This window comes from Puma concolor, chromosome B2 (assembly GCF_028749965.1).
Source record: "Puma concolor isolate L17-30 chromosome B2, mPumCon1.1.hap2, whole genome shotgun sequence".
NCBI classification, from domain to species: Eukaryota; Metazoa; Chordata; class Mammalia; order Carnivora; family Felidae; genus Puma; species Puma concolor.
In genome coordinates this window covers 70,072,904-70,144,992 of record NC_141671.1, presented here as the reverse complement: position 1 = coordinate 70,144,992, position 72,089 = coordinate 70,072,904, and positions in this window count along the sequence as shown.

Here is a 72,089-nt window from a genome sequence, read left to right as displayed (position 1 = left end):
AGACTTCTTGCTACCCTAAGAATATTACCATGAGAGCATAAAAATCAATCCTTCAAATAGAAGCAGAGCAGCAAAGACACCCCAAACCCAGCAAAAGAAGAGAAATAATAAAGATCAGAGCAGAAATAAACAATACAGAATCTAAAAAAACTGCAGAGCAAATCAATGAAACCAAGAGTTGGTTTTTTGAAAACATAAACAAAATTGACAAACCTCTAGCCAGGCTTCTCAAAAAGAAAAGGGAGATGACCCAAATACATAAAATCATGAATGAAAATGGAATTATTACAACCAATCCCTCAGAGATACAAGCAATTATCAGAAATACTATGAAAAATTATATGCCAACAAACTGCACAACCTGGAAGAAATGGACAAATTCCTAAACACCGACACACTTCCAAGACTCAAACAGGAGGAAATAGAAAGCTTGAACAGACCCATAACCAGTGAAGAAATTGAATCAGTTATCAAAAATCTCCCAACGAATAAGAGTCCAGGACCAGATGGCTTCCCAGGGGAATTCTACCAGACATTTAAAGCAGAGATAATACCTATCCTTCTCAAGTTATTCCAAAAGATAGAAAAGGAAGGAAAGCTTCCAGACTCATTCTATGAAGCCAGTATTACTTTGATTCCTAAACCAGACAGAGACCCAGTAAAAAAAGATAACTATAGGCCAATATCCCTGATGAATATGGATGCAAAAATTCTCAATAAGATACTAGGAAATCGAATTCAACAGCTTATAAAAAGAATTATTCCCCATGATCAAGTGGGATTCATTCCTGGGATGCAGAGCTGGTTCAACATTCACAAATCAATCAACGTGATACATCACATTAATAAAAGGAAAGATAAGAACCATATAATCCTGTCAATCGATGGAGAAAAAGCATTTGACAAAATTCAGCATCCTTTCTTAATAAAAACCCTCGAGAAAGTCGGGATAGAAGGAATATACTTAAACATCATAAAAGCCATTTATGAAAAGCCCACAGCTAATATCATCCTCAATGGGGAAAAACTGAGAACTTTCCCCCTGAGATCAGGAACATGACAGGGATGTCCACTCTCACTGCTGTTGTTTAACATAGCGTTGGAAGTGCTAGCATCAGCAATCAGACAACAAAAGGAAATCAAAGGCATCAAAATTGGCAAAGATGAAGTCATGCTTTCACTTTTTGCAGATGACATGATATGATACATGGAAAATCTGATAGACTCCACCAAAAGTCTGCTAGAACTGATACATGAATTCAGCAAAGTTGCAGGATACAAAATCAACGTACAGAAATCAGTTGCATTCTTATACACTAATAATGAAGCAACAGAAAGACAAGTAAAGAAACTAATCCCATTCACAATTGCACCAAGAAGCATAAAATACTTAGGAATAAATCTAACCAAAGATGTAAAAGATCTGTATGCTGAAAACTACATAAAGCTTAAGAAAGAAATTGAAGAAGATATAAAGAAATGGAAAAACATTCCGTGCTCATGGGTTGGAAGAATAAATATTGTTAAAATGTCAATAGTACCCAAAGCTATCTACACATTCAATGCAATCCCAATCAAAATTGCACCAGCATTCTTCTCGAAACTAGAACAAGCAATCCTAAAATTCGTATGGAACCACAAAAGGCCCCGAACAGCCAAAGTAATTTTGAAGAAGAAGACCAAAGCAGGAGGCATCACAATCCCAGACTTTAGCCTCTACTACAAAGCTGTCATCATCAAGACAGCATGGTATTGGCACAAAAACAGACACATAGACCAATGGAATAGAATAGAAACCCCAGAACTAGACCCACAAAAGTATGGCCATCTAATCTTTGACAAAGCAGGAAAGAACATCCAATGGAAAAAAGACAGTCTCTTTAACAAATGCTGCTGGGAGAACTGTACAGCAACATGCAGAAGAATGAAACTAGACGACTTTCTTACACCATTCACAAAAATAAACTCAAAATGGATAAAGAAACTGAATGTGAGACAGGAAACCATCAAAACACTAGAGGAGAAAACAGGAAAAGACATCTCTGACCTCAGCCACAGCAATTTCTTACTTGACACATCCCCAAAGGCAAAGAAATTCAAAGCAAAAATGAACTATTGGGACCTCATGAAGATAAAAAGCTTCTGCACAGCAAAGGAAACAATCAACAAAACTAAAAGGCAACCAACAGAATGGGAAAAGATATTTGCAAATGATGTATCGGACAAAGGGCTAGTATCCAAAATCTATAAAGAGCTCACCAAACTCCACACCCAAAAAACAAATAGTCCAGTGAAGAAATGGGCAGAAAACATGAATAGACACTTCTCTAAAGAAGACATCTGGATGGCCAACAGGCACATGAAAAAATGCTCAACATCACTCCTAATCAGGGAAATACAAATCAAAAACACTCAGATATCACCTCACGCCAGTCAGAGTGGCCAAAATGAACAAATCAGGAGACTATAGATGCTGGAGAGGATGTGGAGAAACGGGAAACCTCTTGCACTGTTGGTGGGAATGCAAACTGCTACAGCCGCTCTGGAAAACAGTGTGGAGTTTCCTCAAAAAATTAAAAATAGACCTACCCTATAACCCAGCAGTAGCACTGCTAGGAATTTACCCAAGGGATACAGGAGTACTGACGAATAGGGGCACTTGTACCCCAATGTTTATAGCAGCACTCTCAACAATAGCCAAATTATGGAAAAAGCCTAAATGTCCATCAACTGATGAATGGATAAAGAAATTGTGGTTTATATACACAATGGAGTACTATGTGGCAATGAGAAAGAATGAAATATGGCCCTTTGTAGCAACGTGGATGGAACTGGAGAGTGTGATGCTAAGTGAAATAAGTCAGGCAGAGAAAGACAGATACCATATGTTTTCACTTTTATGTGGACCCTTAGAAACTTAACAGGAACCCATGGGAGAGGGGAAGAAAAAAAAAAAAAGAGAGGTTAGAGTGGGAGAGAGCCAAAGCATAAGAGACTCTTAAAAACTGAGAACAAACTGAGGGTTGATGGGGGGTGGGAGGGAGGGGAGGGTAGGTGATGGGCATTGAAGAGGGCATCTGTTGGGATGAGCACTGGGTGTTGTATGGAAACTAATTTGACAATAAATTTCATATAATAAAAAAAATCAATCCTTCTATCACACAGACAAAAGCAGACCCAATCTGAGCTAAGAATAGTCTGCAATTACTACTCAGGCTTAACTTATCTCACATTGGTAAATTCCAGGAGAAAGAGAACTTCTTTCTCTGCTAGAGAAAATATAAATCCCATGGGAAATCTTGACTAGCCTATTCAGCCATATGACTCACCCACAGCCAGACTCAGGAGGGTGGTGTTGAAACTCTCCTCTCCAGAACTCATGGAATAGGGGAAGAGCAATTCCCCCAAGGAGAGAGTGCCACTGTCTCCCTCCAGAAGATGTGCAAGGACCTCTGGTCAAACAAAACGCAAACAGTGGTCTCCCCAGGTGACAAGGGAGATAGGAGCATCACTGGAAGGAGACAGGAATAAACAATATCTGACTCACTTCTCCTATGCACTTGCATACTTTAGATATTTAACAATTTTAATGATCATTTAAATTATAAAGATAAATAATAAAATTGATGGTATGCCTACTTGAGTAAGTTTTCAGAAAAAAAGAAAGATATAATTCAGGATGCTCTTCAAGATGAGGAGCTCAGCCTTCCTCAGCCCTCAGGGAGGAAATTTCAAAGGCACTCACTGGACAGTTATTGCACAGAGTGAACACTGGGTCCATTATGAATGTGAATTGTCCTTGAAAACTCTGAGTGTGTTTTATATAGGTTTAATAGGTTTATATAGGTTTAATAACTGAAGGGTTGATTACTTAGCAGTCTGTACAGAGAATGGATTGGATACTCAGGCCATGCAGGAGATAGCCAGAACCAAAATCTGCTTTAGGCAGATTTGTTTTTATATCTACCCGCTAAGCCTTATTCAGATTCTAACTATGGCACATGTTTTCAAAATATTTTGTAGCAATATTCTCTATTCACTTTTTTGCCAAATGAAATTTTACTCAGAAGCTCAACATACATAAATAAAAGTGAAGCTATTGGGGTTCAGTGTGGTAGGAGAGGGGAGGACTGTCCCACATATCCAGCCTCAACTTCCTCCTGCCACCAGCCTGGAGGCTTGTGCATGGAACTGGGGCCTCAAGAAAAGTAGCTGGAAATCCAGCATTCCAGTTGACAGAGTCAGTCTCACAGCAAATGAAATCACAGAACTTACAGATGTTATAAGTGTTGCTCTGCCTTCTGCCAGCTTCTAGTCTGATGACATGATTTTTAAGAATAATTTTAAATGTGGGCAATCTAACTAACCAAAATTACCTCACCCACTAAACATATCATTACAAAACAAGCAGACAAGCAAATCTTATGCGAAAGTTGAGAACAGACCATAGAATATCTGGAGAAGAAAATTTCTAATTAACAATAGATGTAATACTATGGAAGACTTGAATGAACCAAAGCTTAGACACTAAATCCAGCCCTCCAGAGGAACACAGTTCTCGCAGTGACACATCCACATGATGTGACCCAGAGATTTTTTTTTTTTTTTTGAAATCCCTAGAGAGAATGCCAACAAATATTTTAAGGAGGCTAATCAAAGAATTAGAAAAGAAATTTCCTGTTTGGAAATATCTTTTAAATGAACTGATCACAAAATAAGATTTCAAATTGCTTTCTGGGAAAAAGAAATCAGTTGTTGAATTTAAATAAAAATGGAGCAAATTTATCATAGTGTAATGACTGTCCTAGAATAACCACAGAGATCATTATCTATACTCAAAAATAGAAGCGACAACTGCTTTTCTCACACTGATGCAGTTAGAAAATTAAAGTGTATACAAAAGTAGCTTTCTTAACCATGTGGCAATTGCAACAACCACAGGTAAATCTTACCAACTTGAGGAGGGCTTTATAAAAACTGTTATAATGGTGCTTGCTTTGGAATATACAAAGGCAGTAAATTTAGTATTCTCCTAACCCTAAAGTAACTTGAAGATATCATCTAGTCCACTTATTTCTTTTAAAGAAAAATTGTATCATCACATGAATAGTTATCTGTTCCATTGAAAATAGTCTGAATCAAGGAATTTATGACAAAAAAACTTAGATGATTTCACTTATCCATTTAGCAAATAGATACCAGGCAATACCAGCATCTATCCTGGGCATTAGGGAGGCACAGTGAATGAGATACAATCTCTATGAAGACTCTATAGTCTAGTCTTGGTTTGCAAGCATAATTTGTTCCAGAAACATGCTTGTAATCCAAAGCACTTGTATATCAAAGAATTTCAAGAACAATCGGCTCAGTTGTGATCATGTGACATTCAGTGTCATGTACTACTCATATTGCAAAACATCACTCCTTGATCGAGTTTTACAATTTATTAGAAATATTTGCTTGTCTTGCGGAACACTTGCAGTCCAAGTACCTTGCAATCCAAAGTTTTACCGTATATGCATTCTGAGAAGCAGTTAAGACGTTATCTTTGGAAATAGGAGGCTGACAGTTAATCTCTAGAAGAGGATATTCAAGAAAGGATTTACCATCCAAACTGAGGCCTGACACACAGGTTTGCTAGGTGAAAGGGTAATTGAAAGTTTGTTCCAGTGATACAGGACCAGATATGAAAAAGCCTAAAGATACAATTGAAGGTGGCACATCCGATGCTTAGGAACAGTTCCATGTAGAGAGGTGTGTTAAGACACCAGGCTGGTGAGGTAGGCAGAAAGACCTTGAATATCATGTTGGAGATTTGGGGTATTATCATGCAAGCAAAGAGTAGGCAATAAGGTATCTAAGCAGAAAATGTGTTTGATCAGATCTAAGTATAAGAAAGACTACTCTGATGGGGAACAGAGAATGGCTCGAAGATGGACTAAGATCAGAGGCAAGGAAAGCAGTTAAGGGACTGTTGCAGAAATGTCTCAGTAAAAGGATTCGTAATTCAGTTCAGATCAAGCTAACATAGTAGTAGTGAGAACAGAGAAAACTGCCCTGATCCAATTGTTCTTTATAAAGCATAGCAGATAGATACGACTTCACAACACACAGGATATGGAGAATTGGAGGAAAGAACTGGGGTGCTGCATGGATTTTTGGCCTTAGGACGGCCTGTCTTTAGATGGGGAACAAAGAAGGAGCTAGGCTGGATTAAAGAAAATGAAGTCAATTTTTAATATGTTGAATTGAGAGTTCTTATGATTCATCCAGTAGAGAATTTATCCTCTCTTATTGAATGCAGCTGCACTACATGAAGTGGGGCAGGGGGAAGAAAAGATTATGTAATGAAGGCAAATAGTGATGAAAGAGGAGGGCAACTGAAAAATGAAACACTGAACCAGAAGTGAAAGAGACACTTCTCAGTGGAATATAATTACATAATCATACTAATAATACTAATATAATATATTCTCAGTGGAATATAATTACATAATCATACTAATATAGTATTAATCATACTACTATAATTACATAATTATACTAATATACTAATATAATCATCAAAGAAACAAGCAATATCTGAATTGAGTGCTTGTGTAGCTTCCTTATATGCATGAAGACATGTATATATACAAAAAAGTCAATGAATACATGTGTTCCTGAAGGACCTTTGGGAGAGAATTTTGTACAGAATCATAGAAAGTCTATTAACCATATATAGGATTGGTTGTCCGGACCTGACTGGAGTTAGTGTCTGCATTCACATCTTAAGAACATAATGCACATGCAAAGTTGCCCCTAAATACACTTCATGGGGCATAGTCTATGACTTCTTGCTTGGTGTTTTTAAGCACAGCAAGGCACAGGCTCTGAAAGACCATGTTGATTGCTTACAAAATTCTTTCTTGATCCAATTTTTTTCCTAACAATTAATTTATGGACAGAATGCAAATATTAGTAGTCTTGGGCTTAATGAGCTTTCTCTTCCATGTAATATATAGTAGGTAATTGCTATCAATCTCGACAAAAGTTGAAGTACAAACAGAAACTTCAAGAGGGAAGTGCTCACAGGAAGAGTTACAGATACAATTATCTACACTTTTCAAAGTTGGGGATAAAAATTAGTGTTTATAATTGGCAGAATAAAAAGCAAAGACATAAGGACATTATTTAGTGTTACAAATATAATACTTTAGGAACAAAATGATAATATAGCCATACTGGAAGGAGAAATATTGATGAGTTATAAGTGAGCTAAATCTTCATTTATCTTAACAAGTTGTTAATCGAAAATATCCAAAACCAACAATTAAGAGATTCTACTATACACATCATTTGCATATATGCAGGGAACGTCCAGGTAAAAGAACTGTGAATGGTAGTGATGAGGTGGTGGGATACACTTAGTGTGTAAGCCCTCTGCTTTGTCAACTATAAGCAAGTGTTACTGTTGTAAAAAATTTTAAATATATAGAATATATAGAAAAAAAATGTATGCTCTGTCATCTGAAAAATCAAAAATAGCTACTAGTTTGGCCAGGGTTTGATTACACTCGGAACGATGGCATTAATATGAGTTAACAAAGAGTGTTCCATACATAATAAATGTGCAAGAGTGCATCTAAAAATGTGAAAAGAAAATCAAGACTTAACCAATAGACACAAGGAAGAGTGATTCAATATATATTAACTGAGAGACTCTGCTTAAGATCACATGCACTCTGTTATGGTCTGAACCCCGCCCGCCCCCAAATTCATATGTCGAAATCCATACCCCTAAGGTAATGGCTTAGGAAATGGGGACTCTGGGAGGTGATGAGGTCTTGAGGATAGACCCCTTGTAAGTGGGATTAGTGCCCTTATAAAAGAGACCCCAGGGAGCTCTTTTGCCCTTTCCTCCATGTGAGGTTACAGTGAGAAGACAGACATCTATGAGGAAGTATGTCTCACCAGACACAGGATCTGCCAGCCCCATGATCTTGGACTTCCCCACCTCCAAAACTGTGAGAAATAAGTGTTTGTTGTTTACAAGTAACTTAGTCTGTGGGATTTGGTAAAGCAGCATGAAAGAACTAAAACACATCCCAGGTTCTCATTCCAGATTCACCAAGCAAACTTTTGTTTACAATCAGACTTTTCATTCAAGCTAGCCTACAGAGAGAGAAACTTTGTCACACTAACAGAAGTATTCAGGTCTATGTAGAGTTTTATTTTACTATAGATTGATAATTTGACATTCAGAATTATACTTTAGTCTCTGGAGAACCTGGTTATTCTAAGTTAACATCTTGTCATCTATTCAGCTCAGAGAGACTGACAAAAACCATACTCTTTGTCATAGGAGACTGGGAACAAAATTTTGGACAATTTTTAACTTATCCTAGACGTCTTGTTAGACAGCCAGTGGGTGTCTTTTGGAAATTCCTGGGTTATGCAACACTCGACTTTCTACACTCAATGGTTTGAAGAAGGCCTCCCTTTTTTTTTTTTTAAGTTTAGTACACATTTTTGCTTCCTTCCAACTTCCTTTTCCTTTTCTCATTATGCTGTAAGTCATTCACTTTTTAATCATCCATACAGAATTAGAGTGCTAAGAAGCAGAGAACAGTTCTTGGGTCACAACCTCAGTGCCTTTTGATTTGCTCATAACGTGTGAGAAAAACGCTGAAATGGTAACCATAACCAGACACAAAATCAAGTGTGGCACATCTGAGTCTGGAAAAAGCAGGCCCCTTTAGGGCAAGCATTTACTCAGAAGTGTCTGTAATCAGAGGCAGATTTACTGTGAAGTTAATGAAGCTTAACTTAGGGCACCTCACTTAGATCAGGCTTTTGCAAAGCCCCACGGCGTTCCCTTGCAATGTATTCATATAATCACTGGTTTTTCTAAAGTTTTGAAAACTGCTGTCTCTTCCCTCTCTGACTTGCTTTCCATTACAACCTCCTGGAGTTCAGTAGCAATGGAGTGCCTATAGGCATTTTAAAATCTGACTAAGGGAAACCTGGGTTAGAGATCTGTTAACCTGGGTGGAATATATGTATGTTTCACAGTTTTTTCCATGTATGATTAAGTTGTTGCTGACTCACCAGGCTCACTGAAATTAACGTGTATATCCAGAGATCATGGTGTGATAGGAACATGTCCTGTGATTCCCAGCACAGGACATTTGTAAGTACACAGAGGAAATAAGGTTTGAAATGTATGAAGCAAAAAGCTAGTATGTGGAAAATTCTTCTAATCATCAAAGATGTAAATTCTAAGGAGAAGATTCAGTTCAAATTGATTGCAAACAAAAAATGAAAGTTCTACCCCTTCAGGAATATTCTCAGTAATGTGGCATATATAATTATCAACACAACATGTTATAGGAACCTCTCAAAATAAAATTTGTTAGAATTCCTGTTTGTACTGCACAAACCAAGAGCTGTGCTACAAAGAGTAAGTATAGCTCATTATAAAATCTCATATGGACCCCAAATTATTAACGCTAAAAAACAAGTTTTAATCAGACATGATAGTAAAAGGCTGAATTGTCTTTCTGTAGTCTCTATAGAGAATATTACAAAATTATTTGTTGTATAAGGAGATAATCAAAAAATATTCAACTAAACTTATAGGGAACAGTATTATAGAGCTTTGTGAGGCAGTTAGTTAATAAATATAATGAGTTATTTTCTGGAGTTTTAAATATTTATAGAATATTTGCAGAAATATTTTTATTTTTTTTTATTTTTTTTAATGGCAAAAACAGTTTATTTATTTTTTATATATGAAATTTATTGTCAAATTGGTTTCCATACAACACCCAGTGCTCATCCCAAAAGGTGCCCTCCTCAATACCCATCACTCACCCTCTCCTCCCTCCCACCCCCCATCAACCCTTAGTTTGTTCTCAGTTCTCAACAGTCTCTTATGCTTTGGCTCTCTCCCACTCTAACCTCTTTTTTTTTTTTTTTCCTTCCCCTCCCCCATGGGTTCCTGTTAAGTTTCTCAGGATCCACATAAGAGTGAAACCATATGGTATCTGTCTTTCTCTGTATGGCTTATTTCACTTAGCATCACACTCTCCAGTTCCATCCACGTTGCTACAAAAGGCCATATTTCATTTTTTCTCATTGCCACGTAGTATTCCATTGTGTATATAAACCACAATTTCTTTATCCATTCATCAGTTGATGGACATTTAGGCTCTTTCCATAATTTGGCTATTGTTGAGAGTGCTGCTATGAACATTGGGGTACAAGTGCCCCTATGCATCAGTACTCCTGTGTCCCTTGGATAAATTCCTAGCAGTGCTATTGCTGGGTCATAGGGTAGGTCTATTTTTAATTTTCTGAGGAACCTCCACACTGCTTTCCAGAGCGGCTGCACCAATTTGCATTCCCACCAACAGTATAAGAGGGTTCCTGTTTCTCCACATCCTCTCCAGCATCTAGAATCTCCATATTTGTTCATTTTGGCCACTCTGACTGGCGTGAGGTGATACCTGAGTGTGGTTTTGATTTGTATTTCCCTGATAAGGAGCGACGCTGAACATCTTTTCATGTGCCTGTTGGCCATCCGGATGTCTTCTTTAGAGAAGTGTCTATTCATGTTTTCTGCCCATTTCTTCACTGGGTTATTTGCTTTTCGGGTGTGGAGTTTGGTGAGCTCTTTATAGATTTTGGAGACTAGCCCTTTGTCTGATATGTCATTTGCAAATATCTTTTCCCATTCCGTTGGTTGCCTTTTAGTTTTGTTGGTTGTTTCCTTTGCTGTGCAGAAGCTTTTTATCTTCATAAGGTCCCAGTAATTCACTTTTGCTTTTAATTCCCTTGCCTTTGGGGATGTGTCGAGGAAGAGATTGCTACGGCTGAGGTCAGAGAGGTCTTTTCCTGCTTTCTCCTCTAAGGTTTTGATGGTTTCCTGTCTCACATTCAGGTCCTTTATCCATTTTGAGTTTATTTTTGTGAATGGTGTGAGAAAGTGGTCTAGTTTCAACCTTCTGCATGTTGCTGTCCAGTTCTCCCAGCACCATTTGTTAAAGAGACTGTCTTTTTTCCATTGGATGTTCTTTCCTGCTTTGTCAAAGATGAGTTGGCCATACGTTTGTGGGTCTAGTTCTGGGGTTTCTATTCTATTCCATTGGTCTATGTGTCTGTTTTTGTGCCAATACCATGCAGTCGTGATGATGACAGCTTTGTAGTAGAGGCTAAAGTCTGGGATTGTGATGCCTCCTGCTTTGGTCTTCTTCTTCAAAATTCCTTTGGCTATTCGGGGCCTTTTGTGGTTCCATATGAATTTTAGGATTGCTTGTTCTAGTTTCAAGAAGAACGCTGGTGCAATTTTGATTGGGATTGCATTGAATGTGTAGATAGCTTTGGGTAGTATTGACATTTTGACAATATTTATTCTTCCAATCCATGAGCAGGGAATGTCTTTCCATTTCTTTAAATCTTCTTCAATTACCTTCATAAGCTTTCTATAGTTTTCAGCATACAGATCCTTTCATCTTTGGTTAGATTTATTCCTAGGTATTTTATGCTTCTTGGTGCAATTGTGAATGGGATCAGTTTCTTTACTTGTCTTTCTGTTGCTTCATTGTTAGTGTATAAGAATGCAACTGATTTCTGTACATTGATTTTGTATCCTGCAACTTTGCTGAATTCATGTATCAGTTCTAGCAGACTTTTGGTGGAGTCTATCAGATTTTCCATGTATAATATCATGTCATCTGCAAAAAGCGAAAGCTTGACTTCATCTTTGCCAATTTTGATGCCTTTGATTTCCTTTTGTTGTCTGATTGCTGATGCTAGAACTTCCAGCACTATGTTAAACAACAGCGGTGAGAGTGGGCATCCCTGTCGTGTTCCTGATCTCAGGGAAAAAGCTCTCAGTTTTTCCCCGTTGAGGATGATGTTAGCTGTGGGCTTTTCATAAATGGCTTTTATGATGTTTAAGTATGTTCCTTCTATCCCGACTTTCTCAAGGGTTTTTATTAAGAAAGGGTGCTGGATTTTGTCAAAGGCCTTTTCTGCATCGATTGACAGGATCATATGGTTCTTCTCTTTTTTTTTGTTAATGTGATGTATCACGTTGATTGATTTGCGAATGTTGAACCAGCCCTGCATCCCAGGAATGAATCCCACTTGATCATGGTGAATAAGTCTTTTTATATGCCGTTGAATTCGATTTGCTAGTATCTTATTGAGAATTTTTGCATCCATATTCATCAGGGATATTGGCCTGTAGTTCTCTTTTTTTACTGGGTCTCTGTCTGGTTTAGGAATCAAAGTAATACTGGCTTCATAGAATGAGTCTGGAAGTTTTCCTTCCCTTTCTATTTCTTGGAATAGCTTGAGAAGGATAGGTATTATCTCTGCTTTAAACGTCTGGTAGAACTCCCCTGGGAAGCCATCTGGTCCTGGACTCTTATTTGTTGGGAGATTTTTGATAACCGATTCAATTTCTTCGCTGGTTATGGGTCTGTTCAAGCTTTCTATTTCCTCCTGATTGAGTTTTGGAAGAGTGTGGGTGTTCAGGAATTTGTCCATTTCTTCCAGGTTGTCCAATTTGTTGGCATATAATTTTTCATAGTATTCCCTGATAATTGTTTGTATCTCTGAGGGATTGGTTGTAATCATTCCATTTTCATTCATGATTTTATCTATTTGGGTCATCTCCCGTTTCTTTTTGAGAAGCCTGGCTAGAGGTTTGTCAATTTTGTTTATTTTTTCAAAAAACCAACTCTTGGTTTCGTTGATCTGCTCTACAGTTTTTTTAGATTCTATATTGTTTATTTCTGCTCTGATCTTTATTATTTCTCTTCTTCTGCTGGGTTTAGGCTGCCTTTGCTGTTCTGCTTCTAGTTCCTTTAGGTGTGCTGTTAGAGTTTGTATTTGGGATTTTTCTTGTTTCTTGAGATAGGCCTGGATTGCAATGTATTTTCCTCTCAGGACTGCCTTTGCTGCGTCCCAAAGCGTTTGGATTGTTGTATTTTCATTTTCATTTGTTTCCATATATTTTTTAATTTCTTCTCTAATTACCTGGTTGACCCACTCATTCGTTAGTAGGGTGTTCTTTAACCTCCATGCTTTGGGAGGTTTTCCAGACTTTTTTCTGTGGTTGATTTCAAGCTTCATAGCATTGTGGTCTGAAAGTATGCATGGTATGATTTCAATTCTTGTAAACTTATGAAGGGCTGTTTTGTGACCCAGTATATGATCTATCTTGGAGAATGTTCCATGTGCACTCGAGAAGAAAGTATATTCTGTTGCTTTGGGATGCAGAGTTCTAAATAGATCTGTCAAGTCCATCTGATCCAATGTCTCATTCAGGGCCCTTGTTTCTTTATTGACCGTGTGTCTAGATGATCTATCCATTTCTGTGAGTGGGGTGTTAAAGTCCCCTGCAATTACCACATTCTTATCAATAAGGTTGCTTATGTTTATGAGTAATTGTTTTATATATTTGGGCGCTCCGGTATTCGGCACATAGACATTTATAATTGTTAGCTCTTCCTGATGGATAGACCCTGTCACTATTATATAATGTCCTTCTTCATCTCTTGTTACAGCCCTTAATTTAAAGTCTAGTTTGTCTGATATAAGGATGGCTACTCCAGCTTTCTTTTGGCTTCCAGTAGCATGATAAATAGTTCTCCATCCCCTCACTCTCAATCTAAAGGTGTCCTCAGGTCTAAAATGAGTCTCTTGTAGACAGCAAATAGATGGGTCTTGTTTTTTTATCCATTCTGATACCCTCTGTCTTTTGGTTGGCGCATTTAATCCATTTACATTCAGTGTTATTATAGAAAGATATGGGTTTAGAGTCATTGTGATGTCTGTATGTTTTATGCTTGTAGTGATGTCTCTGGTACTTTGTCTCACAGGGTCCCCCTTAGGATCTCTTGGAGGGCTGGTTTAGTGGTGACAAATTCCTTCAGTTTTTGTTTGTTTGGGAAGACCTTTATCTCTCCTTCTAATCTAAATGATAGACTTGCTGGATAAAGGATTCTTGGCTGCATATTTTTTCTGTCTAGCACACTGCAAATCTCGTGCCAATTTTTTCTGGCCTGCCAAGTTTCAAAAGAGAGATCAGTCACGAGTCTTATAGGTCTCCCTTTATATGTGAGGGCACGTTTACCCCTTGCTGCTTTCAGAATTTTCTCTTTATCCTTGTATTTTGCCAGTTTCATTATGATATGTCGTGCAGAAGATCGATTCAAGTTACGTCTGAAGGGAGTTCTCTGTGCCTCTTGGATTTCAATGCCTTTTTCCTTCCCCACTTCAGGGAAGTTCTCAGCTATTATTTCTTCAAGTACCCCTTCAGCACCTTCCCCTCTCTCTTCCTCCTCTGGGATACCAATTATGCGTAGATTATTTCTTTTTAGTGTATCACTTAGTTCTCTAATTTTCCCCTCATACTCCTGGATTTTTTTATCTCTTTTTCTCAGCTTCCTCTTTTTCCATAACTTTATCTTCTAGTTCACCTATTCTCTCCTCTGCCTCTTCAATCCGAGCCGTGGTGGTTTCCATTTTGTTATGCATTTCGTTTAAAGCGTTTTTCAGCTCCTCGTGACTGTTCCTTAGTCCCTTGATCTCTGTAGCAAGAGATTCTCTGCTGTCAGCTATACTGTTTTCAAGCCCAGCGATTAATTTTATGACTACTATTCTAAATTCACTTTCTGTTATATTATTTAAATCCTTTTTGATCAGCTCATTAGCTGTTGTTATTTCCTGGAGATTCTTCTGAGGGGAATTCTTCCGCTTGGTCATTTTGGATAGTCCCTGGCATGGTGAGGACCTGCAGGGCACTTCCCCTGTGCTGCGGTGTATAACTGGAGTTGGTGGGCGGAGCCGCAGTCAGACCTGCTGTCTGCCCCCAGCCCACCGCTGGGGCCACAGTCAGACTGGTGCGTGCCTTCTCTTCCCCTCTCCTAGGGTCGGGATTCACTGTGGGGTGGGGTGGCCCGTCTGGGCTACTTGCACACTGCCAGGCTTGTGATGCTGGGGATCTGGCGTCTTAGCTGGGGTGGGTAGGCAAGGTGCACAGGGGCAGGAGGGGCAGGCTTAGCTTGCTTCTCCTTAGGTGATCCACTTCAGGAGGGGCCCTGTGGCAGCAGGAGGGAGTCAGATCCGCTGCCGGAGGTTTGGCTCCGCAGAAGCGCAGAGTTGGGTGTTTGCGCGGAGCGAGCAAGTTCCCTGGCAGGAACTGGTTCTCTTTGGGATTTTGGCTGGGGGATGGCAGGGGGAGATGGCGCTGGCGAGCGCCTTTGTTCCCCACCAAACTGAGCTCTGTCGTCAGGGTGCTCAGCAGTTCTCCTTCCCTTTGTCCTCCAGCCTTCCCGCTTTCTGAGCAGAGCTGTTAACTTATGACCTCCCAGACGCTAAGTCGCGCTTGCTGTCGGAACACAGTCCGTCAGGCCCCTCCGCTTTTTGCAAGCCAGACTTGGGGGCTCTGCTTGGCCGGCGAGCCGCCCCTCCGCCCCGGCTCCCTCCCGCCAGTCCGTGGAGCGCGCACCACCTCGCCGCCCTTCCTACCCTCTTCCATGGGCCTCTCGTCTGCGCTTGGCTCCGGCGACTCTGTTCTGCTAATCCTCTGGCGGTTCTCTGGGTTATTTAGGCAGGTGTAGGTGGAATCTAAGTGATCAGCAGGATGCGCGGTGAGCCCATCGTCCTCCTACGCCGCCATCTTCCCTCTCCTCCGAAATATTTTTAAATAGTAGTAGAATTCCAGAATATTTACAAAATATTCTACAAATATTTAAAAACTTTTTAAAATTTTAGGTTGTGGTTTTTTTTCTTATACTATATGAATGTTCACATTTGCATCTAACTTTGTATTGTAAGTTTTGTTTTCCTTTTATTAAAGAGTCCCTAACAATTGTACAATCTTCAATAAGTCAAAACTGGTGTCCAACTCTGCATGTAATGTAAAATTTAAGGTAGTCCCTTAAAATAAAATAAAAAAGCTAGAAGTACTCTGTGCATGATATTATCAGTCTTACATGCCACGTGCACAACACAAAGAAGACTCTTTATTTCCAGGGATAAAAAAGTGTAGAAATATTCAGTTTAAATGTATTGATAAGATCTACTAACATGAAGTTCAATCACTTGCACCTAATTTTCCCTGACTTCGTCTCCAGCTTACCTTTTTCAAAGAGAGTTTGTTTATTATAGAAAAGATGCAAAAAAAATCTCTTTGAATGTTCTCTAGAATTCCAGGCACTTCTACAAGGTAAAAAGTACACTAAGGCACATTACTCATTTGAAGGTTGTCAGTGGTATAAAGAGCCCCATTTGGAGAGAAGTGAAGTAGCTGTCCTAAATGATTCCCTAAAATCATAAAAAATGAATGGGACCATCAAAGTAGAAATGAATAATTAAAGTTGCACTTCAATTCCATATCTATGAAGATCAGGAAAGTGCAAATTGAGATAGCTATTAATGTTTATGCTCTCCAGGTAGAAACCCAAACTGTATGGTAAAATTTGATAATAAATCTAACAATTAGATAGGTACTATTGAAACAGAACAATCTCTGGTATGTCTCTGTGAAGGGGTGATCACACAAATAAAATGCTAAGAGAGAACATACAGACTTCTTTTGAGTAAAAAAGAGAGAAGAGAGGAAAGAAAGAGTGTTCGGTCAGGAAGACAGAAGCAAGAAGGAAGGGAGAGAAAGGGAGAGTGAGGGAACAAAAGGAAGGAAGGCAGCAGCACTGAGGATCTGTGTGCCACCTGCCATGAGTTATGGGGTTTTTATCCCTTAACATCATGTAATAGTCACAACCTCTGGGTGGTGATTATTATAATAACCATTTCACAGATTAAAAATTGAAGCATAGAGAATTAAAACAGCTTGCACAAAAACACATAGCAGTAAGAAACGAAGCCTGAATTCACAGCCAGATCTATCCGATTTCAGAGTTCATACTCTTTCCACTCTTAAGGCCCAGATATGTCAAGAATGGGACTGGAGACAGAATTCCTATCTGTACAGGGTTGGCTAGACTTTGTTACAGCAACAGCAACAACAACACTATTCATAAGGTAGCACACATGTATAGAGCTTACTGCATACAAGACAGAATTCTAAACTTTGCATACATTCCCTCATTTAATCTTCTTAACAACTGTTTGTAGATTATTATCTCCATTTGACCAAGGAGGACATTTGTAGCATGGAATTCCGCTCCCTAGGCTTCTCTATTACCTTGTTCCCATTGGATGATCTACATGAAATAACGAATTAAGAATTCTTTATCTGAGGCACCTGGGTGGCTCGGTCTGTTAAGCATCGGACTCTTGGTTTCAGCTCAGGCCATGATCTCACGGTTTGTGAGTTCAAGCCCCACATTGGGCTCTGTAATGACAGTGTGGAGCCTACTTGGGATTCTCTCTCCCTCTCCACTTCTCTCTGCCCCTTCCCCGCTCTCTCTGTGTCTCTCTCAAAATAAATAAATAAACTTAAAAAAAAAAGAATTCTCAATCTGTTGCAGCAAAGATGGGGTTGGGCAAGGGAATTAAAACATATCACAAATAGGAAGATAAATCCCCAAGAACCATAGAGAGCTTTTTTTTTTTTTTTGTATTTTGTTTTCTTTAGCATTGTAAAAGCAATACTGATTATAACATAAGCACAAACTATTTGAAGTGTTTAAAGAGTACATTTTCTCCCATATCCACAGTAATCCTACTCCTAAGCAGTTAAACTAACTCACAGAAACATACATGCATACTTAACACTAGCTCATGGGCTTAATTTGGCTTCATGATGCATGGTGCTATCTTATAAATAGTAGTCCACAGTATGCATATGCCATAATTTATTTAAGCAAAAGTCAAAGGATTTAAATCTATCCAAACCTCATGTATCAATGAAAGAAATTACCTCTACTTTGGGAAAAACAGTCACCAGGTTCTTCTAATTCCATCACTTCTTCACTCTTAACAGATGCTCAGTGTTCTACTCTAGTAGTAGGTCTCTTAACAGACCTCTACGTAACTGACTCATCAAATTAGCCAATGTTCTTCATTTCCCCAGTAACATGTAACAAATAATGACTATGGCACACTAAATACTCAGAGCTGCCAAGCTACTTTCTTTGGGGTATCTTCTGCTTCCACTAGTTTCCAAGGGTCACTTGTGTTTTCACCCAAATAAGTCTATGCCACTTTTTCATGTTATTCTATTATAACACAAATTGAATAAATGTTTAGTCCTTAATATAGCTATTTCCAAAAACATTAAATTGAATTTTGGGGGAAGTTTTTTTTTTTTAATTTTTTTTTTTCAACGATTATTTATTTTTGGGACAGAGAGAGACAGAGCATGAACGGGGGAGGGGCAGAGAGAGAGAGGGAGACACAGAATCGGAAACAGGCTCCAGGCTCTGAGCCATCAGCCCAGAGCCCGACGCGGGGCTCGAACTCCCGGACCGCGAGATCGTGACCTGGCAGAAGTCGGACGCTTAACCGACTGCGCCACCCAGGCGCCCCATTTTGGGGGGAAGTTAATAATGGTGAGTTACTAAAATAACTGTGTTATGAAAATCTTAAGAAGAAAACTATAAAAATGGCAAGAAATATACCAAATTCTATAGGAACTATGCACTCAGATTGCTTTGTACTTGCCTTTAAAACATTTAATTTAGTGCCAGACATACATTTAAATATTACAGAAAAATATTGCCCTTTTTTAAAAGGACCAAAGTTGAGCTCTTCCCTAGTCACAGTAAAGAGCTAAAGAGGTGTGGGAATATTTTATTGTACAAAGAATGCTTAAGAGGTGAAATTTGTTTTAGAGATTATATAATTGATAAAATTTTAGAAGGGGAAGCATCACATTAACACCCCATCTTCTTACCTCCTCTGATAGAAAAAGAAATAAGTATTAAGAAAAAATCATGCTTTTACTGCATGTAATTTGAGGCTAATGAGAAAGGAATCATGTCTTTTAATTTCCAATTATTTAAAAAAATAAAAGCAAGAGAGAAAGAGAAAACAATAAAAAAATAAATATGAAAGTATAAATAAATGTCCAAAGCATAGATGTAACTATATATGCTATAAAAATGCCAATGATGCAATTAATGTGAAATTTCTTTTTAAAAAAGTGTATGTAGATGAATTCTTTCTTAGAATTAAATTACTAAGAAAGCTTCTATAATCTTTGTTAGAAAAACAGCTACATGTGTACAAATAAATACTAGTCTTTCCAGGAAAAAAAAATAAGTAAATTAAAAGAATATTTGTAATTTCCATTCTAAGATTTGTAAATATTAGAATAAAATTCAAAATATTTCTATTTATTTGTTCTAAAACATATCCTATCAATAATTCAGAGAATAAAACTTTAAGTAGCAATCGTGACTCTTAATAGAAAGCAACAAATTTATTTAAAAAAAAATTTTAATGTTTATTTATTTTTGAGAGAGAGACAGACAGAGCCTGAGCTGGGGAGGGGCAGAGAGAGAGAGAGGGAGACACAGAATCAGAAAGAATCGGAAGCAGGCTCCAGGCTCTGAGCTGTCAGCACAGAGCCCGACATGGGCCTCAAACCCACAAAACATGAGATTATGACCTGAGCTGAAGTCTGATGGTTAACTGACTGAGCCACCCAGGAACCCTGAAAGCAACAAATTTATAATAAATTTTGTTACTTAAAGTATTTAGAAAATATTTGCAGATTTCATGATAACCAACACTTAATAATTTGCTTATTAAAGAGCATAAAATTATAATATTCTTTAATTGTTTGATACCAGAAGTTATTATACATACACGGGTATTTAATATATACATAAATTATCATATTTCATAGACTATAGGATAATTTTTACATTTAAATATTTATTTAAAATTACATTTAATATTTAAATGTTTATTAAATATTTCTACATTTAAATATTTATTTAAATAAGATACATTGAAGTATCTTACCTCACTAATAGAAATATTTGGTGGAATATTTTCTCATTCTTTTTTTTTTTTTAAATTTATATATGAAATTTATTGTCAAATTGGTTTCCATACAACACCCAGTGCTCATCCCAAAAGGTGCCCTCCTCAATACCCATCACCCACCCTCTCCTCCCTCCCACCCCCCATCAACCCTTAGTTTGTTCTCAGTTCTCAACAGTCTCTTATGCTTTGGCTCTCTCCCACTCTAACCTCTTTTTTTTTTTTTTTCCTTCCCCTCCCCCATGGGTTCCTGTTAAGTTTCTCAGGATCCACATAAGAGTGAAACCATATGGTATCTGTCTTTCTCTGTATGGCTTATTTCACTTAGCATCACACTCTCCAGTTCCATCCACGTTGCTACAAAAGGCCATATTTCATTCTCATTCTTAAATAAATGTGAAAAAATATTTGCAATTGCACATATTACAAACTACATTTTAGTTCCAAGGAAATCTGGAATTAAAATCATCAGTAAAATGGGGCATCTGGGTAGTTCAGTCAGTTAAGCGTCCAACTTCAGCTCAGGTCATGATCTCATGGTGCCTGAGTTAAGCCTGAGTCTGGCTCTGTGCTGACAGCTTGGAGCCTGGAGCCTATTTTAGAGCCTGGAGCCCTGCTTCGGATTCTGTGTTTCCCTCTCTCTTTCTGGCCCTCCTCCACCCACACTCTCTATGTCTCTCTCAAAAATGAATAAACTTCAAAAAAAATTTTTTTAAATCATCATTAAAGCATACATTTACCAAAAACAAAACAAAAAGGATCCTTTAGGAAGGTAAAAAAGCAATGTAAAATCTTAATAAATAACCATCAAATAAAAGTTAACAAATTTGAGTTTTCTCTGAAAAACTACCAGGGACTATCAGAACCCTGTAAATTCCTTCCAATCACTAATATAAAAATAATACTTAATCATTTACACAGTTGTGCAATTATCAACTTCAGTGTTAGTGCGTAAAGAGAAACAAACCCAAAAAAATGGGAAAACACAAAATAATAAAGAGTTTAAAGTAGTCCAAAAATTTAAGGTCAGATAGTAATAATCCTTTCTCTATATAGGATTTAATACTATTCTGCTTGTACTATATCTTTTTCCCTCCTGCAGCATTTCAAGCCAAGAACATGGAAAGAATTTACTGAATCAGCATTCTGGGAAAACTCTTAGTAGTTTAGTTAATAATATATAGTTTTTCATTACAAAAGAAAGCCTTTGCTTCTAAGTTTCATTCTTGAAACTATAAGATTTAATAGAAACATACTTGATTCTCAGCAGGATTAACCATACCTATCATTCTCACAACATGAAGTACTTGAATACTATCTCTAATCCTTTTGACACAGACCCTGAAAAGTTCTTCCTTTTTATTAAAAAAGATTGATTGTTATATCTTTAACGTGAATATAAGAATTTCTAGTAAAACACTATGGATTGAATATATGCATGTACCACCAATCCCTCTTCAAACACTACTACTGTTATAATGAAGGAATTATTAAGATACTAATATACAAAGACAATGATAATGAGAGAGTATATCTCAGAAAACAAGAGATTCAACAAATTTTAGAAGGAAGAGAGCTAATAGATCAGCAGTAGACTATCAGAACAGAGAAAGATGTTACTTAGGAGCACAAAAGTATGGAAGCCAAGAAATTAGAAACGCACATCTCAAGATCCTGGAAACTCTCAAGATTTAGAGGTACCAGAACTTCAAGAATTAGAGCTATCACTGAAACCAGAAATACTGTATAGTTTCAGTTTTGATTGAAGATCTTTATAGGGTGCAGTTGGCCCCAAGATCACTTAGGAACAGCCACACAATTCTGCACCTGGGGAAGACTGGCCATTTACTTTCTAGTGAGGCTGAACTGAATGCCTTTTGACTCAAGACTCTCGACATAGCTAAAAGAGAGGTGCCAGAGCCCAACTGGGAAATTGAGCAAAAGATTATGTATGTGTAGTAATATCCACTGGGGATCCTTGGTTTATATCTCTTGGTTTATATCTCTAGGGTTAAAATTGAGGATATTCCCTTAGAAGAAACTGACTAGGACAAAAGAAAAGGCAATAGATATTGATTATTGTGGATCCTTAAGTGAAATGACCAATCCCTGACTAATCAGTGAAATCCACTAGTCAATAAGTATTGCCCTTGCCACAGACTTTGCAGTCAGAATTTTAGGGTTTCACTCTGAAATATATATTTAAAAAAAAAGAATCACATGACACTTGTGGAAAAACTATATTATTAAGTGCAGGTACCAAAACAAACAAGTACCCAGAGACAATAGAGACTATGCTGAGATCAAAAGAAACCTTCAAATATATTATAATTTGTGATATTTTGTACATATGTCATATAAATAGTTTATTATTTATATATACATATATACACACAGATATTTATGTATATTACATCTATTAATCAATATATTTCAAATACAATGTAAATAACATATATAGCACCTATTTAAAAAGAAATATTCCAGAAAATAAGATTTCTTAGATACTAAAAATATGATGACAGTGATAATTTAAATTAAGTACATTTATTAAAATCTCCCAAAAGGGTTTTTAAAGACATGTGATGGAAATAAAAGAGAAGAAATAAGAATATCTGTGGCAGTCTACAATATTCAACAACATATTAAAAGGAATTCCAGTTTGAAAAAAGAAAACTTATAGGGTAGACATTCTCAAACAAATAGCACAGTTTTTTCAGACCTGAAGGGCATGAACAACTGAGTTTAAAGAGTCCACCGAATGCCAAGTAAAATAGGTGAATATTGCCCTCACTAACCAAGATCATCAAAATTTTGAGAACTCCAGAAATAATTAAAAGCTTTTTTTTTTTATTAAAAGCTTTTTAAAAGCAGTGAAGAAAAAAAATTTAATGCAAAGACTGGGAATCCAAATGTCACCTAACTTCTACCTTCTTAATGACAACTTTGGAAGCCTAAATATAATAAAGCCTTTAAAATTTTGAGGCTAAATTATTTCCAATCCAATATTCTATACCCAGCCAGATTATCAATCAAGTTTCAGGGAAGTACAAAGACATTTTCAAATATACACGCTCTCAAAATTTTAATCCATTATACCATGTTTTAATAAACTAGTGGATGATATGAGTACCACCAAAATTAGAGAGTAAACCAAGAAGACAGAAAGTGGAAGATGAAACATACAGAGAATCAAATAGAAGAAAGAGGCAAAGGAAAAATTCTAGAAGGAGAGCAGTGCTGCAGGACTGTTTGGATTGGACTACAAAGAGAGAGGACTCTTAGATGGAAATCTTCAGGAAAAGAATAGAACTGATAAGTTATTCACAGATTTAAATGTATCAGAAGATTTATTGTCATAATGGAGAGTTTATGAGTGGATTGCTAACAGGCATATTAAAAACTAACAACATTTAAAGTGATGTAAAACTTCATTTTAGAGAGTTCCACAAGAAAGCAAAAGAAATTTTAGTATACTATATAAACAACCAAATAATGCTTATATAGCCATTATAATATAGGCAGAGCAAATTTACCGCAAGATTTTCATATAACTCCGTCAGGAGAATGGGAGAAAGAAAAGTGTGTGTGAGAGGAAGTTATACAAAAAGTCAGGAAAAGCATCCATGAGTAAAAATAATTATGAAACTGCAGTAGAAGCATGCTACTCCAAAAATTAAATAGCAGAAGAAACTCTTGCCCCTTGGAAACAGAATCTCAGGATGAAAAAGGGTAGAAGGTTGATGATTATGCTTGCTGGTAAGTCTTAAAGTGCTGCGGGTTTTTTGTTTTTTACTTTTTAAAATATCTATAAGTTTTACTTTGATGAATATTAAATTAAGAAGCTAAAGAAAATCTAAGTATACCTGAGAATAGGACTGTTCTGTCATCAGTGGGGACCATGCCACTGTTCATAATCCTATTTTAGCTGAAATGCAGCCTTTTGCCCTGAGAATCCCATTTCCTCTACTAACCTCAGAAGTAAAGCCAATTTTACTCTAATCTCCCCTACACCTAAATGCCTGGAAGAGAGTTAGCCCCTCTCTCTGCTCCCCATTATTGCTTCCAAACCATTTCCCCACTCACCTTTTAAACTGCAGCTCCGGGGCGCCTGGGTGGCGCAGTCGGTTAAGCGTCAGACTTCAGCCAGGTCACGATCTCGCGGTCCGTGAGTTCGAGCCCCGCGTTGGGCTCTGGGCTGATGGCTCAGAGCCTGGAGCCTGTTTCTGATTCTGTGTCTCCCTCTCTCTCTGCCCCTCCCCCGTTCATGCTCTGTCTCTCTCTGTCCCAAAAATAAATAAACGTTCAAAAAAAAAAAGAAAAAATAAATAAAAATAAACTGCAGCTCCTTTGATGCTGGTATCTTCCAGCAGTAGCCACCCACTACTTCTCTGTTGTTTTAATTTATGCACCTCCATGTCACCCTTCTTCATTGTTGAAGACTTTTGTTCCCACCTCACTTTTTCTCGCTTAAAATATGTACATTTTATTATATGTAAATTATGCTTCAATAGAGTTGATTAAAAAAATTTTTTAAGGAGAAAAGTCAGTGTCACAGGCTTCCAGAGCCTACCCAATCACTGATCAAGGTGAAAATATCTAAGAAAATAAAAGGGACGGCAAAGAACAGTTTGGTGAGAAGTTCAGTATCGAAGTCCGGTCCAATGTGAAGAACAGGAGGAAGATCCGTGTAAGGAGAAACAACCAGATTTCAAGTCAGAAAGCTAGAGATTTAATGAGTATTGCTAACAAATCACCAACTTCACACACACACACACACACACACACACACACACACACACAGAAAACAAATTGAAAGGAGATGCACATCTAAGGCAAAGTAAATAGCAAATTTGGTAAGAACATGTTTGAGACAGTAAGTCCTAACTCAACACTTTGAATTGTATCTGTTCAGTCACCATGCTTCTCCCACATTATTTGTGTAAAACACAAACAAAGAAAAAAACAAAAAACTGATCCCATTTAAACATGAATAATCTTCAAAAAAGCAACCAAAAGTTAGCTAGGAATAGATAATGAAAACAAAAGGTATACAAAGAAACTAAATCACAAAATTGTTCCATGTTTTTCCAGTCCCAACTAAAGTACAACATGGGGAGCATCTGGGTAGCTCAGTCTGTTAAGCATCTGACTCTTGATTTCGGCTCAGGTCATGATCTCACAGTTTGTGAGTTTGAGCCCCCATTGGGCTCTACACTGACAGTGCTGACCCTGCTTGGGATTCTCTCTCTCCCTCATTCTCCCTGACCCCCCCCACTTTCTCTCTATCTCTCTCTCAGAATAAATAATAAATAAATAAATAAATAAATAAATAAATAAATAAAATAATAAAGTACAACAGGGAACAAAGGTCAGGGAAGAGAGATAAAGTTTCAAAGATGAAATTGCAAGAAGACAGAAAGAAACGAAGAATAAAACTGGCATAGCTCAGTAAAAAAATCATCACCAAGAAGAAAGCCAGGTTTTAATCGACTTAAAATAACATGACTGAAATCCAGGAACAAACATCATGGGGTGGCCAGAGGAAACACAAATAAAACAGAAAATAACAAGGATTGGGGGGGAAATAGATTGTCTTTTTCTGAAAAATGACATCAAAGGAGACCCAAAGTATGCATATTTGTTTTTCTTGAGAAAAAAGAACTCATCAAATGAAAATTATCAAAGGTATTTTATAGGAGAATCTCCCCGAAATATGAGCACATCATATCCTAGGAAAAAACTGGCACAAAATGATCAATCCTAAGATATACCCCGGTGAATTTATTGAACTTTCATTATAAGGAAAGAATCATATAGATCTTCAGCTAGATAAAGCACAGCCCAAGTAAGACAGAAATAAACAGACTGTCTCAGACCTCCACAGCAGCACTCTAGGCAGGTAGAGAGTGAAGTGCAGTCTCCAAAGTTCTGAGGAAAAGACAATAGGACCCAGGGATTCTCTGTCTGGCCAAGTTGTTCTTCGCCAATAAAGAAAATGGACATTTTCAAGTAGACACGGCTTCCAAGGTTACAGCACCCATGAGCTTTGTTTGCAAAACTGCCGGCCAATGAAATCCAGCCAAGAAAAAATGAAGTGAAATAAAGAAACCAAGAGAGACAAAGCTAAATGGAGGTGTGCTTAAAAATCAATTTAAATACTGAACTAGGGATAAACATGTGTGGATAGTGTACAGATATTAGAGAAGAAAAATGAAATAATAATGCTATTTTGAGTTCAAAGTTCGAAATTATCCTGGAGACTGGGTGTAGCTTACACAACAATACAGATAAAATTATCAAACTCTCTGAGATTCTTCAGCTGAAACAATATTTAATGCTGTCCCATGGCATTCATGTTTCTACCAAATGGAAGTTGTAATCAATTACCTTTTAGACATCTACAAGACAATGATCCCCATCTTATATTCTGTCCCCTGGATCTTTATAGCTATACAACTCTCTTTGTCCTATGTGGCCCTATTTCACAGCCAAAGCTGACTGGATGGGACTGCATAATTAACCCCAGTTAAACCAGTCAGATCCTCTCACCTGTGGGCTGGGATTGCGACATAGACACTGTAGCCAAATATATGTCATACCAGAACTGGCGCTGTGGCCAAAAAGAATTCTGGTCTATAGGTAGAAATGAATGAAACAGATACACAGAGATGGAAGATCAGTTGAAACAAGAGAATGGCCTTGTTTTTTTCCTTCCAAAAGCCCAATATACTTCCTGCCATAGGCTTTTATGCGATGTCAGTGTACTTTTAATAATTTCTTTCTTATTAAGCTTTTTTGGATGCGTTTCACTTATTTTCAGCCAAAATAGTCTTAAAAACAACACAAAATAATATGAGAAATGACGTTACAATGAACAAATCCACATTAAAAAAAAATTCATGCAAAACTAGACAAATTGGAGTACAGGTTGAGGGGCAGTGTTGATTGCTCTACCAAGGAATAGGAAACCAGCAGTTTGTTTGCCAGTAACAAAGTCGTTCAGCTATCATCTGCTCTCCCTGACAAATTCACACTACATTTCCACAAAAAAGTGAGGCTTTAAAGAATGTCATAGTCAGTTTAAAGAATCAGAGTATGCAGATTACAACTTGCAAAACATACAGCAACAGAAGCAAGTTTGAGAAAGGAATTTCCTGTCTAGAGACAAAGAAGAAAATGAGGCCAGCACCTTAAGATTGCTGTGTTCCAGATCGAGAAATTATGCACCTCACCAAGACATAGCGTCCAAACTATTTGAATAATCATATATCTGTACTTTAGGCTAATATACTGATAGGGGCGGAAGGGGGAAGGTGCAGTATCCTAACATTCAGAAAGGTAATATGTGCATTAACTGGAGAGTTAGAATGGAATCATTACCCATGGGCCCCTTCGAGGAATACCCCCACTATATGCCATATTCTAGCTCCAACCTAACAAATCCATTAAAGCTAAACTGGAATTCATGCTTCAGGAAGAACATACTTGAACAGATTAAAGAAATGTGCCCTGCTGGCCACTGTTTTTCTCCTAGGCCTTAAGACTAAGTCCATTAGCAGATAAATATGGAGTCCTGTAATTCCAGGAAGGGTTCAATAAGAACGATAAACCCAGGTGTGACAGTGAGGCCAAGCAAATACACACAGCACCATGAGGCATCAAGTTTTCTGGCTTGCTTTACTGCCAACAGAGCTCTCCCAAACCAAACAATATCAACAAGAATTTCACCGAAGTCTACAAGAAGGTTAATTCCAGAAAACAAAACAAAACCTCTCTGCCTGGTCAAGAGAACATGGATGACTGAAACCAAGATAGGAAATTTAACACCAACATGGGGCTTTTTTGTTTGTTTGTTTTCTTGCTGTTGTGCCTTTCAGATGAAACTATGAAAGATGCTGGCACAGCCAGACCAGAATCCTGCAGACTATGGACAGAACCCAACACTCCCTTCAAAGTGGCTCTGAAGGACATCTGCACCAGCAGGGCAGCTAGAATTGGAACTCATTCTGCTGCAAAGAAAATCAGTCAACAGTCTCAACACCCCATGAGGTGAACTGGTGGACCCCTCTCCCTCAGATTCAAGCATGCCTTCTCTTGGGTCCCAAAGGTATTCCCAAGGAAGAACATTTTGATATCGTTATGTGATGAGCCACCACACAGTCATATTAAGTAAACTATACTATTTATTCAAGTCTATTTTATCTCTGACAGTGTTAAAATTTTAAATTTTTGTCCAGATACATGGTAAAAACAGAGAGACATTTTCAGTGCCATCTCGTGGAGGGACTGATCAATACCTTCTCAGGTTGATTCTCCACCATTCATTTTAGTCACATTAGAGACTTGACCTTCTTGTGGCAGCCACTGGCCACAGGGAATTCAAAACACAAAAGGCCAGAGGCAGCAAAAGCATGGAGTAATGAGAGAAGACAGTCCGAACTTTGGTGCCTCACAGAGAGCAAAGCCATTCGCAGGGAATGAGTAATCAAGAGCAAGCATTCTGCAGAGTATCTTGGACAGAAATGAAAATACCTTGGTAAGACAGTGATAAAAACTCAAATTCAAATGAATGCTGAGCAAAGACATAGGCAAAAAAATCTTATGCAAATTGCAGTTGCAGCATAACATCCTAGAGCAGACTGACGCAGAACTAAAATATCGTGGAACAAGAACAGGATGGGGCCCAGCAGAACCTGGAAGAAGAAACATGAAAATCAAACATGAACAAACCACTCCTTTGTTCACACTGTCTCATGATTTTTAGCAATTCTATTACGAGACAAAAATGAAAGCGTGTGACAGCACTCACTGCTAAGAATCCATGAATATAGAATATAAATTAAACAAGTTCACAGTTCAGTACCACTATACGCAGCTCTTGTTACAAGGAATAGAAAATATTCTTTTTATTGTTTTATAAAATACTGACTTTAACAATCCTTCCATATATTCATCAACGTTCTGATCCCTATGGAGAATAACAGGTGAGCAAATAAATTTGGTTTTTAACAAGGCTTGCTGTCTGGATAGGCAATAAATCACTTGAAAACATAACATTTCCATTAGAAATGGATCTTTGCTTAGATAAATATGCCCAATAATATTGCTCTGGATTTTCTAACCAATTCAGTAAGACCAAAAAAAAAAGGTATCTGCTACATTGATATGTTGATATATCTGATGTATTTCTAGTATATAAATACTAGAAAGGAGGAGGCAACATTATTATTTGTAGGAAAAGCTGCTGGAAAAAACTGGCTAATGCAACATTTCAGGGGTACAATTTGGCAATATGGAAAATCCGTTAAGATATGTATTGTCTTTGATACAATCATTCTAGTTCAAGAAATTTACTCAAGTATCCAACCAGAGATGTGAACAAACATTTGTGTGAAAGGTATTTATCACAGCTTTTTTCCCTGGCTTAAAATAAAAATGGAAACACCTCTTGTGGCCTACACTATGGAATTAGGCAAATAATCTATAGTGAATTTATAAAATGAGATAAAAGATATCACAAAATAATCAATTATTTGGACTAATTTATCTGATTACAAATCAGCTGGGAAAAGCAGTTGGTCATGGGCCCTGAGTATCACTGCAAGTCTCTGCTCAGTGTGCCCAGGTCCAAGGCCTAACCTCTTCTGAACTGTTACTGTTTCGATAGCTGGACACAAAGGCAATTGAGCAGGTTAAGACAACCAGGGCACCTCGGTGACTAAGTTGGTTAAGCCTCTGACTTCAGCTCAGGTCATGACCTCAAGATTTGCCAGTTGGAGCCCCACGTCAGGCTCTGTGTTGACAGCTCAGGAGCCCACTTCCAATCCTCTGTCTCTCTCTGTCTTTCTCTCTGTCTCTCTCTCTCTCTGCCCCTCCCCACTCATGTGCGCGCTCTCTCTCTCTCTTCTCTCTCTCAAAAATAAATAAACATTTGAAAACAATAAAAATAAATTAAATCTCTAGAATGGTCAAGACAACCACAAAATCTCTAGAATAGGTCAAGACAACCACAACATGACAACTATGAGACTGCTCAAAAGGTGCTTGTTTATTGCTTGCTACAATAAATGGAGTACTTAGCTCTGGGTTCCTGAAATACACTGCAAATTACTGTGTGCATAGCTATCATCCAGGCCATTAAATCACCCCAAAAGACTTGGAGTCACATACCTGGCACTATCCTGTGAATGTTCCTACTGTTTGCTGTACTGAAAGTAAGATGCTGTCTTGTTTGGACACACTGAGCATCATAGTTTACTTTTAGCACCTCTGTTATGAGGGTTGGGGTTTTTCCTTAACCAATTTCTTGCCTTTTCATCTACCAGTTTTGCATTGCTTCATTTCTTCATGCTCTGACTTATGTTATTTTAATATAATACTGTGACAGTTTCTAGAGGTATCAATATTCATTCTAGAGGGGTAATAATAATGTATTTGAGGATTAAGTAAGATAATACATATACACCACTTACAGCAGTGCCTGGCATGTGAAAGCATCCAATAAGCATTTAGCAATCATTATCATTATTATCAACTTCATCCACATTATCATCATTACAATGACACAATACAATCATATTTGGTAAATGCCAGAAAATGTGTTATATATTCTAAGTAAAAGAGCAAGTTATAAAACTCTAATCACAGTGGGGGAAATGTGAACAATTGTTGAATCTGAGTTAAGAGTATACTAGAGCAGACTAATCTTACAAAATTGCAGGTTTCAAATTATATTAACATAAAAAATTACCTCAATCTGAATTATCCCATCTGAATTTATCTATATATAGTCATATATGTGTGTGCATGTGTACAATAACACACATAGCATATGCACACTCATAAACACACAAGTAGAAAAAATAGGCTTTCTCATTGATCAAAAACAATTTACACTGGATGATGTGATTCGGAACTTTTTTTTTTTTTTTTTTGCATTATCTCAGTATTTTCCAAATTTCTAAACAGACAGAATATTTAAAAAAGAAAATTTAGGGGCACCTGGTTGGCTCAGTTCATTAAGTGTCCAACTTCAGCTCATGTCATGATCTCATGGTTTGTGAGTTTGAGCCCTGGAGCCCTGGAGCCTGCTTCAGATTCTGTGTCTCCCTCTCCCTTTGCCCTTCCCCCACTCACGCTCTTCTCTTTCTCTCTCTCAAAGATAAATAAACGGTAAAAAAAATTTTATAAGAAAATTTAAAACACTTTTCATAAGAAGGTTTACATAAATAATGGTTTCAAAGTACAACTCAGCCTCTATGTCTTATCTTTAAATGGAGAAACTAAAGTATTTCAAAATATATTTGTTACTTGAGGAAGTTGGGCAATTAGGCATTCAGAAATTCATGAAGTTAAACTTAAAACATACATCACTGTGTCTGAAGTTCTGGGTTCCAACCAAGTTTCACCCCCAGTTAGTTTACCACACCCTTAGCCTTAAATAACCATGGAAGTGAAGGAGACTGTGCCTTGTAAATCGAATTTCAGGCTTCACCTGATCAGATGAAGTCATGTTCAAGTTACACAGAGCAACTCTAATTATAAATTAACACAATGATCAGAGGAGAAGATCTGGCACCGAGTGGGAAGATCAGAATAGATAAAATTCCATTCGTGTCTGCTCAAAACAAAGGGAAAATAAAAGAATCATCAGAAGTGAGGAAAAAAGAATAAAGCCTGAGTTGGCAAAATCTCAACAAGCAAACTTAGGTTCCAAAGGAGTCTTTGTTGCCTGGTTCAGTTTTCTGATCCATAGCACAGATCTTCAAGGACTCCCTGGAGTGTAAGGAATAATCTCTTTCATGAAAACTTTGCTGAATGTTTGTTTGTTTTCTTCAAATAAGAAGGCTAACAAAACTGACTGTCATTCTCCCAAGTAATGCAGAAAGTACCAATATCCACATGTTTCTACAGAAAAATTAATATTCTCATATAAACAATACAAGCACACTCTACCATTTGAATGTATTTGAATACTTTTGAACTTTTTTCCCCATACTGATCTGTTCTTCTCTAGAATACAAGCACTGTGGGGCGCCTGGGTGGCTCAGTCAGTTAAGTGGCCGACTTCGGCTCAGGTTATGATCTCGCAGTCTGTGAGTTCGAGCCCCGCGTCGGGCTCTGTGCTGCCCGCGCAGAGCCTGGAGCCTGTTTCAGATTCTGTGTCTCCCTCTCTCTGACCCTCCCCCATTCATGCTCTGTCTCTCTCTGTCTCAAAAATAAATAAACGTTAAAAAAAAATTTTTAAAGAATACAAGCACTGAATAAGTATTTAACAGAACCTCAGAGAGTAAACTTGTTCATAAAGAAAAAAGTATCAATTACAAAAGTAATTGTGATAAATAAGGAAAAGCTTTGTACATAGAGTGACAGATGAAAAAGTAAGCATTTAGTTGAATTCTAAATGTTTCAAAGAAAATGCAGTACTGGGTCATAACAGAAGAGATACATCGCTCCAATGCTTTCACTACAATGAAATATCAAGAGAAAAATGCCATAAGCAAGAAGTAAATTCCTCATCGTTCCTAAGTGCCCAGAAAGCTGGTTCCATGGTTGGCTATTTCAGTAACCCAGTATAGAGAGAACTCTACATAGACTTCTCTGCTCTAACTCATGGATCCTCATTATTTGCCACTTTCCCAAACAACACATTCCCAGACAATGTCCAAGGGCTGAAAGGGTCAGCATGATGTCTTGGGTCCCTTTTCCAGAAGGTCCCCAGGATACATCCTGTTACATCTTACTGAGTAAGGTTTTTTCCCACTTGCATGCCTAAAGCAATTGCTGCCAAAGGAGAAGAAATTATACCCGGCTTAGGCTAATAGACATTCAACACTTGGGGTGCACAATAGTGAGTAAAATACAGGTTTTGCTGACAAAGAAGGGTGATGGTTGTGAGACAGGCAAGTAGCCATGTGTGTTCCAGGAGAATTCCAGATAGTGGAAGCTAAAAACCAAATTCCTTACCATCACATGTAAGCTCCCATCCATCCTTTTAGCCCTTCAAGTACATTCTTCCACAAACCTTATATTTATTCGCTGCAGCGTTACCTGCTATTTTCTGAATAAGTCAAGCATTTATATTCATCCTCCCTTTGAAAATTCAGTCTCATCATCTTCTATGAAATTCCTCCCTACTTTCTTCCAATCATAATTATCTCCTGACATCAATTTCAAAAAGCAACATCATCTGATCACTTACACCAGAATGAATCCCTCCCTTCTCTAGTCTTCCATACTTTGAAACTTCTCTTATTAGCATTAGGCCTTCTGGTTTGTACCACTCATATGTCTCTTACCCCACTGAATTAAAACACTCTTCAAAACAGAATGGTGTCATACACAAAAATAAATTCAAAATGGATGAAAGACCTAAATATGAGACAGGAAATCATCAAAATCCTAGAGGAGAAAACAGGCAGCAACCTCTCCACCTCAGCCACAGCAACTTATTTGACATGTCTCTGAAGGCAAGGGAAATAATAGCAAAAATTAACTATTGGGACCTCATCAATGTGAAAAGCTTCTTCACAGTGAAGGAAACAATCAACAAAATTAAAATGCAACAAACAGAATGGGAGAAGATTGTGCAAATGACATATCAGATAAAGGATTAGTATCCAAAATGTATAAAGAACTTACCAAACTCAACACCCAAAAACCAAATAATCTAGTTAAGAAATGGGCAGAAGACATGAATAGACACTTTTACAAAGAAGACATCCAGATGGTTAACAGACACATAAAAAAAATGCTCAACATCACTCATCATCAGGGAAATACAAATCAAAAACCACAACGAGATAGCACCTCACATCTGTCAGAATAGCTAAAATTAACAATTCGGGAAACAACAAATGTTGGCAAGGATGCAGAGAAAGAGGAACACTTTTTCACTGTTGGTGGGACTGCAAACTGGTTCAGCCACTCTGGAAAACAGTATGTTTCCTCAAAAAATTAAAAATAGAGCTACCCTACAACCCAGCAATTGTACTAGTAGGAATTTATCCAAAGGATACCAAAATGCTGATTTGAAGGGGCATATGCACCCAATGTTTACAGCAGCACTATCAACAATAGCCAAAGTATGGAAAGAGCCCAAATGTCCATCAATGGGTGAATGGATAAAGAATATTTGGTATATATATATGGTGGAATACTACTCGGTGATGAAAAAAATGAAATCTTGTCATTTGCAACAATGTGGATGGAACTAGAGGGTATTATGCTAAGCAAAGTCAGTCAGTCAGAGAAAGACAGATATATGATTTCATGCATATGTGGAATTTGAGAAACACAACAGATAACATATGAGAAGGGAAGGAAAAATAAGATAAAAACAGAGAGGGAGGCAAACCATAGGAGACTCTTAAATACAAAGAACAAACTGAGGGTTGCTGGAGGGGTGGTGGGTTGGGGGAGGGTGGGTTAAATGTGTGATGGACATTAAGGAGGGCACTTTTCTGGATGAGCACCAGGTGTCATAGTAAGAGATGAATCACTGGGTTCTACTGCTGAAGCCAAGACTACACTGTATGTTAGCTAACTTGAATTTAAATTACAAAGTAAAACATAAATAGTGTCATATTTATCTTTCACATGTGATCCCAGTGCTTTTAATGTACAAGGTATTTAATAAACACCTGTAGAATTCATCTAAAAATTCATCATTTTTAGAAATACTTACTAAAATGCACACTAGGACTCTGACTCTGTCATTGTCAATTTCTCTTAAGAATGGACAAGGAGATAGGTCAGTTTGAAACTAATTTCAGAGTAAATTCAAACTAAAGTGCTAACTCATCATCAGAGAAATACAAATCAAAACCACAATGAGATACCACCTCACACCTGTCAGGATGGTAAAAATTAAGAACCCAGGAAACAACAGATGTTGGCAAGGATGGGGAGAACAGGGAACACTTTTGCACTGTTCGTGGGAATGCAAACGGGTGCAACAACTCTGGAGAATAGTATGGAGATTCTTCCAAAAATTAAAAAATAGAGCTACCCTACAACCCAGCAAATGCACTGCTAGGTATTTATCCAAAGGATACAAAAATGCTAATTGGAAGAGGCACATTGTTCATAGCAGCACTATTGACAAACTCAAATTATGGAAAGAGCCCAAATCACCATGAACTAATGAATGGCTAAAAAAATGTGGATACACACACACACACACACACACACACACACACACACAGTATATTATATATATATAATGGAATAGCCAAATTATGGAAAGAGCCCAAATCACCATGAACTAATGAACGGCTAAAAAAATGTGGACACACACACACACACACACACACACACACACACACATAGTATATTATATATATAATGGAATAGCCAAATTATGGAAAGAGCCCAAATCACCATGAACTAATGAACGGCTAAAAAAAATGTGGATACACACACACACACACACACACACACACACACACACACACATAGTATAGTATATTATATATATAATGGAGTATCATATTATATATGTTATATATAATGGAATATTACTCAGTGGTCAAAAAGAATAAAATCTTGACATTTTTGCAACAACATGGATGGGACTAGAATGTATTATGCTAAGCGAAATAAGTCAGTCAGAGAAAGACAAATACCATATGATTTCATTCATATGTGGAATTTAAGAAACAAAGCAGACGAGCACGGGAATGGAGGGAAAAATAAGAGAAAAACAGAGAGGGAGACAAACCATAGGAGACTCTTAAATACAGAGAACAAACTGAAGGTTGCTGGAAGTGTGTTGGGTGGAGGGATGGGCTGAATGGGTGATGGACATTAAGGAGGGCACTTGTTGGGATGAGCACTGGTGTTATACGTAAGTGATGAATCACTGAATTCTACTCCTGAAACCATTATTACAGTATAAGTTAACTAACTTGGATTTAAATTTTTTAAGAAATTAAAATGCTAAGATACAATGGCATCTTTTGGTTGTCTATTTTTGGAGAAACACATTTACATTTTTAAAACACCCACTGGATTCACAATATTATTCTATGTCCTGTGAATCTTTGGGACGTTTTTGCTAAGAGACATAAAGCATGAGCTTACAAGATTCATTAGATCCTGCTCTGACTCTCTTTTTCCGTTTATCAAGTTTTATTAAGTTTTTGCCTTCTTCATGTTTAACAATCTCTCTCCTCATTTAATAACACAACCTTCAAAATAAGTATCAGTTGAGTCATATATTGCAAACTCAAAGAGGTAATAATAGAGCAAAATACTACATCTCTCTAATCAGTTGAGAATCTTGTTTTAAAAGGTCTCTGAAAAAGAGACACCATACTCACCTCAGTAAGTCATGTTTAATATTTGCTAATCAGGTAACTTTCCTTTGATCTGGTCTAAAATTTAATGCTACATCTTGAAAATTTTATGCTACAAACTTATCTTGTTTGAAACAGAGGTAATGCTAGAATCTTTGCATCTATATTAACCATGATTAAGGTTTGTTTGTTTTTTGTTTGTTGGTTTGGTTTGGTTACCCAACATCTAAAAATGTGGCTTGTTTGTAGTATTCTCTAACTTATGAATCTTAATCAGAGGCACAGTGTATCTTTCCCTACAGAAGCAAAAAGACCCAGCTCCTCAGGACCTTAAACCGCCTCCAGATGGGGTACAGGCATGTGATATAGGCTGGATATGTGATTCAGCAGCTGGTGATACAGGAGAGACTCCATTCCTAAATGGCAACAGTGGCAGTGGGGACACCACTGTGACCAGTGTCCTGGGAGGCCTTGTAAGCCATGGTGTCCAGTATTCAGAGGTGTCAGCAGTGGGATCCTCACAAGACTGGTTCTGATGGCCTAGTCTTTCCTCATTCCTGTTATTTCCCAAGGCTTTTCTCCAGCATTCTCACAGAAATTCTGTGGGCTCCCCAGCATCCATCCAAACTTCCATGATGGGTCAGTCTCTGTTACTTATGGATAAAAACCATAACCAGTATTTTATGCAATACTACAAATATACATGCACAGACTTGTATGGTACTTAGTCTCAAATTGCTCTGAAATCATTATTTCATTGGTACTTAAAATTTAAAAGATGGTGTTTTGATTTTTTAGTTTTGGGGGGTTTTCTTGAGGGGTCATCTGTTTTTATTTTTTATTTACAAAGTTAGGGGAAAAGTTTTGATGGTGAATTTTGTCTAAAACTTTTCTACATCCCTTTAAAGTCTGAAATTCAGAAGTGGACATAGAGTTCATATGAAGTTCTGTGATGCTAAAGATATGGTGTAATTATCACTGACCTTCAAACATTCCATATAAACCAAACAGGCAAAGGCGTTTCCTGTGTTTGAAAGGCCAACTGATTTTCTCTTGGCCAGCTTTTAAACAAGCATGGCATTGCATTTACTGAATAGTAATAAATTTCAATAATGGGAAAGACAAAATATTTTGTTCTAAATATTCTACATATGGCTTTGTGTGGGGGAGTTTTTGTTTTTGTACCAAATGCAGAGTGTGAAGTCTTTACTTTTTGACCTTCTGCCTAAAGCACCTCAAAGAGCAACGAATATAGGAGGAAATGAGTCTGTTTTGAATTCAGCGGAACACTGGAACTTCAAAAGAGCCCAGCATCTGCTCTCAGAATAAGAACCTTGCTGAATTGGTTTGAACTAAGAGTTTCAATTTATCACAGTTGTACACAAATAAACAATACATTTTATTTGTCCTATCAAAATTATACGAGAAACTAATAAATTCTGATTGAAAAAAACAAAGACATTATCGTCCATCTGGGCTGTCTCTTGAGTTTGGTGGCTCGCTCTGACGTTGTGTTGCTAACTCTCCCTTGCCTCTTTCTACATGCTCCCGCGCAACCCCACCCCACCCCACTTTGTCCATTTCTGCCCTGCACTGCCTGCTCTGTGGCCTGAGAAACTAACTTTCAGATGGCATCTCCTGAGCTTTCTTGCTGGCCCCGCTTTATTCAGGCCAATGGAATTCATGAGCAAGAGATTAGAAGGCTGGGAGAGAGGAAGTGGTGGTATTTGTGTCCTATTCTCTGCTTTAGAGGCTCACCGCTTAAAGGTAGACACTTTCTTCCATAATCACAGCTCCCACTAGGTAACCTCTCCTCAGTGGTTCCAGCTTTCACTGAACTCTAATAAACTCCATTTCTTCTCTTTGTCCCTTTGGCCCTGGGAATGAGGAAGGCTTTTCATTCTACTCTCTGCTGTTACCTCACTATTCCCTGTTCATTCTCTTAACCCAATCCACATCTGGCAAGTGGTTTCTTAATTAAGTCTCTTTGCTTGAACCACCCGGGCTAGATTCTATTTTCTGTGAAAACCTTGCCAGCTTACGGGATGGAACTACCTGATGCATTTAACATTAACCAAAGTCTTATTTTCATCCTTTCAGCTAGACACCTATCTTAGAAACCTGGATCCATGACCACAAAGCTTGGGAAGACATGATAAAATCCAGAGTGCTAATTTGTTTAAATGCAATAATATATATTGTTGTCGGGAGGATTGGGGGCCTGAGTCGTCCTGACAGTTTACTTTTTTTTACTGTAGCATTTGCACAGTAAATGCACAGAAACTAACTTACAGTCAGATATTCAAAAGTATGCTTGGTAAGTCTAGATTCAGATGGAGGGGAGTTAATTATACTATTCAAATATTTTATGACATCAGACTAACATAGTCTGGGCCTCTTCTGTTACCTTTATGACTTCTCTGAAGCCATAATAGGCCACAGCAGTCTATCCTTAAAAAGTAGCTCAATCTACACTGACAAAACTTATCTCTCTGACTCTATTACTGAGTTTTCAAAGCAACAGCTATATCCCCCATCCCACCCAAACTCCTTCCACATATACAGTTCTGATTAGTACTTTCCTCTTTTAGGATATTTTTCATTTATATAGTCAAGTCTTGCAGGATTAAGGACCATTATGTCTCTATAAAATGATTTTAGTTCATCCATGCTTTCCATAAATATATGCTGTCTTTGATACATCTGGCAGATGCTGGGTTTGGGAATACACCCTAAGGAATAAATTCACTCTCTTACCCATTATGAATTGGTTTCTTATTTTAACTGTCAGAAAGTACATTTATACTCTATTCCAAGCTCTTTGTGGATACCACATAGTATTTCCCAACTACTGACAATACAATTATTTCCTGTATGAATATCAAAAAAGAATATAATCAGTGCCACAGCAATACCAAAGGAAAGAGAAATTTTTTATAGAACCACTTTAACATTCTACGTTAAAATTTTATGAAAAATAAACAATATCTACCAATAATCTGACCAAATTAAAACTTATTACCTTATTTTAATTATGGTCTCCTACTTGTCAAATGTATATGCACTGATTGTCATTTGAAATCTGAGTTGGTCTGCATTAAATTACAGACTAGCACAAGTCTGTTTTCTTCATCTCTGTCTCCATCGAACCATCTAGGAAAGAATTATTCTCCTTCAGTGTGCCATGCTTCAATGTGTACATGCACACACACAACAATACTTTTTACTATTTGTATAATACTCCCTTTACTAGCTTACCTTCTTCTACTCTTATTCTCTATAATGCACTCCTCACTCAGCATTAAAGAAAATAACATAAAAATGTAAATCAAGTCATGTCAACCCCTGGGTTTGAATTCCAGACCTATCATTTCCTACCTGTGTGGCCATCAGCAAGTTACTTTACTTTTCTGTGCCTCCATTCTTTCATCTACTATGCACAAATGTTTAGAATACTTCCATCACAGAATCATTTTGAACATTAAGTGAGCAAACACATGTGAAATGATTAGATGGATTCCTGACTTGAGTAAGTTAGCTATTCACCAAAGTGGCTTTTTCCCTATCTCCTATAATATCCCAACTCAGGCAGCTGCTAGGATACTTTATGCTCATTGTCTCAGGGAAAGAATGACATCAAGAAAATAAGATTTTCAAAACTCTTGGCAGAGGCATTCTTTTAAAAAAAATAAGAAGACATTTTGAGTTTCAAATATTTCAGGGCAGAAAGTTTTTACTGTAAACAGATGATTTGGAAAGAACAAATAAAAACCAGACTGGCCAACCATAGGCTAGAAAAAGATTATTTGGTCAGGAGAGTCAGAACATTGAGTAGTGGTCTCAGGCCCCATCCCCACATGCTCTCCTTCTCTTCCAAGGAGAGAAGAACGCAATTCTGGGTATGTTTGGGAAACTCTATGTCTTATGTCTGAAGAAGTTCTGAGGCAGTTACAAAGCCCCAGTTTTCTGAGCCCCGCACGGTCTAGGAGTAAAGAAGGAGAAATGGCTGTGTGATATATCTAAACAGAAGAGAGCAGGGAAGACCCCCAAAAGCTTACCTCATCTCTAGACCACCACAGGCAAGCAATCAAATATTTCCTGTGTCCCCAAGGACACATAAAGAAAAGAGTTGGCACCTGTAGACTCCCTACGCCAAGGTGAGGGAAAAAAAGAAGCAGTCTTCATGAGTCACAACCAAGGACCAGATGGAAAGCCTGGGTGGCTCAGTTGGTGGAGTGTACAACTCTTGATCATGAAGTTGTGCATTTGAGCCCCACATTGGGTATAGAGATTACTTCCTAAAAAATGAAAAAGAAAGAAAGAAAGAAAGAAAGAAAGAAAGAAAGAAAGAAAGAAAGAAAGAAAGAAAGAAAGAGAAAGAAAGAAAGAAAGAAAGAAAGAAAGAAAGAAAGAAAGAAAGAAAGAAAGAAAGAAAGAAAGAAAGAAAGAAAGACATGCCTTAACAGATGCCAGCATTGAGGGAACTTACATATCTCAGTCTCCCCTCCCAAATGTCTTAGAACAATATAAGAAACTCTCCCAAGATGACTAAGATTATTACATATTTTACACCTGGTTAATAGGGTCTCAAAAAATTAAGTGCAGTTGTAGAAATATAAAACTATCTACATTTCTTAAATGACTTCCCATTGTTCTTAAGATAAACTACAAGCTTCTTACTTTTACCTACAAGAGCCACATGACCAGGTTCCTGCTTCCCTCTCTAATCTTGTCTCACACAATTTTACCCCTCTGTCAGTATATGCCCACCACACCAGCCTCCTTTTTCTTTTGAGAATAGGGCAAGTACTTTCCGAAATTAAGTCATTTGCAGCTGGTGGTTCCCAGTGCTCTTTAAATGTCTATATCATTCTAAGCCTCTGTTATCATTGAAAATGTCTTATCAGAGAAACCTTCTCTTAGAGTGAACTTCCCCATGTGTTCTCCATATCATCAAATTAAGTTCATCCATACGACTTCCCACAGCTACACTTACCTTACTTATTTATTTACATTTCTTTTCCTAATCTTCATGAGGACTGGAGCCTTTTCAGTCTTGTTGCAATGTCCTCAGCATCTAGTACATATTCTGGCATAGAGCAGGTCCTTAATAAATATGTGTTAAATGAATGAATGAGTGCTTTCCTTCATCCAACCAGTCAGGAAGTTCACACTAGAGTAGTAACAACTTAATATTTTGTGCTTTCCATTAAAAATATTTTTAAAAAGAAAGCGCAAAGAAGATTTTCTATTCCAAATATATAGATTGCAATATATATGCTCAGGGATACCCAAGATCATCCTCATGTTCAATGATTCATTAGAAGGTCTCACAGCACTCAGCAAAGCTCCCATACTCCTGGTTAGTTGATTATATAGCAAAAGAACACTGATTAAAATCACCAATGGTAAAAGGCATATAGCACAGGGTCTAGGAAAGATCAGATGCAAGCTTTTAGTCGTCCTCTCTCAGTGGAATCATGTGGACTGTGCTTACTCTTCCAAGAACAAAGTGTGACAGTGTACATGAAGTACTACCAACCAAGGAAGCTCACCTGAGTGTCCAGGGTTTTCACTGGCAGGTGAGTCATGTAGGCATGGGTAACTGTCAAGTTCAAGTTGATACTATGTGACTTAAGGCCCCTCTCCCAAATAAACAGACATTCTGGTTAAGCAAGTTATTCCAAGAACTTAGAGGTTATCTCTAAGAGCCTGGTAAATGCCAAACATTTCTCCAGAATATGAAGAATTTGCGCCACCCAGATTTGCTGAGTTAATCCTTTAATGTACACAATAATATATATTTAGTCATTAAGATAACTGGCAAATTGAGTTAGCTGGCACAAATGAGAGCCTTTTCTAAACCCATCAAGTCAAACCTAGTAAAGAGACCACTGTAAAAGAATAGTAAGAAATTACTGGCTGTATGTGTATGAGTGTGTGTGGTGGGGCAGGGCATAATGAAGAACTCTTACAGAGATGGGCTGTTGAACACATTGGTAGACTGACCCTGAAAGAAGAAATCTGAACCTACCTCTAAGGAACAGAATATAGCAAATGGCTCTAAAGTTCCCATATACAGCATAGGAAGTTTCCTTAAGCAGTCACCTATTTGAGAGTTTCTCTGAAAAGTAAATTGTACACAGGTTTCCAGAAATTAATTGATTAACACTAGTTCACACCTATTATTTCAATGCAGCAAAATATCTGAGACTGATAGAGCCCCAGGAAAGAACAACAGTGAAGGTGGGAGGAGAAGATCAATAAAATCAATCATCTCACATAAACTTGACACCCAATGTGACTGCACATGTCCACAGTCAATCTAAAAAGGAAGGCAGAAATAAGGGACAAATTTGCTTAACTCCCCAGAATGGTTATTTTCAATTTTCTCATTCAAAGTCCTCAAAACTTAGCATGAAATCTGTAAGGCAAAATGGCTCTTATATACTTAGTTTTTGTGGGTAGAGAGAGGGTTACTGAAGAAATGATGTCCTACTTGGTTACAATTCTTAAGCAGAGAGAAATCCCAGGAAATAATGTGGGTGTGGTAATTGTTGATACAGGTTTCAAGAACCCTAGATGAGCATTCACCACCTTTAATGTGGATGAATTCTGAGACTCCATTGGAATAAGAAGAGTAAGGTGAAAGACTTTCATCCGCCTGTCCTTTGTGACCCATCCTCAGAGACATGGACCTAAAATATCCAGAGGACAAGAAAGATCTCTGCATGCTGAAGTTCTGTTTGGAAATAACCAACACTATTTTACAACCATCTCCTTGTCTCTCTGCCTGTCAAGTTTGACTCCTATCTCCATCCTTTTAGAGATGATAGTTCCATGTAATACCGTATAGCTAGAAGTATAAGAGAAACCAGCAGCACACAGCTGCCCTGGGTATAAAGTTAATAGAAGGAAGAGAGAGAAGGAGTAAAAAGTTATATGAATGAGAGACTGTTAAAAACTGAGAATAAACTGAGGGCTAATGGGGGGTGGGAGGGAGGGGAAAGTGGGTGATGGGCATTGAGGTGGGCACCTGTTGGGATGAGCACTGGGTGTTGTATGGAAACCAATGTGACAATAAATTTCATATTAAAAAAAAATAAGAAGACCATCCCTACAACAAATCGTAAAAACAAACAAACAAAAAAGTTATATGAATGATACAAGAAAAGAACTGAAGACTCCTGCAAATTGTTCCCGAATAAATTCTTTTGTACAATGTAAGATCATCAGAAAGCGGAATAAAGTGTAATCCTCAATGTAGAAGGGTCATATTTAACCCATGGCCACTGACACTATCACTTAGAATATGCTATGTATTCATCGAACAACATCCATGATGATGAAAGGATTAAAAAAGTTTCCATCTTGCTAATTGGTAATTACAATAGATGACCATGAGAGACCCTCCCCCCTTCAAACTACCCTCACTGTCCTTCAGCTGCATTACTCCAAGTAATTTTATAAGCTTTACCTGAATGAATAACTTAACAGACCAGGCTAGATTTTGCCTCTATTAAGGATAAATAAACAATACATACACACACACACACACACACACACACACACACACACACACACACACCATGAAAAAACTTTTAAAACTTATTAAAAGGTAAGCATAAGAAACAGAAGTCAATTAACTGGTTTTTATTTTCTTGGTAAGTGGCACCAGAATTCATGTAATCCTTGACCTCTGCCTTTCATATTTCCTATACAAATAATCAAGCATTAAGGTCTTTATTTCTTCCCAGCTTTACTGAGATATATTGAAATATAACATTATATAAATGTAAGATGTACAACACAATGATTTGATATATGCATATATTGTGAAATCATTATTATGATAGATTTAGTTGATGCATCTATCACCTCACACGGTTATAATTTTTTCTTGTGATAAGAACTTTTTTAAATTTTTTAATGTTTATTTATTTTGAGAGAAAGAGAGAGAGAGAGAGAGAGACAGAGTACGAGTGGGGGAGGGGCAGAGAGGGAGACACAGAATCCAAAGCAGGTTTCAGGCTCTGAGCTGTCAGCACAGAGCCTGGCGCAGGGCTCGAACTCACAGACTGCGAGATCACGACCTGAACCAAAGTTGGATGCTTAACCAACTGAGCCACGCAGGCACCCCAAACAACTGTTTTTTGAAGTTTATTTTTTAAATTTATTTTGAGAGAGAGATAACAATTGGGGGAGGGGTAAAGAGGTGGGGGACAGAATCCCACGCAAGGCTCCGTGCTGTCAGTGCAAAGCCCAACACAGGGCTGGAACTCACAAACTGTGAGATCATGACTTGAGCCACGATCAAGAGTCAGGGGCTTAACTAACTGAGCCACCCAGATGTCCATGGTAATAAGACTTTTAAGATCCTTATCTCTCTCTCTCTCTCTCACTTATCTTATAACTGGAACATTTTACCTTTTGATCCCCTTCACCTGTTTTCCTCAACCCCATCCCTGCTTCTAGCAACCATCAATCTGTTCTCTGTTCTGAGTTTGTTTATTTAGATTCCAGATATAAATGAGATCATAAAGTATTTGTCTTTTTCCAACATATTTCACTTAGAATAATACCTGCAAGATCCACCCATGTTGTCAAAAATAGTAGGATTTCCTTCATTTTTATGGCTGGATAATATTCCATTGCACACACACACACACACACACCACTTTTTCTTTTTTCATCCATCAATAGATACTCAGGTTACTTTCATATCTTGGCTATTATAAATAATGTTGCAGTGAACATGAGGGTGTAGATATCTCTTCAAGATATCTATTTCATTTCCTTTACATATATGTCCAGAAGTAGAATTACTGAATCACAAGGTAGTTCTATTTTTTTAAATTCTTGAGAAAATGCCATACTGTTTTCCACAGTGGCTACATCAGTTTGCATTCTTACCAACTGTGTACAGGGTTCTTTTCCCCACATCTTTGTCAGCACTTATTATCTTTTATCTTTTTGATAATAGCCATTCTAACAAATGTGAGGTGATATCTCATTGTGCTTTTGATTTTCATTTTCTAATGATTAATACTGTCGAGTACCTTTTTACATATCTATTAACCATTTGTATATCTTCATAGAAATGCCTGTTCAGGTCCTTTGCCCATTTTAAATTGGATTATTTGCATTTTTCCCATTGCCTTAAGATCCTTATATATTTTAGATATTAAACCCTTATCATAAGTGGTTTGTAAATATTTTCTCCCATTCTGTAGGTTGCCTTTTCATTTTGTTGATCATTTTGCTGTGAAGAAACTTTTAAGTTTGATGTCATCCCACTTGTTTATTTTTGATTTGTTGCTTATTCTTTTGGCACTTCATTAAAACTTTTAGATTCTATTTTCCTAATGCTTTTTAAAGCCATTCACATCTTCCCAACACTGCATTATCTCTAACATCTGATTATTTCTAACACTCCATTATCTCTAACCTTGAATACTACACATCCTTTGTTGGGCTGCCAGACTCCATTGCTTTTTCTGCTTTGCTCCTTTTTTCATACTGTAGTCAGGATGGTTTTTTCAATATTCAAATGTGATCCTGCCACCTTTCTACTTAAAATCCTCAGTGGCATTTCTTTGCTCTTAAGTAACACTACTATTTTCCATGATCTGGACCCTGCCAAGCTTTACCCATTTCTATCTCTTTAATCATCTGTCCTTCTATCATCATATCTAGCCACACTGAAGTGTTGAACCAGGTGTCTTGTCCCTGGGTCTTTCCATATGATGTTATCTTGTCACCAAGTTTCACCCCAATTCCATCACCCTTACTGCTTACTTCATATAGATCAAATATTCCCATTCTTCTGAACTTTATTTCTCCACAATATATATCCTGACTATTCAAACCTAAGTAACTTCCAAAATGACCACACAGCATATCCCATCACTTTCATAAATGCCAAATTATCTGCACCCGTCACAACCACTAGAACTGCAAACTCCTATTAAAACCACAGTACTAAACACAGTGTCTGACAATGAGGCTCCCAGATAAATAAAGAAATAAAGTAATAGAGTGCTGAATAAAGTAATAGTTTGCTGAATGAAATTAAAAAATTATCAATTCTCTGAAATAAAAGATGAATAATGAGATGATAAGGCAACTCTGTAAATACAAGGGGTTAGTTAAGTTATAGGCACCTTTTTTTTCTTTTTTTTTTTCAACATATGAAGTTTATTGTCAAATTGGTTTCCATACAACACCCAGTGCTCATCCCAAAAGGTTCACTCCTCAATACCCATCATCCACCCTCCCCTCCCTCCCACCCCCCATCCACCCTCAGTTTGTTCTCAGTTTTTAAGAGTCTCTTATGCTTTGGCTCTCTTCCACTCTAACCTCTTTTTTTTTTTTTCCTTCCCCTCCCCCATGGGTTTCTGTTAAGTTTCTCAGGATCCACATAAGAGTGAAACCATATGGTATCTGTATGGCTTTCTCTGTATGGCTTATTTCACTTAGCATAACACTCTCCAGTTCCATCCATGTTGCTACAAAGGGCCATATTTCATTCTTTCTCATTGCCACGTAAGTACTCCATTGTGTATATAAATCACAATTTCTTTATCCATTCATCAGTTGATGGACATTTAGGCTCTTTCCATAATTTGGCTATTGTTGAGAGGCACTTTTTTATTGATAAAACCTATTAAAATACAAAATACATGGTAAAATATAAAACTGCAAATCCACCTGTATGATGTAGACTCTGCACTGAAGAAATCTGAATTATTGGTATGGAAAACAATATTGAAATGCTTCTCCAAAGGCAAAGAAAAATAACACAGAGGAAAACTACGAAAAAGAGAGGACAGAAGTAGAGGAGGAAGAAAAATAATGCCAGTTATCTAATAATAACTGGTATTAATAAAGAGCAGAATAAATTAGAAAAATCAAAGATACAATTGAATAAAACTATTTTTAGCTAAAGAAAAGCCACTTTTTAGAGACACAAGCTGCATCAGTAGGTCCAAGGCAAAATTCATGAAAAAGTGAAATCCTAGCAAAATCACAATAAAAATTTTCAAGTTAGATAATTTGTTTTTAAATCCTAAAGAATAAATGAAAAATTCCATAACAGTCAGGCAGAAAAAGTTTAATATTTCATCCTCTTGGTCATTTGAGGAGGTGTGGAGATGTATTCCAGGCTTTTAATGTAGCTCATAGTTGCTAAAATATTTAAACCGTAATTTCTAGCATATATCCGTATACCTCATCTGGATCACACAGACTAGTAGCCTGATTGCAAAAGCAAAACTAATGTTCCTATCACATTATCCCAAAAGAGACTAGATACTGATTTAAAGATAAAGTAGTAAAACTTCCTTATTTGGCATTTTCTAGTAATAGTCCAGATGGTCAGGTCAGAGAAGTCTACTCAGGGATTACTCTGACCTCTGGTGCTCACCTCCAGAACATAGCCAGAAAATGTCAGCAACATGTTGGTCAATAAATGTGGAATCACTGGAAGGTCTTTGCCCCAATCAGAAGAGCTCAAATATTTCTTGATTCTTAAATGTATTAAAACTTTTCATTAAAAAGCACACAAAAATCTATTTTATTTGTATAAGCAAACTTATATGGTGCCATGACAAAGGAATCAACATCAAAGCAAAATAAATGAGATAATCATTTTCAAATCCTTAAGAGTCATGGATATAATAAAGCCTAGTAGGTAGTTGATCAGTATCATCCTCCTCATCATCTTCATCAGAACCCTTTGAACAGTTTAACAGCATCACAAGCAGACAAATGATAAGCAGATAAGTTTGCATGCCACAGCCAAAAGGCTTCCATTCATCCTAATTTTTTTTTCTTTCTTTTTCCCTTTTTAAAAAAATATATCTTATTTAAATTCTAGTTAGTTAACATACAGTGCAACATAACATCCAGTGTTCATCACAAGTGGCCTCCTTAGTACCAATAACTCATCTAGCCCACCCCCACCCACCTCCCTCCATCAACCCTCAGTTTGTTCTCTATCATTAGAAGTCTCTTGCAGTTTGTTTCCTTCTCTTCTCTGCACACCCTCCCCCATTCATCCTAACTTCTAAGGATTTCCTTAAGGGCTTCTTTTCTTAATGGGACAAAGGGCAAATGTTCTAAAGATAGTTAGTGTCATAGGTGATTTATCTGAGAAAAAATAAGTTATTTTGTTGTACTAATGTTACTAATCAAAAAAGAACAAACTCAATACCTCTGCAATAGCAAATGGCTAGACCTAGTGAAGCTAGGTCTACATGGATTTGAGAGCAACAGCTATGACCTGAAATTCTAGTACCAACCAAGTTGATAATGATGTTCAAAGACAAAATAAAGATATTCTGGGGTAGTCAAGCACGTGTCATTCCTAAAAGAAAAACTACTTCAAAATATTTCCTAGAGGGGGTGGTAAGTCAAATAAAAGAAGTCAAGAGTGAAAAAGCTGTGGCATTAAAAAAAAATTCTTAACCAAAGAAAGAAGAAAGAATAAATAAAAATAAAGAAACAAAGTTCCCAATATTTACAGATAAAATGAGTTTCTTTTTAGAAGGCTCAAAATAATCACAGATAAATTATTTGAGTAACTAGATCACTCAAGTATCCAGTTTAAAAACATACATAAATATTGGGGTGCCTGGGTGAATCAATCAGTTAAACATTCCACTCTTGATTTCAGCTTAGGTCATGATCTCATGGTCCTGGGATCAAGCTACACTTGGGATTTTCTCTCTTCCTCTCCCTCTCCTGTTCCCTCACTTTGTGCACTTGCTCTCTCTCTCTCTCTCAAAAAAAAAAAAAAAAAAAAAGGTATCTCCACACCTTTCTTTTATGGCTCAAATAACACATTTTAAAAACCAAGGAAATATATTACCATTCCCAAAATAAGAAAGTATATCACATGTCTGAGAATAACAGAACAACAAAAATATGATACCAATATGTAGAAAACCATAAAAAATATCAAGAAATATAAATACTAACTTGAAATGGAGAACTATCCCATGTTTTTTAATGGAAAGGCTGAAGGAAACATAGATAAGCACTTAAATACTTACAGAATGAAAAGGTTTTCTAAGTGTGACACTATACTATAGGCAGAAATCATATAGGAAAGCACCAGAATATACAACAGCATTATAATTTTTCATATCTATAGATCCCAAAACTCCATAAGCAAAATAGAAGGTTCATATCAACCTGAGAATCAATACTTGTAACCTATGTGACATGGAAATAGATAATAATCATAAATATATACACAGCACATATAATTCAATATAAAAATGCATATCCCAATAGAATAAAGGGTAAGAATATCAACAGAGCATCCATAATAGATGAAAATAAATGACAGATACAAAGCTTATTCTCTTCCCTGGGGAGAAAGTGGAATTAATGTTCTTCTTTCCTCTATGATCCTCCTCATCACTCTTCCAACAAGGATGAGGTAAATTCTAAAGATTGTACTGCATTCCTAAGGATGAGAAGTGCTTCAGTTCCAAACAGCAGCAAAACCGCAGGGATTGAACTTTCAAAAGGTTAAAACGTCCACCACATATGGATATCATGTCTTTTCCACTCTGTTTCTTTTTGAGTGGTGAGAGGGCTAGGCTCTAGCGACATGTTAAAAAGAACCAGTATTCTTTTGTTCTCTGTCTCTGTCTCACTCTTTATCATGCATGCATGTGTCTGGTGTTCCTCCCAATTTGAACACACTTATTCTCAGGAGTCTGGCAAATATACATATCCTTCCCTTGATAGGATACAAAATTCATGATGTTTAGTACATATTTATTAAATAGACAGATAACGTGACATTTTGCTAAGAGAAAAGAATGCTATAGATAGTATGATGCAGAAACAAACACATATAGATAGAATGACTAAGTGGCTAACATCAAAAAGTCTCAAAAGGTATACACCTAAATATATACAATGCCATGTTTCTGCTTGATGATGCCATTCCTTCATCATCCTAGTTATGTTTCATATGTCGATCCTCTTCTACATCTTACAGTTGTACCCATCTCATAATGATTTCATTAAAATGATTGTTTCCTTGTATCCAGAGCACTGGGTTAATTGCACCTGCTCTTCTTAAACTGCCTTTAGTAAATCCAGAAAATCCTATAACTTTATAATAATAGCTACTGTTTATCAAACGTTCTATGTTCCAACAGTTAAACCACTTGTTTTAAACCATGAATTTATTGGGGTGCCTGGGTGACTCAGTTGGTTTAGCATTCAACTCTTGATTTCAGCTCAGGTCATGATCCAAGGATCATAGGATCAAGCCCAGCCTCAGGATCTGTGCTGGGGGTGGAGCCTGCTTGAGATTCTCTCCTCTCTCTCTCTCTCTCTCTCTCAAATAAAAAATAAAGTGTTAAACAATGAATTCATTTATTTTTTACAGCTATTTGATAAGGTAGGTACTATTATCATTGTCTAAACTTTTATGCAAATGAGTGAACTGAGGCTCAGAGACATTAAATAACTCTAGGTTATAAGAATGAAGACGGTATTTGAGTAAAGGGATTTCTGATTCCAAAGTGTATGCGTTGTTTCACCTCTACAGGGATGACTCCTCCCTTTTCCTCCCATCAGCTTAGTATCCCAGAATGGTGTTCTCTCCTTACACTCTCCCCATATGTTTATAGTAATATGATTGAAATGTCAGAGTCACCTGGGTGGCTCAGTCGGTTGAGCATCTGACTTCAGCTCAGGTCATGATCTCATGGGTCATGGGTTCGAGCTCCGCATCGTGCTCTGTGCTGACAGCTCAGAGCCTGGAGCCTGCTTTGGATTCTATGTCTCCTTCTCTGTCTGCCTCTCCCCAACTCACACACTGTCTCACTCTATCTCTCAAAAATAAATAAAAGTGAAATGTCATATACAATAATGGTGTTAGGCAAAGAGAAAGTAATTTATAGAACGGATATTATCTGTATAACTATCCACCACTGGATTCTGTGCTAAGTATGGGCCTGTAATTCAGGCAAGATCAAAGTGGTCTTTGTATTCATGGAGATAACAATTAGGTGGGTATTATTTATTTTTTAGTCCATCCATGTTTTACTTGTATTTCCATAGCACTTGTAATGTATCTCTATTAAAATAATTATTCTATTATAATGTTATATTACAATTACATTATTATATTTCAATAATGAATTTGTGAATTTCTAGAAGAAACAACGCACATCTATCTTTGTCTACCATCAAATCTTAACACAATGTTTTGTATTAGAATATATGCAGAGTCTAGAGTGCTAACCATTATACCATGTAAACCCTTTTAAGGATGTATTCAACACAGAAGTATTAATATTTTCACATTCTTTAACCAATGCTCTAATATGATGAAACAGTCCATATCATAGGTATGAGTACTCTAGGTATAGCCAAAATTTCACATATTCAGCATGGAGTACAAACTAAGAACATGTGACTTTAACAATAAAAATGAATATGACTGCAAGTCCCCACTTGCCAATGTAAGAAAACTCTTCTTAACTTTCTGAGATGTAACTTTCCAGAAAAAAAGGATGTCTCCGTATACTATTAGGTCCTAATTGAAAACCTCTCTTTGAAACAGGCCATTGTGGGGTTCCCTGAGGCTATGGATTCTCAGTCAATGCACAGCAAGTTTCTGAGACTCTCAAAGCACAGCTGCTACCGCCATCAAAACATTGTAGAACTGGTGGCCAAGAGCATCAGTACTGATAGCACCGGGACATCAGCCATAGCCAATGAATCAGTCATCCAAATGCCTCACAGCAGGGGGGGAGTAGAATCCTCTCACTCATCTGATGCTGTTTCTTTCTACATCTCAACAATTCCATTATGATTCAGTGGAAGAAAGTAGAGACAGCATTCCCCTTGGTGTGAAATTCAGCAAGGAGTACTTCATACCACCATCAGCCTTAGAGCCCATAGTTTTCTAGTAAGTACTGATAATCCACCACCGATCCCAATGCATGCCACGGAGCAACAGCTTAGTAAGAAAATGAAGGAATTTAGAAATGAAGTATTTTTAATTGATGAAATGTAATTTTTTAATTAATTCTATTTTTTTTAACGTTTATTTATTTTTTTTTTTGAGACAGAGAGAGACAGAGCATGAACAGGGGAGGGGCAGACACAGAATCTGAAACAGGCTCCAGGCTCTGAGCCGTCAGCACAGAGCCCGACGCGGGGCTCGAACTCACGGGCCGTGAGATCATGACCTGAGCCGAAGTCAGACGCTTAACTGACCGAGCCACCCAGGCGCCCCTGATGAAATGTAATTTTTGTCTCTTTTTCGAAACATCTAGTTCCTACAAAAAAAAAAAACAAAAACCAAAAAAAAAAAACACAGACTTAACACTAAACACAACTCTAACAGCTTTGGCAATTGTGCCCCATTTTTGCCAAAATACATAATTCTCCATAAATATCCCTGGATAAATTTTTTTTCAGGAATTAAAACAAAAAAATTCTTTGGATAAAGTGGACCATAAATATTTGCCCATAGAGCACATGTTTGAGGGAGTAGAATAACTGTGTTTAGACTAGTTGTTGTTGCACGTAAAGGAATATTATCTATCACTCTCATACTACTGCAAAATTTTCAAACTATAATGTGTTTCAAGTACCTTAATTTTTTTACTTTTATTATTGTATTTTAACTATTCTGATTATAAAATTAATATATGTTCAACATAAAAAATATGGAAAACAGAAAAGCATAAACCTTTAAAAATTATTCATGGTCTTACTACTTAAAGATAGCAACTCAAAGATTTGATATATTTCCTTCCCGTCTATAACGTTAACTACTACCAACAGTCAGACATTTTCAGGATTCTCTAATAAACTATTAGGATAGGGTAAAGTAGGATAGTCAGGATTCTATTTCCAAACACATTTAAAGAGCTTCCTAGGAATAACGTATTATAAGGGAGTAAGAAAACAAAACTGATATGGGAAACAAAGGCAGAAGGAAATGGCAGATAAAATTAAATTTCCTTATAATCTGGAGTAAGAAAACAAAACTGATATGGGAAACAAAGGCAGAAGGAAATGGCAGATAAAATTAAATTTCCTTATAATCTGGAGTAAGAAAACAAAACTGATATGGGAAACAAAGGCAGAAGGAAATGGCAGATAAAATTAAATTTCCTTATAATCTGCAGCCCGTTGACAACTACTTGAAGCAGGCAGAGTAAAAGGTTCCTCTAGGCTTACCTACTGTCTTAATGCTAATGCTTTGCTAGAGGGAAAACCAACCTTAGCTTGACAATAACTAGGCCTCCACTATCCTGTTAGTCTTCTTTAACAAAAGAAAATCTCATTGGAAACCTACCCTGGACTTTACCTCCCCCAACTCCCAAATATATAACCAGTCTCTCCACAGGGTCTGGGGCAGCTCTTTCTGCCCACATGTCCTGTCCCCATGTTTTAATAAAGTCAGCTTTTTTGTACCAAAGACATCTTGAAGAATTCTCTCTTGGACATCGGCTCTGGAGCCCCCACAATCATCCCAAAACCTCACCCAAACCAACTAGACCTACCAACAAAACCAGTAGCCAGCAAAGAGGGCCATCAGGTCTGGTATGGAGGCTGTCACTCAGGTGTGTCCCATTGTCCAGCTCCAAGTGAATCCCAGAGAGCAGGAAGCTACAAATGAATTACTGAAGACTACCTTCTCAAGGATCTCATGAAGATACTGTGGATGCAAGGCTGTTCTACTCTGATCCTCTCGGGCTAACTGCAACACGTTAAGAATGAGGGATGACACTCTTCCTTCAGTAAGCAAGGTCTGGCTTTCGCATATACCTTTGGCAGTGAAGATTCCAGACCACTTAGTAGCATTAATACCTCAAAGGTGTAATATATCAGCAGCATGGGAACTCCAGGAAATAAAAAGACTTTGGAGTAACAGCAGGGCCCTATTTCAGAGACAGGGGAAAAAACAGGGAAATATAGATCAGAACTTGTGAGAAGTAAGGGAGATGATTCATTTTCAGAAATGCCAAATAAAAGCCGTGCTGTCTAGTTAACAGTAGGTTTATAACCTATTGGAAATATGTATGAAACCTCCCGCCCCACCCATATGGAGTCCCAAACCCTTAGACACTTTCCTTCCTGGTTCTTCTTCCCCTCTCTGTTTCGCGGGCTTATTTTCATGGGCTTTGCAATGAGTGTAATGCCCGAAGTTCCGAAACCTCCCACAAAAGTCCACCAGAGTCGTAAGTCAAAGCCAAGCGGCAAGGGTCGTTTATTGCAGGTTCGAACCTGGTCCTCTGCGCACTCGTCGCCGGTGACGCAAGAGGCCTCGATCAGGGTTGGTACAGCGTTTTTATAGACAGAGACAAATAGCACAGGGGAGGTTTCAAATTATGAGGGGCCTGATTAGTTGATTTTAAAGTAAGGACATTTGTTGTTCTCTGATTGGGCGTCCTTTGTCTGTCCTTTGGCGGGAAGGCTTTGTCCGTTACTTGTGGCGGGAGGAAAAAGGGGGAAGGGGGAGGAGGGTAGGGTAGGTGGGGAATGTGCTAAGCAAGCAGGTTTACAGAAGCGAGAAATGCCGGTTAGTTTATGTACAATTACTCATTCCATTACCTATCAGACTACATTTAGGAAGGTTTACAACCCATTCTAGTACACAGCGGGTTACATTCAGGAAAGGCCTCACAATGCTCGTAGCAAACAGCAAGCAAAACAGACTTCTCAGCAATTGTATTTCTTATCAAAGATCCATAATAAGCAGAAAAGAGAACCTAGCTTTAAACTAAGGCTGGGCTGTCATTTGGATTGTTCCTTTCATGAGCATGTGCCAAAGAACAAAGAAAGGACTGAAAGTCTCTGCATCATCTCAGGAAATGTACATTTGCTCCAATCAGATTACTTTTTGCCTTACATGGGCATAGGTGACTCTGGGTAAGGCTGTAACCTTTGTAGTACTCAGTCAATGAAGAATCAGGGGAGGGCCTTGCACAGTAGGAGATAAATTGTCTGTTGTAACTGCCCCGAGTGTGCCTGTCCATCAGACACCGCTCTTGCAAGAACGTTGATTAAAGCCTGGCTTCACTGTGCTCCAAATTTCTGCCTCCCTCCTTTGATTGGGTCAGTGAGCTTATTTCTCACAGTACTGTAACTGTGTGTCCAATTTGTACCCATGAGCTTGCACAAGACTGTCAAAAGACATGAAATCTATTGATATATAGTAAGAAAAAAAAAACATTTTTATTCTCTTCTTAAGAAAGGAAACCAGTGAGCCATTTTGCTAATAGAAAGCGCCAGGGCATGCTCCTGAAGTCTGAGAAATAAAACTAAGAGAAAGCTATGTTGCTTTGCATTACAAAGAATCTGGAGCTTTCTAAACATATCTAAAAAAAGTAAGGTGTCTAGAAAAGGATAATGCTGAAGAGGTCTAGAGAGAAGAGGAGAGATATTGGCAGGAAGCAACTGCCCACGGTGAAGGAACAATCTGAGAAATGCCTGGTAGAAGAAATCGCTAAGGGACTTTCAGAAGAGGGATGTTATCATTTGATTTTAGATTGAGATCTGATACACAAGAATCCTTCTCAATTGCCCTTAAATATTCATTATAAGTGGACTGCTATATACAACTGCCTTATACTGATGATACTTAGGGGAAGTCAAAGTACACTCCACATTTTTTTGAAATGAAATAAAGGATAGCAGAAGGCAAGACATTAGGGGTATATAAAAAAATCAGACTGAAGAGGAAGTAACCATGAGAATATAAACTTTTAGGAAGTAGAAAAAGATTATATTACAAATTCTGTAATATATTGTCATAGAATATATCATATATTTATATATAAATACACACCGCATTGAAGAAATGCTGTTTTTTTTTTATTTAAAGTATATCTACATGTTTTCAAGTACTTTTCTACTTTTTATTTTTAATAGCTGCAAAGAATTCCATAATGGTGAGATATGGAAACTGAAGGAACCCATAAAAATCTGCTTTTTGTTTCTTTTCCTGCTTCTATTCTTGCTAGGACCTGCACTTCCACCCTACGTACTTTACTTGTGCCTTGTAAGGCAAATAGTGTATGTCCTCCTTATAAGGTACCAGGACTTAAGGATTTCTTTAAAATAGATAACATCTAAGGAAGCGTAAGAATGTTAAGCATAAGCATAAGAACGACCAGACAAAGCTATCATATGTGTGCATATTCCAGACCATCAGCACTAGACATCTCAATGCCAAGGTCCCCCTGGCTCCAAGGATAATCCTTGGGCCCTAGTCTTTGTTCTAACCAGTTCCTAGTTGCCTAAAGGACCATGTACACCAGACCAACATTCTCAGTAAAAACCCTCAGACCCTGAACAAAGATGAAACTCATGCTCCTTTCCTTTCAGAGTCTCCCGGATGTTCCATCTGTATCTGCTCTCTACATGTCTTCAATAAACTCTGCTCTCACATCCCAATGGCTTGAGTTTGATTTTCATCTTGTGAGAAACCAAGGATCCTTTTGGCTGGCCCTGCAGGACCTGCTCTGGGTTCCCGGAACCAGCCTGCAGGCATCAATAATATAAATGTGAATATTACTGTTTTCTCCCCCCCACCCCGCCCCTTTGAGCTATCTCCTATTTGTGAACCTATAAGTTATTTCCATTTTCCACTCTTATAACAAATATTGCAATCATTAAACTCATGTGCATATATTTGAGAACATCTCTATTTAAGGCTATTTCTTAGAGAGGAATTAAAATGGCTAAGAGTATGAAGGTTTTTCAAGTTTTTGTTGCACATGAATAAGTTGTCCTAACAAAGGATTATTTATATCAATGTGCCCTCCTGCCAGCAAAGTGTGACAATATCAGATCCCTTTAATGTAACATATAAATACATGCCCTATTAGACCTAATACTGAAGAAGAAGGAGCTAGAATAATTAAACAATGAGAATATATAACAGTCCCAAAAAGGTCAGTTAACATTGGGTCACAGAAAGAACTGGTAGGTGCAAAGAGCTGACCAAAATAGCTTCAATGTTCCCTTCAGCTTGACAAAACTTTAGACAGGCTATTCCTGTTTCTAGACTTCAGATCATTTCCTTCAGAAAGCTTGTAGTTATAAATTCTTTCTCTGACCCTTTGAGAGGTAATTGTGTTTTTAAATTTCTTGGGGCACCTGGGTGGCACCTGGGTAGCTCAGTCAGTTAAGTGTCGAACTTCAGCTCAGGTCATGATCTCACACTTTGTGGGTTTGAGCCCTGTGTTGGGCTACGTTGTGGCCAGATCAGAGCCTGGAGCCTGCTACAGATTCTCTCTCTCTCTCTCTCTCTCTCTCTCTCTCTCTCTCTCTGCCACTCCCCTGCTCACACTTTTTTTCTCTCTCTCTGTCTCAAAAAATAAACATTTAAAACATTTATAAAAAAATGTTTCTTGCCAGTTTTACAATCCAGGACTCCATCTCAAAGACCTGGGAACCACCCTGTGGAAGATAGCACCTCTGTCTCCCAGTCAGTATGGGACAGCCAGAACTACAAGGTAAGAGACCGTTTACTTTCCTTCTGGTGAAGCCAACAGCAAACACAGGTGGCTCTTAACTCTCCAGCCCTTTGTTTCCATGGAGTTGAGCTCAGACTAGGTTTTAGCCTTTCTTCCATATTGAAATAATCTTGAATAAAGTCCTCCTTGCCTGTTTAACTTTGTCCAGTGTAATTTTTTGATTCAACAGTCCATAAAGCCATCAAGAAAAGCAGAATATTTGTACACAATAGCAATTATTAATCGCTTTGAAATCAATTCATTTCATTGGAGGTTTTCTTAGCATTTATTTCTCTCACTGAACACAAATTTACAAAGTCCCCCTACCCAGCATGATAGCTTTTTATTTTATTTTAATTTGGTAAATATTAAATTATTATAGGGGCCTTGCACCAAGCGTGCAATTTCTCTAATTCTGTTGCCTCATTTGTAAAATAAAACTTGTTAAATGGCTACAAGGATCCCCATAGATCTAAGAGCCTACAGTCTGATCCATTCTTTACAAAATTCCAAGTCACTAACAGTCTGTTGTACTATAGAACGTGTTTTGTCAATACCAATTAGCTCACACATAGTTGGGAAATAGAGGAATTATTTTGGTATAATGTGCAAATAATCTGCTACATATGTAAGTTTTTTTTCTAGGCAAGGGAACCAGAAACACAGGAGTAGAAATAGAACCTTCCCAAGTGAAAGATAAAGCCCTCAGCCCATGCTTGCTTAAGCAATTGGAGCTCTTTCAGCATTGTTTTCATAAAATTAAAATGAGTCCTGAGCCTGGGACTCCCCTGCCACACCCAGGGAGCACTCCAGCCTGCTAGGGCTCTTGTTCAGGATGGTTGCACTCTGCCCTGCACACAACTTCAAAGCAGCCCCACTGGCTTGAATCTCTTCTATCCAGCTGCCAGCCCTTTGCTAATAACAAGTTGCCAGCATTTCCCCTATATTTTATCCTGTACATTTTCATACCCTCTGTGACAGCCTCTAGCTGTACTGAACTGTCTGTCTGAGTGGTCTGTTATCTCCCACAGACCCAGTTGCTCCTTTGGTTAGTGTTCTCGCCACAAAGTTGCACTTGTGTGTGCAGCCTTCTTAACAGTGAGCCCTATTAATTTTAGCACACAATGTGACCAAACATCAAAAAAGTGTTTTGGTTTTTTAGGTTTTCTTCGAAACACAGAAACTTTATACTGAAAATCATAACTCCTTTCAACCTACCCAAACCTGAAAAAAACATGATAAGGACTTAGACATTGCTCCTCTATTTGTCCAAAAATGATTAATTTAAGTACCTGCCATGTGCCAGGCACTGTGCTCATCTCTTCTACTGCCCCTACTGACAACCCCTGAAGGTTTTCCATCTCCAATAATGACAGAAATATATTTGGACTACTTTTACATTAAAATTTTCCATCCAAATATTCTTTGCATGCATCAAAACCCATTCCTCGACATAGAGTGTGTTTTTGTTTTAAAATTTTAATGTATCGTGTGACTGCGGTAGAGCTGTAGCTGAGATCCCCTCTCACTGGTATCTCAGCATTTTCCCTACCTCATTGTCATCAGGTTTTCAGGACTAGGATCAGCCCCAGCAAGTCAGTCTCGATCAATTCCTACCTGGAAGCTCGCTTCACAGCTGCTCACTTTCACCTCCACATCCTCGGGCTTTGTTTCACAGCTGTGTGTTTCACTCAATAAACTAGGCCACACTTGGCTTTTCATCTTCCTGGAGCTGATTCATGACAGAGCCCCTAACAGAAAGCAAATCTGAACAAAACTCATACACACCTCACACTAATTTTATTATAAACCAAACATTTCTCTATCAGTTGGGGGGGGGGGGGAGGAATGTCCTACCTGATACAGTACGTCAAAAGCTAGTGGTTCAAATGCCAACATAATAAAAATATTGTTTGTCAGCTCCACCAATGTACTTAGCTTCCCATGATTAGTAATAGTGAGAATTTTAGACTCAAATATATTGCTTGCTTTTATAAAGAATGGGTAAGGCCCCAACAATATTGAAAGGTAGTCAAAACTTTACCCTATTTCATAGTGGGATAAGTTCAACATGTCTTTATGTATGTATGTATTTATAGAAGAGCACAGAGATATGCAATAACATATGATGCTACCAACTGAAATAAACCCAACTTCCCTCTCCACCCCAACCTGCCATACAGAATAGTGAGAAGTATGTACCTTTGCTAAAGAACCTAATCAATGATTTATAGGTAATTGTTTTAAAGTTTCTTTCAAGGTACTTGTGTAGCTAAGACAAATGGCTTTTAGGAGCATATGACTCAGCTAGAATCCAAGGGACACAATTACCAAGAGAGGGACTCAATTACTGCACAATAATGTGAGCACTGATTGCATTGTAGAGAGGCAGTCTTCCACTTTATATTAGAATTAAGAAAATATGTTCTTCCTCCTTAAAGTTTTAGAAGATACTGTCTCAGGAAATTACTTTTCAGTACTTTCACAGAGAGATCCAGTCAGGAGTACAGAGCAGCAAGATTAAGGAATGAGTCATTTATTAAGAGTCGGTCTCATTAAGACCTAAACTACCCCATCATATAGGAAAAGTCATATAAATTATATGCCATTGCTGCATAATAAAATACCCCAAACTTAGGTGCATCAACAGCACCCATTTATTTTCTCACATTCTGTAAGTCAGAACACATCATGGCTCATATTATGGCAGTCTGCTCAGTGTCTTATAGCTAAAATCAATGCATGGGCCTGGCTACATTCCTTTCTGGATTATGGGATCCTCTTCCAAGTTCATATAGTTGTTGGTTGATTTAGTTTATTAAAGTTGTAAGAGGGAGGTCTTTATTTCCTTTTTAATTGTCAAATAGAGACCACTCTCAGCTCTCAGAGGCCATCTATCATTCCCTGCCATGTGGCCCTCTCTACAACATTGCAGTGTGCTCTTTCAAGGCTACAGGAAAATCTCTGCTGCCTTAAATACCTCCGGACTTCTTTCAGGGATTTACTTGGTTAAGTTAGGCCCACCTAGGGTAATTTCATTTTTATTAACTCAAAGTCAATTGATCAGGAACCTTAATTACATTTGAAAGGTCTCTTCTGCCATTTGATATAACATAATGGGAGAGATATCCCATCACATATTACTCAAGGGGAGCAGATTATATGAGAAATGTAAACTTGGGAGCAGCAACCTTGAGAACCGTCTTAAAATTGCTGGAAGCCAATAAGAAATATTAACCCTTCTCTGCTTATGTTTCCTCAACTACAACACTGCAATAATAATATTTCCTATTCATAGGGTTGTTTTGGGAATTAAATAATAGATATAAAACTCTTAAAACAGAAAATGGATATAAAATTCTTAAAATGGCACATAGTAATTCACTACATGAACACTGGGTGTTAATTTCATCACAATAATTCATGAAAGCCTAATATACTCATTCTTCTGTGTGTGGTGGTATGGATCAGACAATAAAGAAATATGTGGCCAGCCCATATTTATCCTCTGTTAGCATGCACTTACAGAAAGCAGCATTCTACTGGGGATAGTCTAAACTGAGAGTAACCTCTGTCCTTGTGAATGACCAGCAAAAAAATCATGCTTTGTTTTATTGACTATTCAGCATTGATTGTCTAGATGACCAATTGTATTGTTTGTTTTTGGTTTGCAAGTATTGATAAAATATGTCATATTAAATGGCTGGTTTACACAAAGGGATAGATCAAGCCTGTGCTGGCTGGCCAGGATTACATATAGCCCATGGTGATACTAGAAGAAGCATAGCACCATGCATTTCCCTGGCCCCCAAATTTATTTCTAAGCACCTAAGAATGTCCAAGGAAAATCCCCTGCATCACCATCCCATGCTACCACGGTGGTCATTTACCTCACAGACAATGCTATTTTACCTATACATTATCCAACTAATACTACTGTATTTGACTCTAAACAGCCAGACATAAGTGAAAAATTTGTGTTAAAGGTATTTATAAGCAGAGTGGAGTCCCAGAGTTCAGCAACTGGAACTGGAAGACACAGTTTACATAAAGAGAAGAAGGCAGGGCACCTAATCCTGGCACAGGCTCACTCTATCCCTTTGTGTAAACAAGTCATTTAATATGACATATTTTATCAAACCCAAACAAACCCACAATAAAGAATGCAACTGGTCATTTAGTCAATTAATGCTAAATAGTCAATAAAAAGAAAGCATGATGCAAAGCCAAGACAGTAAGGCAATTGCATTTTACATTCTCTGCATTTTTTTTTAAATCTCTGAAACATTTCTAAGGGCATACTCAGTGAGAAATGAGATAAATTTGACAGAATGCTTGTATGGAAAGTAAATTTTTTTTCAATCAACCACATTTCCCCAATTTTAATGGAGATCCAATATTCTCCCCCAGAACTTAACCCCTGGCTGTGTTTAAGTAATGACATGTGGCTCTTCTATTTTCATTAGCTCTCAGCTAATGACATACAGGTTCCTGTGTCTGGGAGTACTTTTGCTCAAGGTCTGTTATTGCCACCCATGAATAGGGAATAATTAAGGGAAAGACAAAGAATGATCTTACTGAGTATATTTGATATATAGGTGCTGGACAATGAAGCACATGAGACTTTAACATAAGATTCTAAAGAGTCATTTCTCTAAAGTAGATACATACTGTTAATACACAAATATCCAAAGGACTTTTGAGCAAATAGGCTGTCAAAAGTATGATACACACTTCTCTCAAATTTCATTAAATTCAAGGGGCGCCTGGGTGGCGCAGTCGGTTGAGCGTCCGACTTCAGCCAGGTCACGATCTCGCGGTCCGTGAGTTCGAGCCCCGTGTCGGGCTCTGGGCTGATGGCTCAGAGCCTGGAGCCTGTTTCCGATTCTGTGTCTCCCTCTCTCTCTGCCCCTCCCCCGTTCATGCTCTGTCTCTCTCTGTCCCAAAAATAAATAAATGTTGAAAAAAAATTAAAAAAAAAATTTCATTAAATTCAAGTGTCATTTATATATATATATATATATATTTTAATAAGATAGAATGAATATAGGACTTCTCAACTCAACTTGAATCTCCTAGATTTCCACTCGATTTTGGCCTTTAAATAACTTTATCTCAGTAACCAGTTCTATAGCTTTACTTTCTTCATCAATTTTTAATTCCCTAATTTTTGAAGGTAACTTAAGTGAATATGAAATTTGCTAAATAAAAAAATAAGAAAAAAATAATTTACTAACAACAGTAAATATGAAAATAAATTATTGAATTAGCCAGAACTCCCCAGAGAAACAGACTCAATAGCATAATAGCATGTGTTTGTGTATACACACACACACACACACACACACACACACACACACTCACATGTTGTGGAGGCTGACAAGTTCTAAGATCTGTATGCAGTTGATAAGCTAGAGATCCTGGAGGGCTGATACTGTAAATTCCAGTTGAAGGTCAACAGTAAAAAACCCAAGAAGAACCAGTGTTTCAGTTGGAATTCAAAGGCAAGAAAGAAAATCAAAGTCCCTGCTCAAAGCAGTCAGGCAGATGGAGCTCCCTTTTACTTGTGGAAGGGTCAGCTTTTTGTTCTATTCTGCCTTCAGTTGATGGATGAGGCCCACCCACGTTAGCAAGGTCAATCTGCTTTATTTGGTCTGTTTCAAATGTTAATCTCATCCAAAACATACTCTCATAGACACACTCAGAATAATATTTCACCAAACATCTAGACACTCTGTGGCTTAGTCAGATGAAAACTAAAATCAATCACCACAATTATACAGTAATAAATTAAAAATATATATACTTCATATATGTATTTTTTCTGATTACAGAATAGTAAGTGAAACTTTTAAAATAAAGAAACCATGCAAAGAACAACAAAAAAAAAACATTGAGTCTAGAAACTTCAGAAATTCAAAGTGTTTTGTTAAAAGAACCCCAAAATGACAAACAGCAGAAATATGTCTATGTCACCACTCTTATTATACTATATCCATATATTTAACGTATTTTTTTTATGTGTTTACTATGTGCTAACTATTCTAGGTCTTGGGATGCAACAGAAAACAAAAGATAGTTTCCTTCATTTTTGCTCTGTTGGAGAAGTGGAGAGTTGAAGGATACTGACAATGAACAATTGAAGAACTAAGATGATTTTATCTAGTATTTTTAAAATGCATGTAAAAGATGAGAGTGCCACAGGGAGGTAAGCTACTCCTGGAAACTCTGAAGTCAGGGAAGATCTCTCTTGGGAGGGGAACTATCCACAGAGCCTTGAACGAGGAGAAGGCCTAGAAACATCTGAAGAAAAGGCATTTGCATAGATGAAACACGTGGTGCGTTGTTCTAGAGGTGGGAGCCAGCTTGGCTGTTTCAAAAGACCAAAAATAAATGCCAGTATGACTACAGGGAATGAACAAGGAGTAAAGGGAGAGAAATTTGGCCAAAGTGACAGAGATCTGAACATAGGCAACCACTGAATGATTTTATGCAGGAGAGTGATGTGGTCAGATTTCTGTTTTATGAATATTCTACTGGTAATTGCCCAAGAGAATTGGCATTGGTGCAGGAGAAGGGCGGAATTGAGAGAAGACAGATATGATACTACATTGTGAAGTAGGTATCACCTTTACCTCCATGACTTAGGCTGGAACACTACGTGCTTCCCATGGAATAATAGATAAAATCCTCAGTTCCATAGGCTGACCAGTGTTCTTTACATTTTAAGTTATCTCAGGATCTGAATGGGCTACCAAATAAATAGGGTGGCAGAAAAAAAATACAGGTCGAATATCAGGTAATATTCAAATAATTACTTAATCAATTTTCTGATTAGTAAAACCAAACTTTTCTTTTTCAGTGCAGTAAGTTTGAGAGACTTCAGAATCATTGTCATGGTTTTTACCCAGTAATATACCCAGAAATCAAGAGAACAAGTTGAAACTCATTCACAGTAACAGCCTGATGTTGTTAACATCAGAATGTGAAATGCATAATGAAAGATCACATAAGTGTCAACTTGAATTGTTTTAATTAAATACAGTTATGAAACCACTACTCAGATTAAGGAGTCACTATTTCCAGTTGCTACTTCCCCAGGTATAAATAATGCCTGGTTTTGTATTTTATAAAAAAAGAAACATTAATTATAGTATGTTTTCTTCTGTGCCTGTCTTCTTTCATTCAATGTCATGTTTGAGGTTTACTCTAATTATTGTGTAGCTGTAGTCCAATCATTCTTATTGCTCTCCATTGTGTGAATATACCTGAATGTATTCACCTATCTGACTGTTAATGGGTATCTGAGTAGTTTCCAGGTTGGAGTTATGCTAGTAGATGTCATTAGGTAAAAAGAAAAGAATGAGAGGGGCGCCTGGGGGGCTCAGTCAGTTAAGCGTCTGACTTCGGATCAGGTTACGATCTCACGGTCCGTGAGTTCGAGCCCTGCATCCGGCTCTGGGCTGATGGCTCAGAGCCTGGAGCCTTCTTCAGATTCTGTGTCTCCCTCTCTCTCTGCCCCTCCCCCATTCATGCTCTGTCTCTCTCTGTCTCAAAAATAAACATTAAAACAAAAATTTTTTTAAAGGAAAGAACAAGAAATATATTTACACACACGCACATACACTTCAGTAGGGCATATATGTAGGAGTGAAATTGCTGGACTGTTTCATGTGTATTTTGAGCTTTACTAGATATTGCCAAACAATTTTCTAAAGAGATTATCCAATTTACATCAGCACTGTATGAATGTTTTAGTCATTCCACATGCTGGAAAGTCCTAGGTTTGCTTTTATATCTGGAAGTACTTTAGAGATAATGAAATACACTGTGGAATACTTTGGGATCATGCAGTCAATCAAAATTCATGTTTCACCTCTCACATCAGTGGTATATTCCTTTGTGGAAATCATTTGTATCTTCAGTCACACATGTCACACAAATAGGAAATGCATGCGATGACTGTGTCAAGCTGACATTATGCTGCCATCATCACTAGCTAGCATCTGGGGCACTTACCATGAGCAAGTCACTGTGCTCTATATGTAATAGCCCGTGTTGTAAGGGCAGTAGAATGGCAGCCACAAACTTAGGCACCTGATCATTTGGTTCTCCAGTCAATACAATCTTTTCTGTAGTATTATGTTTTTGTACATACTTCTTCTATTAATAAAATACTGAATCTGACCAACCATTACACTGAAATCAAGGCTGATTTTGTTTTTAAAGACCATCTCCTAACAATCCAAAGTAAGAATGTTTTAATCAGTAAGGAAATTAAAGGAATAGTACTGGGGACATTTTCTATGATGTTGTCTCACCTATAAAAGTGTTCCATCCTTCTACAGTTTTAGAAACAAATTCAACTCTAATGATACTTCATGAAATAATTGTATTCGATGAGTATAAGGAATAGCTTTCTGAGAAAGCTACATACTCAAAACTGAAAAGCTGGTATCTATTCTATGCTGAAATGTTGTGATAGGTAGAATTGGACCAGTCGGGGGGTGCCTGGGTGGCGCAGTCGGTTAAGCGTCCGACTTCAGCCAGGTCACGATCTCGCGGTCCGTGAGTTCGAGCCCCGCATCGGGCTCTGGGCTGATGGCTCAGAGCCTGGAGCCTGTTTCTGATTCTGTGTCTCCCTCTCTCTCTGCCCCTCCCCCGTTCATGCTCTGTCTCTCTCTGTCCCAAAAAAATAAACGTTAAAAAAAAAAAAAAATTTAAAAAAAAAAAAAAAAAAAAAGAATTGGACCAGTCGGCCATTATGTGATGTATAATATCACCTCTTCTGAAACATCATGAGTGACACTGAAAGTCAGGATGCAGCTGCTTCTCTTGTCTTAGTCAACTGGCTCAGTGATTAATATGGTATATTATTCATGCTTTTGTCAAGGAAAGGTAGAATATTAAATAGGATAGATGTTAATGTTAATGTTATAGCATTTAATGTTAATTATAATAACCATGTTATGTTTAATCATGTTCATGTAAGGGAATTGTAAGTTTCCATCTTCCACCACTTATTCAATCATTCTTTATCTTCTTGATTTATAGGTAAACATATATTTTCCAGAACACAAAGCAGTTGTTTAGGAAACAGAGATCGGGATATTATAGTCTTTCATTCAAGAGAGAACACTAATACAATTTTAATGAGATTAAGAATGGTGATGAAAATACTATTCTTTCTAGGGGACAGAAGGCAGCAAATGTGTGTTATTTTAATATGTTTTATACACATATTCCATACTATGTTTGAAAAAAAAGTGCTGGAACCTTATAAGATAGTGGTATATCATATATATATATATCAGTGGTGATGACAGCTTAATTCATGTTAATAGTTATGAGAATCGAACATCATAGTTATTAGGAAAAGTTTAGTGTGCAAACGCAGTGGCACAATTGTACCTGGTGTCAGGGGAATGCTGGAGTTTCCATTGGCTGCTGAATATTTACCATGTTTCTTACTCTTCCAGTAAGATTAATGTTTATGTAACAAGTCAAGCAGAACAGGGATTCCACATACCAATTTGCGCTGGCCCATAGACTTAGTTTTCACAACTGCCAAGCCTAATGATCCTTGCACATACCTAAGGATCTGTTCTGTACATCTTATATTCATTCAGCTTCTTTTTCCAAAATTATTTAAGCCACAATGAAAAAATAATATAAGAATCTAGAAGTGTAGTATTTATCTTAAAATCAATTCAAGAGGATGTTGGTTTTGTTGTCTGCTGAGGATTCTCTTCCTTAATAGCACAAAGATTTTGGTGGTACAGCATCACAACTCATATCCCAGCTGTTGAGGGCAGACCTGGGTTTGAGTCCAGGATCTCCAACTTGCTAGCCACCAGAATGTGGGAATGCTTATAAGGTTGGCAGAGTCTTAGATTCCTCATCTTTAAAACTTGGGTAATCATATGTACCCCCAGGATGTTTTAAAAGACAAGAACATGAGAAAATACACATGTAGCCCTTAGCTATTACCTAACCTTTCACCAAGTGATAGCTATTATTGTTATTGTTTAATATTAGGAAGAGTGGTACCCTCAGGGATGAAAACCTTTATAGACATGATCTGGAAAACAAACAAACAAACAAAAAACCCTTCTCAAAAAGCAGCTGCCAGGAAACAGAACTGGAAGTTGAGCCAATGCTAAAACAGAATATTTTTGGTCACATTACAACTAAAACTATCTCAAATCTGGCATCTTTCATCTTTTCTTTACATTCACTTCTCCTTTAGGAAAAGTGTACCTGTTAGCCAGAAAATGAAGTCTTTTAATTTGGTATCCCTAGCCAGCCCTCAGAAACTGGAGATAAAAAGGAAAATTGTGTTAAAAGTGACCAAATTTCTTATTTCTAGTCTGAACATCCCATCATAATTAAAAGGGCAGTGAAATGAGAATTCAGCACCTTGGATGGCTCCAGATCTCGATCTGCCTCTGGGAAGCCTGTCTTCTTGGCCAGCCAATAACCTGTTGGACCTCCACAGCCTTACATGGCAAAAGAGAAAGCTGGTTATACCAGCAAAGGAGAATCTTTTCCTCAGTTGATGTCTTACCAAAAATACCAACTATAAAACAGGTCTAGGTCATTACTGTCCCCACCCCAATCTCTCCCCAGCCTTCACATGGCCTTCAAGGAGGCTCCTCCAGGACAGTCTGAAAACCACCAGATTGGACAATGGTTATGTTAGTCCTGACTGAAATAGTAAATTCCAATGTTGCCATGTCTAACAGTGGTTCTGAGTTATTTTATTTTGCACTTTGAGATCTGATATCTGGGAACACAATAGAAACCCTGCAGCTGGGTTAGTAAATATGATTGTCAGACAAGGGAGGCAAAGCCCTGTCCTCACCACAAGGCTGTGACTTGCCCCTCAGAGTAGCTTTATAACTATAGGCCCTTTCTTCAGACTATGCAGCTCTCAAACTGAATTCAATAATTTAACAGTAGCAAGAGACTAACTGGGACACCTGAATGCCTGCCTTGTCCCTGAAGCAAAAGCAACTTTGCTTATTGTAGAATATATTTGACTTCCTCAAAAAATGTTGTTTGACAAAGGATTCTGTATCCCCCAAATTTGAAAGTCACTGTACTGAACCATCACTCTTCACTCAGAGCTCACCTGTGTGTCCTGTACTTTTATCTGACAGGTGTCAGGGTAGCTTCAAGGACAGAAGCAAACAATTCAGACTTTTTTTAAGAGGATTGTTGTTACTCCATACTGCAAGTTTCAGGGATAGTCAGTAGGATAAGGATATTCCAATGTCTTCTTTCTGATTAAATCAATGTGTTTGGATAGCATTTTGGAAGAATTGCCACAAACATTTTTTCTTATTTGCTCAGATTATGGCAAAAGTAAGAAAGATCATTTTTATTTGAAGCCTGAGATAAAAGAGACTAAGTATTTTACTAGAAATAAAAAGCCAATCAGTAGAGGAAAAGAAATAAACCTAGGATTCTGGATTCTTTCTGTTGCACGTGATCCCTCTAGATACCTTTTTTCCCCTTTTTTTTTAACTTGCCTATTATGAAAATAAATCAAAGAAACCTCATTAAAAATGGAGTCAGAAAGGCCTGGAGAGGGAGGTTTCATGCACTACCACTTGCTACAAGAAGCATATACCTTGCATTCGGCAAAACGAAGCTTACTTACATACCCTAGCAGGAGGAATGAAGAATTTCTCCTTGCCCAGCAACCGCCCATGACAAGCCAACGAGAAATCCACACTCAGCCAATGAGAAGCCACAACAGCACCCCCGTCCCCCCACCCCCGACCCCAGCTTCCTTCTTTTCCTTATAAAAGCAATCCGCTCTCCTGCAATCTCTAAACTTGCTTGAGGCTCACCATAGTTTCCTTGCCCCAAATTGCAATGCTCTACTACTCCCAAATAAACTCTTCTTGCTGGTAAAATAGCTAGCTCCTGTTTTTTTGTTGTTGTTTTTTTAAGGTCAACATTACCCAAAGACAATATGAACTTTAATTAAATAAATATAAGATTTAAAATCCATCAGACCTAAACGTCTCAGAGAATTACTGTCTGTAGTACTTAATGCCTTAAACATCTTAGGATCTTCCCTTTGTACACTTAAACTTCTGAATAAGGACTCGGATAGGCAGTACCAAGCCCTGGTGCTCTGAGGAGGGGCAGTTCTGAATAAGAGTATTTCTGGGATCCCTCCCTCTAAGAGTGTTCTCAGCATCCATTTCTTGGAAAGGTGTTCATAGCATACCTCTCTCTCATGTCATATTCCCAAGATTCTTCTCTCTGACAGCATATTCTCAGCATCCCTCTCTCTGTTAGATAACTTTATTTTAACAAAGAAAATAGGTCCTGGACAAAATATTCACTATCTTTTTCTCACAAATGAATTTAACTCTTACATCTCAGAGTAAATGCACATATAGAGTGCATAGATGAAAAATATTCTGAGAGAACTGAAATTCACTTATGCATTCAAAGCTTTTAAATTAGCCATTTCACTGATTAAATTAAAGCTGGGTGGAATGCTTTTAAGCACAAATAATTCAGGACAAGATTTTTTTAGGCTTAATTGTGAATTTTGTTATTAGGCTTAATTATCCATGATCCCTTCAGACTGGATACTCAGAAACAATAAGTAGAGCCACAGGAACCACCTTCTTAAGTGAAGGAAGAGTCTTGAAGGAAACCAAAAATAACCTGGAATAAACGGAGTCCTTCAGCAGGATCGTTTATTATCCTATTTTATGTACGGGATGGGCTTTTGCTCCTGAGGAGCCACGTCACTGTAGGCATCAATCACTGCAGGATCTAAAGCCCATCGCTTTTTGAAGATGCCTTGAAGAAGTCAGGAAATAAATATTTAGGGAGACCACACAACCCCACACACTTATAAATCAAATGTGCCTTCAGGAGTCAAGTATCCAATTAGCAGATTCTTGGGCTCTGCCATGTTACGTAAAGAACTTTCCCCTGAGAATGACTCCTGTGTTTGGGTCCTGCAAATTGAAACAATTACTCTGCTTTTAAGATGTCAAATCAATTTAATTTGCAAAAACAGATGGATTCACACAAACATTTTATAACTCTCTTCTTTTAGGGATGCTCCAAAAGCAAACATTTTATATACTGTGTAACCTATTTTTTTAATCTTCTTTACTTTCATCTAAGCTAGCAATTAGAATATTTAATAACTTTGAAATGAAGAGTGAAATAAAATAGACAAGTTTCAAGTTCTGTAAACTTTTTCCTTTGGTGATGTGTCACAATGTAAAGCAGAATGTGTAGAATAACAATATTGTCTTGTAGTTACAATACTTTTCCTACCTGGAACTTTCTATCTCAAAGGTTTGTCTCTGGGAAACACAGCCCCAAACTCAGTTTCTGACTAGCCAAGAAGAGTATCACTCTATTTCATTTACTGACACATTCATTCTTTTATTCATCAAAAAGAATTATGTGCTTTACTGCAGGCAGTCACTGTGCCAAGCACTGGGCATAGATGAATAGCCAAAAGGGTCTCAATTGTCATGAAGTTTATAGTCAAGTGCATAGGCTTTTCTTTTCAGAATATTTATTTTTATTTTACATACAATTCTAATAGCCCAGTATATCTAGATGCCATGCCTATAACATAATAGAAGAATCAAGTCAGAAGGGAAAAGGCCTACCAGAAGGTGTAATAATGAGAGCAGGGAGCGAGGAAGATCCAGCCAGGAATGAAAGAGAAAACTAAATAGGATTCATTCATTCAACAAATACTTCCTGAATGTCTAGTATATGCCACCATTGCCTTAGGAACTGAGGACAATCACTGAGTGACAACAACAAAAATCACACCCAGTTCTCATGGGGCTTACTTTCTAGTGGCGAGCAGACAAACATCAAAAAATCACATGAGGCTGAGAAGATTCAATGTCAGATAAAGATGTGTAAATAATAATAATGGCAACTAACCCTTTACAAACACCACATACTGGACACTGTTCCAAGCATTTTCCTATCAAAATTCATTTAATTCATACAACAGTCTTCTGAGTGTGAACTATTATTTATTTGCATCTCACAGAAGAGGAAATTGAGGCACTTCTCCAGAGGCAAACTTTTGTGGAAGCATACGTACAACACACAAATGAATGTCTGTTCTGGTTGAAGCAACAGTGGGGATGCCGCTGACACCCAACCTTCAGTCTCACACTCCTAATTGCCCTTGGAGGTTCTTTAAGGAAAGGGATCCCTAGGCTTTACAGAAAACAATTTGAAAAACAGTGACTTAGGAAAGTACATTTTCTGTGGGGCTAAACAGGTATTATAACACCTACTTACTCTA